This window comes from Drosophila grimshawi, unplaced genomic scaffold, assembly GCF_018153295.1.
Source record: "Drosophila grimshawi isolate 15287-2541.00 unplaced genomic scaffold, ASM1815329v1 contig_44, whole genome shotgun sequence".
NCBI classification, from domain to species: Eukaryota; Metazoa; Arthropoda; class Insecta; order Diptera; family Drosophilidae; genus Drosophila; species Drosophila grimshawi.
In genome coordinates, this window is record NW_025063240.1 from 44,111 (window position 1) to 96,257 (window position 52,147).

The window sequence follows — 52,147 nt, forward strand, 5'->3', positions numbered from 1 at the left end:
AACAGTAAATTAAATATATATTTTATTTAACATTCGGAATACTACAAATAAATTTTAATTATTTTCATATATGAAAGATTGAGCTGATAAAAAAAAAACAAGTTAATATATGTAGTTTAATGAAAACATACAAATTATTTATAAGTTCTTTTGATGAGTTTTACAAAACTAAAACATTTAGTTTGGAGAAATTATTAAAATATTGGGGTATATTTAAATTTTATAAAATAAATAAATGTTTATTGTATATTTTTTGAACTAATACATTTTTTTTTTTCTAATTAATTATAGTTGATAAATAAAAATGCATTGTACTTAATATTTTCAGCAATATTTTTAATATACAATTTTTAAATTAATGGAATGTTTCAATATTGTTATTGTTATGCATATCGATTCAATTGAAACCGTTGAACTTTATGCTACTTTTTGTAGCAGACGGCCTTCTATATTGAATCTCGTTGAAAAATGTATTTGCCATGAGAATTAGATTAAAATATAATCATAAAACTATCCTATAATTTCAGCTGGGTATTTCATAAGCTTTTCGAGATTGTTGCTATACACTTGTGGCGAGTATTGCAATTTTGTCGTAAAAATTGTTATGACCCGTATAGACTATATATATTGCTGATCAACACTATCTGAGTCTAAATAGCCACGTCTGTCTGTATGTGGGTTTCTTTACCAACTGGTCCCTCAATACTAAAGTTATCTTGATGAATCTTGGCATATATCTGTTTATTTCTGCAGGCTGTAGATCGGCCGGCCAGATCGGATGACTACATGAAGCAGCTGCCATAGAAACAATCAGTTCTTATGCACAAGAACTGTTTGATTGGCAAGTTAACCCAATCAAACTGACTAGTTATGTATGTGACTAGCATTTGGACAAAAAACACTCAACATCGGAAAACAAATTTATTGTTCGTAGGAAAAATTGGTCTAAGTTTATAGAGTAATTTAGATGTCGGCATTGTGAATCCAGTCTACAAGGGTATGTAATCTTTGGTGTGCCTTAGATAGCGGTTTGCACTTTTTTATCTTTAGCCCACCAGCAGTCGCGTAATCTCCCTCGTAAGATCAGCTGTATAATAGTCTTACTGTTGCTGAGAGAGAACACTGATAATGCTCAATTTTCCCTCTCATAATATATACATACATATACATAAGTATTTGACGTTTAATATGCGATAAGCAGTTTCTGCCTCGACTGCCTCTGCTGGGATTCTCAGTGGCTCAGTTGATAATTGAGCGGCACAGGGAGCACAACGGCAATCAGCGGACTTAAGTGGACAACAACAAGAAAAGTGAGTGGCTTCAATTTAAACTGCTGTGGATGCAGTGCTAATCGGCGAGTCATTCGCAGTCCCATTTCCAGTACACATCGGCGAGTCATTCGCAGTCCCATTTCCAGTACACATCTGACGCCCATAAACCAACAAGAATATAGCTCTTATCTGGCGATACGGCTGGCATATCAGGCGTATCAGTAATCTATAAATCTCATTGGTGTTTCATTTTTTTCATTGGGCACAGCATGATCGCACATTTGAGACATTTGACGAGGGGGCTGCCTGTGCAGCGTGGCCAGCTTAAGCAGTTGCAGCAGCTGCGCAGCGTTTCCTATTTGATTGACCAGCCCGAGTACAGTTTTCTCAAGGATCTCGGCCTGGAGCGCGATAATCCCGGCGTCTTTTCCGGCCATTGGCAGGGCCGCGGAAAAAGCATTACCAGCTACGATCCGGGCAGTGGTCAGGCTATCGCCACAGTGCGTCAGGGTAACGTCCAAGAGCTGCAGCAGTGCATCGGTCTGGGCGTGGAGGCCTACAAGCAGTGGCGCCAGGTGCCCGCTCCGGTGCGGGGAGAGATTGTGCGTCAAATTGGCGACGAGCTGCGCAAATACAAGGAGCCGCTGGGCAAGCTAGTCTCCCTTGAGGTGGGCAAGATCTACAGCGAAGGTCAGGGCGAGGTGCAGGAGTTCATTGATATCTGTGACTATGCGGTGGGTCTCTCACGCATCTATGCCGGACAGCTCATCAATTCGGAGCGTGCCGAGCACACAATCCTCGAGGCCTGGCGTCCCTTGGGCCTCGTGGGCGTCATCTCGGCCTACAATTTCCCGAACGCTGTATTCGGCTGGAATGCAGCGATTGCTCTGGCAACTGGAAACAGTGTGCTCTGGAAGGGTGCACCTAGCACACCGCTGGTCTCCGTTGCCACCACTCGCATTGTGGCCGAGGTGCTGCGCCGCAACAATCTGCCGGCGGTAGTCGGCCTCTGTCAGGGCGGCACCGATGTGGGTGCTACCCTCGTCGCCGACAAGCGCGTGAATCTCTTGAGTTTCACGGGCAGCTGCCAGACGGGCCGTGATGTGGGTGTGGAGGTGCAGCGTCGCTTCGGCAAGGTCATACTGGAGCTGGGCGGCAACAATGCGCTGATTGTCGACGCGTCGGCCAACATGAAAATGGCCTTGGATGCGGCGCTCTTTGGCTGCATCGGCACCACTGGCCAGCGCTGCACTACCACCAGGCGCATCATTGTGCACGAGCAACTGCACGATAGCTTCGTGGATGCTTTGACCAAGAAGTATGCACAGCTGTTGCCACGCATTGGCCATCAGTTGGAGGCGCAAACGCTGGTGGGACCCGTGCACACCCAGCAGAACGTGGACAACTACAAAGCGACCATAGAGGAGGCGAAACTTCTGGGCGGCACTGTAGCCTTTGGTGGAAGCGTGCTGTCGCGTCCTGGCTATTATGTGGAGCCGACCATCATCACCGGGCTGCCTCATGATGCGAGCGTTGTGCATCGCGAAACATTTGCGCCCATTGTATATGTGCTGAAGGCGCGCAATGTGGACGAGGCCATTGCCTGGAACAATGAGGTGGAGCAGGGTCTGTCCTCGGCCATCTTTACGGAGAACATCGGACAGGCGTTCAAATGGATTGGCGCCCAGGGCTCCGATTGTGGCATCGTTAACATAAACACCACCACAAACGGTGCCGAGATTGGCGGCGCCTTTGGCGGCGAGAAGGCAACTGGCGGTGGTCGCGAGTCCGGCTCAGATGCCTGGAAACAGTACTGCAAGCGGGCCACCATCACCGTGAATCATTCGGGCGAACTTGCCTGCGCCCAGGGCGTTGTCTTCAGCGTGGAGTAAACAAAGATGTTTCTATTGAATTTCAATGTGCTTTTGTTATTGTTACGGTTATCCATTGTTTTTATATATATTATTATTAAAGTGTCTAAATAGAAATGCATTCGGTTTATTATTTTAGGCTAGTCACAGGTCGCTGACATCAAAGCGCCAAAAGTCCACCTCAATATCCTTGGACTTCTGCTTGTGAAATTTGTAGCTGGCATCGATATTATAGCGCAGCTCGGCAACCACATTGCCCCGGGCACCCCACTCCTTGGACTTTTTCTGGATATATGTGCTGTAAAGGAGAGAACATAAAGGGTAAGTCTGCTATCAAATGTGGTAAAAAGTGGTCAACAAAACACGCTAACAGAACAATTAAATCTGTAATAAATTTAATATACTAATTCAACAATTACAAATGAATTTCTATAAATACATTTTTTGTTAAATTCCGTTTTTTATTCTTCTGCAGAGTCAGGTGATGCGGAACAAGAACATATATACTATTCTAATACCAACTGCAAAGGTATACAAATAAAAATTAAAATTACAAATCGTAAGGTTTACAAATTACAAAAAGCTATTTATAAATTATTTTTTACATTACGGATTAGTGACTTTGTAGATCGATAAGAAAAGTCTTAAAGCCGTTTAATATAATATAAAAAAATATATTTACCCACTTCAAATCAAAAAAAAAAACAAACAAAAGTAAGTTTATAAACTATACACACATTTTAAAAATTAATAATAAAAATATAACATTTAAATGTTTCTGGTACTTTTTAGCGAACTGCAATCGGTTTTAAGACCATTTAATATAAAAGATGTAATTTTGTTCAGTTGTAAATAATAATTAGGCATTTTGCAATATAAATAATTAAATATTTGCTGAGCATTTTGCAGCTGCCACCAACTCACCGCGTGGAGGTTTTGTGTAGGGAGTAGACAGCGCCTGTGGCCAGTCGCATGCCCACGTCGAGGAAGCGCATATCCATTCCGGCATTGTGCTTGGTACCGAAGGGGGGGTTCATGAGCACCGTGTCGAACACATTGTCCCACTTGCTGCCAGCCAAGTGCAGCACATTGACACGCACACCATCCACACCGGGCAGTTCCATGTCGATTACATTCTGGCGGTAAATGTTCAGAGCAGCGTCGTCCAACTCAAAGCCAACAGTCAGTTGCGCTCCAAGGAGAGCAGCACCAATGCTCAGCATGCCGCAACCGCAGCCCAGATCCGCGACAAACTTGCCATCGATGTCGTCGTGCTGTGCCTGCATGTGATGCGTCATGCAGGCAGCTATGTGCGGCGGGGTCGGATACTGCTCCAGCAGAATCTTTGGCTGCTCAAAGTGATCCACACATTGCAGATACTCCTCCAGCTTCTTCATCTTTAGGCGCGCCATTTTGTGAGGGACTAGTTGAATTGATTTTACTTGACGTTCGGTGCTGATGACGTCGGCACAGGCTCCAGGCGTGGCAGCACGGGTATAAAACTATTGCCGAAGTACGAGTCCTGCGGTATAAAGAAGCCTAGCGTTGTTGAGCTCGTCGGATTGAAGGCGGAGCGAGGAGCGGCGATGCCGCCTGCAGCATTCGGCGCAACGCTTACGCCTTGTGTAAATTCGGCTGTTACTGTCGGCTGGCCAAGCAGCTGAGGAGCGGGCATCTTCAAAGCAAAATAGCATTTAGCGGAAAGCAGTTAAAAAGAGAGAATTTTGTACCTGATTCGTTGTGCTGCCGAGTCCAATGAGCAGCTGCTTCTTCGTCTGAATTTCCTCGAGTATTTTGCGGTTGGTTTCGGCTTGCTGTGCACTCGATGTGGGAAAAGCCATCAAAATAAGGCAAATTTTTGTTTTAGTCAATAAACTGAAACCAAATCAAATCAAATAATGAAAACGATTTAACACGCGAAAAAAATAAACGTTCGGAATTAGTTCTATTGAACAGCGCATTGAATTGATCAAACGAACTATCTTCAGTTCGCTTAACTAGTTCCTTTTGAATATATTCAAACTAGTTTGCCTTAATTTAACTTAACTTTTTATGAAAGAAAAAATTTTCAACTATTTTCCATTTGTTAATTATTGCAAACAATATGGTAAATATTTTGAATATAAGTAACATTTCTATCATGATATTGCGCACTCCGTGTGTCAAAATCTGGTATTTTAATTAGAAGTTGTGGTTTTGGTATTTTTGGGCTTGTGGTTTGCTGTCACACTACACTAACCAAAACGTGCGTTGGCAAACAAAATAAATAAATAGTACGCAACCCGAGATAAATTATCAACAACAAAGTCAACAAAGTTCTAAAAATTAATTTGTATACATCTAAATTGCAAAGTGAACAAGAGCTGCAACATGAGTATGAGCGATGACGACAGAGATATCGATATCGAGAGTGACGTAAGCGAGTCCCCAAAACACAATTGATATAACAAACAATATAAAACTTATCAATTAATTATAATATATTAATTCCAGGACGATGTGGACTCGGATAACGGCCTCGGCTCCTCGCGCAACACAAGCACCGCTAATTTTACGCAGGTTGGCAAAAAAAAAAATGAAAACAATAACACCAGATTCGCACATTGTCTTTGTTTACAAACACACGCAAATTTCCTTAGTTCTTTTTGTTGCTGCAATACTGAAAATTTATTTACTTATTTATTTATATTGTTTGAAGGCCGAAAAGCGAGCGCATCACAACGCTTTGGAGCGACGCCGACGAGATCACATCAAGGAGAGCTTCACCAATCTGCGCGAAGCGGTGCCCACACTCAAGGGTGAAAAGGTCAACAAATCAAACTTAATAAAAATGTTGAAAAGTGTGCTAAAAACATAGGACTAAAAAGTGATAAAGGCAATATTTTTATTTTTATGGAACCTGGTGAAAACTGACAAATTATTTCTTGTAGAATCTGCAATCGCAACGTTTTAAAGATTCATCTGTAAAAAAAAAAGATTTTTAATATTATTATTTTTAACACATTTGTATAATATTAGTAAACTTTACGAAATCATTAATTATAATTTTTTTTTTAATGATTTCTATGCATAGTTTATGATAGAGACAAAGACTAAACTAAAGCAGAATTCGATAGAGAAACTAATCGGCAGAGTTTTAGCTAGATTTGAGACGTGCTTTGATTACATTTCTTATGACAATATTAATTAAATAATATATCTTCTATTAATTTACAGGCCAGTCGTGCTCAGATACTCAAAAAGACGACGGAGTGCATTCAAACATTGCGACGAAAAATAAGTGAAAACCAAAAGGATATCGAGGACATCAAGAAACAGAACAGCCGGCTAGACGAACAGAGTAAGACGACAATTCACTTATAAATATTTATGCGTACATAGAAAAATTCTTAATTTTAGTACGTCAACTGGAAGGTGGCAGCAGCAACACTTCAAACGGTGCCGATTTCCTCAGCGATGATGAACTGGGCAGCGATGCAGAGGATGCCTTGGAGCAATCCGACTTCAGCCGGCGCAGTAAAAAGCTGAAGACATTTCATGCATAGCCCAATTATGGACATAAATATATATATATATATGTATATATATATACATACATATACATATACCTGTACACTTATGTATGTATTTGTATGTGCTCTGTTTGCGACACAATCAAATCAAAGTTGTTAATGCAAAAGCATTATTTGAATCATTACAATTTAAGTCCAAATTACTTCCATTCTGTCTACCTTAATGTGTGTGTGTATTGCGTGTGTTGTTTTGTACTACCCTATGCGAATAAAAATTTGTATCTATTTTGTATATAAGCTAATAATAACACTTGTTTATCTAAGTAACTGAATATTTTCCACTCAAGCACACTTTCAATTTCCACCTGATATTTATACTAATCAATTTAATGCATTTACTGTCGTGTGGAACGTACAATTTTATTTTAATTTTATAATTGTATACTTTTTATTTTAAAATCACCCGTATTCAATTTTTGTATTGAAAAATGTTTCTCAGAAATTAGAGACGAATGAGTTTCCAAAACAGACGTGACTCAAACGCCGACCGATTAAACTAAAAACCCACCATTTTTGGTATCTAAAAATATGTTATATTTAAGATTAACAGATGCAACTATTTGAACTTAAGCGTCAGCCAGAGCAACACAAAGACAAAGAGGACAAAGAGGAACATGTAACACATCTGCTTGGAGCCGCCGCCTTGTTTAGCCAGTCGCACGACGCGTGTCATTGTGTTGCCCAGGAAGCCGCCGGTGCGATCCATGTCGTCATCGATGCCCCGCAGCAGCTTGTCCTGGTAGCGCACCTCGTTGCCAATGTCGATCGTCAGCGATTTGAGTGCGCCAATCTTCTGTTGCAACTCCTCCGCGGCGCGTTCATTTTCTGCCTCGAGTGCATCGGGTGCTGTTTGCCCACTGGGCGCTGCTGGATGCTGATTCAGTGGCTGGTAGGGATAGTTGTTGCGTCGCATGCTGCTGCCGCTGTGTGTGCTTTTGTGTGCCAGCTTTGCATCAATTCAACTCCAATTCCTAAGAGAAAGAAATCCAAAATTTAAAAGCTGTTTGACACGTAAACCAAACGGGAATTTCATACTCGATAGCAACAAAACAAGGTTCTGTTTTGTGCGTTGCGTTATTCGTGAGTTGTTCGCTTGGTGCGAATCGCTGGTCATTCGGTAGGAGCTTATCAACTGTCCTCAATTATAATTCAATTAATTAATAATATTTTATGTGCAATGGGAAATTTGTTGAATGTAATTTTTACTAGAGTGGAGCTGTTCCATTGTGAATCAGTTCGATAGCTGAACTATGCGGGCATGACACTTGTTTGAATATAAGAAACGCGAAATTATATTCTATTTCTAAATGTGAGCATTGCTGAACCAATTAAAGTAAATTACTAAAACGAGCTAAATAATCATTCCACATTTTTGCAATTGCAGCACTTATTAACACAAATATGCAATATAAGACTTATGTATAAGAGATAATAGAAGAACTGAACTAAATTATAAAATCGAACTAGTGCTATTACGAACAGCTGAGAGGGGCATAAGGTAACGGGAGCGTGTTTGCATCAGTTGATCCGTTTCACATAGCATCTCTTGATTTATATATATTTGAAATTATGTGAAGTGTTAAATTGCGGCTAAAGTTTAGTCATTCGATTGGTTGATGTTGCACAAAACTTGATGAGTTCTCGCCTGCCATTGCATAATTAATCTACACACTACTTAGGTAACAACAGCAACAAAAACAACAACAAAAAAGGATTAATCCATGCATATAAATTTGCGTTAATATCTAAAATATCTAAAATTGTGTGACCAACTCAATCGATACATATTAAATATTAAGCAACTCACACACACACACGCACATCAATCGTGTTTACCTAGTTAATATAGACAAGCACACATACACATACGCCTTTTAAGGTTAGCAGTAACGAATTTGAGTGTGACCCAGTGGGACTTTTGACCCTGAATCGCTCTTACGTCTCACTGCTAATTGCTGCTAAGACGTAATAATATTGATATAGAGCATAGAACAGCAAATTAGCTGCTTGTTTCACTCTTCTGCTTGAGTCTGATTAAGATAAGCGCGCGCGTCAAATCAGCGCACATTGATTCACAGCAAATAGCACATGTACTGATAACGCTTCCCTCCCCACCTCCCCCCGCAGAATATTTGCACGAAATTGAACATGGAACTGCCCCAGTTGCTGGCCACGAAGTTTGGCGTGTCCGTGGAGGCATTTCGCTTGCTGCTCACCCTGTTGGCCGGTAAGCGCATCATAATTGATATTGTTAGTATTATTATAAATAAACCAAATTCATTGTTCCACAGGATATCCGATAGCGGCGATTTATCACAGATTTGTTGCGGATTTGGTCGCTAAACCGTTGCATCACTTGTACTTTGCATTTTGTGGCATGAGCTTGTGCTACTTCAACTATGGCATGGACACATATCACTCACTCCTGGGCATTGGCGTCACCTATCTGCTTGTTCTTCTGCTGCGCGGAGCCCCTCTTCTCTTACTGATAGCCAATTTCATATTCAATATGGGCTACCTGTTGCTGGGCTACTATTTTACGGCAAGCAATGAATACGACATTTTGTGGACGATGCCGCATTGCATTCTGACACTGCGCATGATTGGCCTTGGCTTTGATGTGACTGATGGCCTGAAGCCGGAGGAGGCTCTCTCGAAGGATCAGAAGGAAACGGCGCTGCGGAAGTTACCCTCGTTCCTGGAGTTGTTGGCATTCGCCTACTTCCCGAGCAGCTTTTTGGTAGGACCTCAGTTTCCCTATCGTCGATATCAAAAGTTCACCAATGGCGAGTACCGCAAGCACGACGGATGCGTGAATGCGGGCCTGAAGCGCCTGGGCGCTGGTGTCCTCTACCTATGTGTCTGCCAAGTGGGTCTGTCCTATCTACCGGACAACTATTTCCTTTCAGAGGAGTTTGCTGCGCAGTCGTTCATCAAGCGCATCTACTTCCTGGGATTCTGGGCGAAGTTTTCACTGTACAAGTACATCTCGTGCTGGTTGTTCGCCGAGGGCGGTCTCATGTGCCTCGGCTTCACGTACAAGGGCAAAGACGAGTTCGGCAATCCGGACTGGTCGGGTTGCAGTAATGTCAAGCTGATGCTACTCGAGTCGGGACACACCATGCAGAGCTATGTACTCAGCTTCAATGTGAACACCAATCAGTGGGTTGCCCAATATATTTTCAAGCGCCTGAAGTTCCTCAACAATCGCAACATCAGCTATGGAGCTACCTTGACTTTTCTGGCCGTCTGGCATGGCTTTCACTGTGGCTACTACATGACATTCCTCATGGAATACATGATTGTCAGCACCGAGAAGCAGGTGAGTCCTTGTCATTCATTTAAATGCAAGCATTCATTATAATTAATGTATCGTTTATTGACAGATTGACAGCGTCTATACCAAATACGTGCTGCCCAAATACGGCGAGACGTTGAACAATTCAAAGATCTATGGAGTCATTTACTTCTTGTGCTTGAAATCGTATAACATCGTCTACATGGGCTGGTGCCTCACTGCCTTTGTTTTCCTTAAATACGAACGCTGGATTACGGTCTTTAGTGCCGTCAACTATTATGGATTCATTTACATGCTCATCTGGGCGATCTTCTATAGAGGCTTTCGTTACTATCGCAGCACACAGCCCAAGGACGCAGTAACTTCAAAAGAAGCCACAGATTAATTAACCAGCAAAAAAGAGTGAAGAACAAGTTTTAATTACAGCAAACATTTACCAAAATACATTCATATAGAATGTAAAAAGAAAACGTAAAACTAAATGTAACTCTAAATTGCGACGCGTTTTAATCAGAAAAAGCAATGCCTAGTCAATGCTCGTTGCTCATTGTAAACCAAATGGAGAACGGCCTCGAGACTTATCTAACTATAAAGACAATTTTATATCTTACATTAGGACATAATACATAATATATTTTGATATGCTCACGATATGATGTCTAACTACACATGAAAGTGCAAATTTAAATAAATCAAAAACAATTACATTGAATATGTAAATATTTTCAAAGTTCTTTAACCCCAATGATCACTGTAAAGATTCAGCAACAATTATAATCTCCACGAAAATAAAAACTAACAACTATTTATATCCACATGTGTATATAAAAGCTAGATCACAATGAGCGCCATGTTAATCCAATTTGCTTTAGTTATCTGTATAAATCGAATAACTCGCTTATGGATAAAAACAAGTAAGAAATGAATGATATTCTACTCCACATATATTATATTCTGCGCCCCTTTTCTTTCAATTTGAAAGGAAAAGTGCAAAAATAATTCGCATGCACATTTAATAAATGTTGCTATTATTTTTTCGATCATTTTGTTCCTTTTTCATGTAATTAATTTTTTAATTTCAATTGTAATCAAATTTAAATAAGTTGAAAACGATAAATAAAATTATGGTTTTTTTCTTTCTCACTTTTAGAAGACTCTTCTTTCACTTCTAAAGGTGTATTTATAAGTTCCTTTAAGAGAATTCTCCATAGAATTGCATGAAAATGTGTGCAATTCACGAGTTGAAAGTTGCCCAATCATTTCAAATATATGCTCTGTATAGGTACAATGCTTGCTGGAAATATATTTATTGGAGGAGCTCAGAAAATAATGGGGATGTTTGATCTACTACTAATGATCCATGGGCTGGGCATCGCCGTCGCCCGTCTCTACGCGACGCTTTGCGCCACAAGCGGCGGCAGCAGCAGTGCCATCCTCCTCGTTCTCAGTGATCTCGCTGAACATATAGTCATCTTGATACTCCTTCAGTATTTTACTCGAGCGATTCTCGTCCAGGAACAGAGAATACACCTTCTTAACATCCTCTGTATTCACTTCGGTTGCCTTGCGACGACGACAAACCAAATTGGCTGTAGTAATCAGCTGAATGGCATAGCGCAGACTGGTGTCTGTGGCGATGCGTGTGAGGATAGTCAAGGCATCGGGATGCATGATGCAGTCCTCCTCCTCGCAGCGTATCTTGAGTATCTCTTTGACCTCCTTCTCGGTATACGGTACAGTGCGTATGATGATCATGCGATCGAGCAGATCGATCGGAATGCCGTGTGGACTGCGATAGTTGGTGCCGCGGATGCGTGTGATGCCACGATTGGTGGCCATGACCACGACAGGTGCCATGTCGGATTCCAGGGCGCGATTCAGAAATGAGAAGCACTCAATGTCCAGCATGTGCACCTCATCAATGAAGAGGACGCCCGGATTGATCTCGGCCTTGCCCTCCTCGCGCCACTCCAGCACCTTATTATTGATCTGTTCGCGCACCTCCTGCTTGATCTCGCCGGTATCCCCGGAGAAGAGCGCCAGGAATCCGTGGGTGCGACTGTTGATCACATCGATCTCGTGCAGAGTGACGGTGTGCACCACTTCCTTGCGCTTCTGCAGCTCGCCTTCGGGGCACTGCACGAAACGAGTCTGTGCCCCAGTGGCATCATAGTCACGGGCCCGTGTGAAGCTGCGTCCCAACTTGTTCACCTTGCCGGAAGCCTTATCGATGGTGATGACATCGCCCGCTTGAATCTTCTCCTTCATAAAGCATTCGATGATCTTGTTGCCCAGATCATAATTCGTTTCCATTTCTGTGGTCTTCAGTGTGACTTTGCCCACCTTCTGTCCCGTGCCGGTGGCGGGACGTTCGATTTGAATTTCGACCACCTCACCCTCAATAATCTCAGTCTCCTCCTTGATGCGCACACCGATGCTCTTGCGCAGTGCCTGAGATAGCGCCTCCGTTTTGCTCATTTCCAGCGAGTAGATCTCCGAGCCGGACATGCTTGTAAATGGTGTCTCAGTGCCTAGGGCCTGGGCCATGCCCACAGCGATGGCCGTTTTGCCGGTGCTCGGTTCACCCGCCAGCAAAATGCAACGCCCAGCGATTTTGCCCTCGCGCACCATTTGCACGACAACGCCGGCGGCGCGCCGAGCATCCTTCTGCCCGACCATGCCCTGCGAGACAGCGCGCGCCTCCAGCACATCGTCCAGGCCGAGTCCGCGAATGTGCGAATGGGCGCCAATTCGTTCGATGCGCGTTATGTCGCGCACCTCGATTTTCTCGGTTTCGGCCATGATTTTCTGATATTCTGATTATCAAATTTCAAATGAGATTTTTTTGCCAATCCGTCTGACTGTTACTAGCAATTGTTTGGAATGATTCAATAAATAAATTTAATATCTGATATTTTGTTGCTTGGCAACATAAAACAAATAGCCGACTCGATTTGGCTTATTACATGTGTTTCAGCATCGATACTCTTGTTGATACCCAAGAGTTATCGATACTATCGGTTCGTGCGATTTTAATTCTGCGCATTTGAAATCGATGAGAAGTAGCGGAGAAACGACAAATTGAGGTTTAAATAATTATTTTCGGATATTTTATAATATATATAATATACTTATAACTTGAACATTGAATTACTAACGAGCAGCGAATTCAAGTGACCCAACAAAAGACAAATGACACAGCACTATAGTCTTAATAGAAGAGACAGAAGAACTACAACTTTTAAAGGGAAAACTTGTTAATTTGAGCATAAAATCCGATGTGGGTTATGAATAACATAGTTCGAACTACAAGTTTGACGAGAAAGAGACAGAAAATTCCTTGTATTTCTAATTGGAACTGTAAAATTAAGGCTGATTAACTCAGAAGAATCAATCTCACGATCCGAAAGAGAAGGAAGATTAATTAATAATAGTCTACTACGATAAGTAGGTTAGTTAATATTAGAATTCTAGTTATGACTATTCTATCTTATTCTGATGAATTTTGTAATTAGGCGGCCATATGCAAGATTCGTATATTAAAAATAGGACACACAAGTGAAATATAAAATGATATGCTTGCCAAACTTAAGCTAGCGGTCTGAAACAATATACAAATCATCAACATATTCAATGTGATTAATTGGTTTGCCATTATTAGAAAATGGCATTCGGATATAAAAAGACATTAATTTGCATTTATCATAATTAAGGCTTAATACATTTACTGGACAATTGGTTTGAAAACAGTCTAAGTCAGTTTATTGCCTTTGTCCAGAAAAGGTGCCAGTAGACGACTGTCAAAGTTGTACATCATCGGAATGCATCAGCATTCGAGAGTGAAATACGTACTACGTAAGGTCATTTGTCATCATATCAAGGTGACTTCCTGGTGGTACTCCGGAAGTAACTTGAACAGACATAGGTTGATAAACTTTCTGTATTTTAATATTTAAATATAGTTTGTGAATTAACAAGGAGTGATTTAACGATTCAAAAGTCTTACTGAAGTCAATGTAAATAACATTAGTCTGCATTTTGTTTCGAAAACCCTTAAAAACAAAAGAAGTGAATTATAACATGGGTGAAACCGGTGATCTACAAAAATATTGTAGTTGAAAAATTCGAATAGCATCATTTTATAATGTTTTGTAAGCCATCTGAATGTACATTGTAATAAAGTAGAGTGGATAAAACACCCGATGTGGTCTGTCTTCGTTTTTATTCGTTTTTTTATTTTTATTTTTATTTATTGTTTATTATTAAATATTAATTGCAATTTAAATTTGTGCACGAAGTGTGTGAAATGGCAGTGAATCGTAAAATGATTAGCAGAAACTTAAATGCTGCTTACAAATATGCGGCAAATACAAACAGGTTAAAGGTTAGCTACATTTATTTGATTACGATTTGATCCCCAGTTAATCGACTGACTTATTCGGCACTCTTAGCATTTGCCATTCGTCGGCGCCTTGGGGCGACATATTTTACTGCGTCCATTTGCGCCGTAGACAATGTTGCAGGAGAAGGTGAAATAGCCGCAAGTTGATGACTTTGTGTAGTATGTGGACTGGAAGTTTTTGTTCTCCTGGGGCGGATTTTTTGAGTTGTCCATGCTGCCCGTTACCGACTTGGTGACGGTCACATAACTGTCTGGGGCACGTTGCTTTAGAGCCACGCTCGATGGATTCACATCACCATCCTCCTCGGCACTGATACTCAACTTCTGCTTGTCCGAGTTGTGTAGCTCGAGTGCCTTTGTGTGGAACTTCTTCTCTACATTGACGGTGCCACGGAAACCGCTGGGCACAGACTCTGTGGTTGTGCGCACCGGATATGAATGGATGCGACCGTTCTGATTCTGCACCACTGAATACGGACCTGCTTTCGGATTAGCCACTACTGCCTGCTGCTTTTGAGTGGGCAACGATTGCGTATAGGTCAGCGCGGCAGGTGGTGGAGCTTGTGCTACACCGCTCATCGGGCTTTTGTGCTGGCTAGCACCGTCTTCAAGTTTGACGGGCTTCTCACTGTAGTAATCGTCATCATCATATTCATCATCTAGATCGTCCTCCTCCGGCTCGTCGTCTCCGGATATTGGGGGTGGTTGGGGTCCCAGCTTGGGACTATCGCTGTTGTCAATTTCTTCCTTGCTGCTCTTTGAGGACCTCAGTTGCAGTTCAGGTATTCTATCGGATGCAGATGTGATTCCCGGGCCGCTGTAGACCGCGTCAACTCGATCGGTGACTCTAAACAACAACAAAATACGCCACTTGTCAGCTTTGTAATATTCTCAATTACATTTTAAAATGGAATACTAACGCGTTGGGCGTGTTGCCAAACTGGCTGATTGTGTTAAAGAGTTCTCTGTTCTGTTCGCGATACGTCGCCACCTGTTCCTTGGTTCCTGATGCTGATTGCGCAGCGCCATGGTAGGATACGCCAAAGCTGAAAAGCGAATTATCTGGTTTATGTTTGGAAATGAGGTAAAATTAATTGAGCTGACCTGGATGTGCCGTGTATCTGAGACTGGCTTTGGCCGGAGTGGCTGCCCGATTGCGCTGAGGCTTGTCCGCCACCCGACGCAGTGGCCACATTATTATCCTGACCCGGACGGAAGCCGATTTGCGCCTGCGATGAAGTCTGACCGGGACCGCTGGACTGTGCATCAGCCAGTCCGCCCTTATCATTGGCCTGCACTTCGCTCTGGCTCTGATGTTGGATGCCCCCGCTCTGTGATGAAGCCGTCGTGCCGCCGTCCTTACCATTAAGTTGGACTTGCGCTTGGGACTGGGAGGGGCCGCCAGAGCCTTGAGACTGACTCATTGCGCCATCCTCATTACCGGTGACTTGTGCACTTGCTGCCCGATCTGCATCCGAGGTCATCGCGCTGGCACTGAAGGAACTGCCCTTGGTGTAGCTGCCAGATACCTGCGTCTTTGCAGTACCTCCATTTTTCTTGCCCTGAGCGCTGGCTGATGCTTGACCATCGCCAATAGCAGATTCTGCCTGCGAGAAGGCATCATCAACTCCGCCGACGCCAGCAGCTCCAGGCACTCCTGTAAAATGCAACACATAGAAAATTGTACAAACATACGTTATATATTACTTACCCCCAATAACGCCAGGAATAAGACCAGTTCCGGCATCTGTGTAACGACCAGCACCAGGTTGGCCACCAATACCTGGTTGTAATCCGGCTCCAGGCTGAATTCCGTATCCACCCATACCCGGCTGTCCTCCAACTCCTGTTTCAGATCCATAGCCAGGCTGACCACCGCCAATTCCAGGCTGAATTCCGTAGCCAGGTTGCATGCCGCCAATTCCAGCCTGTCCTCCACCGCTAGGCTGTGTTCCGTATCCAGGTTGCAAGCCACCAAGTCCTCCAGTTCCGGGCTGAGTTCCGTATCCAGGTAGAGCACCGCCAACTCCAGCCTGTCCTCCTCCTCCAGGCTGAGTTCCGTATCCAGGTTGACCGCCGCCAATTCCAGGCTGCCCTCCAACTCCAGGCTGAGTTCCGGCTCCAGGCTGTGCTCCATATCCAGGTTGACCGCCGCCAATTCCAGGCTGTCCTCCAATTCCAGGCTGTGCTCCGTATCCAGGCTGAGGTCCATAAGTGGTCTGCGAAACGCTCATTCCGGGCTGACTACCAGCTCCTGGTTGAGCACCAGCAAGTCCAGGCTGAGTTCCGGCTCCAGGCTGTGCTCCATATTCAGGTTGTCCTCCAACTCCAGGTTGTGTTCCGTATCCAGGCTGTGGTCCATAGGTGGTCTGCGAAACGCTCATTCCGGGCTGACTACCAGCTCCTGGTTGCGTTTGACTACTGCCAGTTCCAGGCTGCACTCCAACTCCAGGTTGGGTACCATATCCAGGTTGACCTCCACCAGCTACGGGCTGAGCTCCGTAACCAGGCTGAGCACCACCGATTCCTGGTTGCCCAACAACCCTTTGATGGGTTCCATAACCTCCGCCAGTCGCAGGCTGTACTTGGGAACCAGGCTGTATGCTGTATCCAGGCTGTGTTCCGTAGTCGGTCTGAGAACCGCCCGTTGCCGCGTGCCCACCAACTCCAGCTTGAGTAGCATAGCCTGGCTGACCACCTCCAACTCCCGGCTGTGTTCTATATGTAGGTTGACCAATTACAGACTGTCCTCCAGCTCCAGGCTGTGTTCCATATCCAGGTTGACCACCGCCAATTCCAGGCTGTGCTCCAACGCCATAGCCTGGCTGACTAACACTAGGCTGTGGACCAGTTTGTCCCGCAGGCAGAATTCCGTATCCAGGCTGAGCACCGCCAACTCCAGGGTGTGTTCCATATCCAGGTTGACCACCGCCAATTCCAGGCTGTCCTCCAACTCCAGGGTGTGTTCCATATCCAGGTTGACCACCGCCAATTCCAGGCTGTCCTCCAACTCCAGGGTGTGTTCCATATCCAGGTTGACCACCGCCAATTCCAGGCTGTCCTCCAACTCCAGGCTGTGTTCCATATCCAGGTTGGCCACCGCCAATTCCAGGCTGTCCTCCAACTCCAGGCTGTGTTCCATATCCGGGTTGACTACTGCCAATTCCAGGCTGTCCTCCAGCTCCAGGCTGTGTTAAGTATCCAGGCTGCCCTCCAACTCCAGGCTGAGTTCCGGCTCCAGGCTGTGCTCCATATCCAGGTTGACCACCGCCAATTCCAGGCTGTCCTCCAGCTCCAGGCTGTGTTAAGTATCCAGGTTGACCACCGCCAATTCCAGGCTGCCCTCCAACTCCAGGCTGTGTTCCATATCCAGGTTGGCCACCGCCAATTGCAGTCTGTCCTCCAACTCCAGGCTGTGTTAAGTATCCAGGCTGCCCTCCAACTCCAGGCTGAGTTCCGGCTCCAGGCTGTGCTCCATATCCAGGTTGACCACCGCCAATTCCAGGCTGTCCTCCAGCTCCAGGCTGTGTTAAGTATCCAGGTTGACCACCGCCAATTCCAGCCTGTCCTCCAACTCCAGGCTGTGTTAAGTATCCAGGTTGACCACCGCCAATTCCAGGCTGCCCTCCAACTCCAGGCTGTGTTCCATATCCAGGTTGGCTACCGCCAATTGGAGTCTGCCCTCCAACTCCAGGCTGTGTTAAGTATCCAGGTTGACCACCGCCAATTCCAGGGCTGTCCTCCAGCTCCAGGCTGTGTTAAGTATCCAGGTTGACCGCCTCCAACTCCAGGCTGTGTTCCATATCCAGGTTGGCCACCGCCAATTCCAGGTTGTCCTCCAACTCCAGGCTGTGTTCCATATCCAGGTTGACCTCCGCCAACCCCAGGCTGCCCTCCAACTCCAGGCTGAGTTCCGGTTCCAGGCTGTGCTCCATATCCAGGTTGACCACCACCAATTCCAGGCTGTCCTCCAGCTCCAGGCTGTGTTAAGTATCCAGGTTGACCACCGCCAATTCCAGCCTGTCCTCCAACTCCAGGCTGAGTTCCGGCACCCGGCTGTCCTCCCGGCAGGTATCCAGGTTGACCTGCTGCTCCTCCAACTCCAGGCTGTGTTAAGTATCCAGGTTGACCACCGCCAATTCCAGGGCTGTCCTCCAGCTCCAGGCTGTGTTAAGTATCCAGGTTGACCGCCTCCAACTCCAGGCTGTGTTCCATATCCAGGTTGGCCACCGCCAATTCCAGGTTGTCCTCCAACTCCAGGCTGTGTTCCATATCCAGGTTGGCCACCGCCAATTCCAGGCTGCCCTCCAACTCCAGGCTGTGTTCCATATCCAGGTTGACCTCCGCCAATACCCGGCTGCCCTCCAACTCCAGGCTGAGTTCCGGCTCCAGGCTGTCCTCCGTATCCAGGTTGGCCACCGCCAATTCCAGGCTGTCTTCCAACTCCAGGCTGTGTTCCATATCCAGGTTGGCCACCGCCAATTCCAGGCTGCCCTCCAACTCCAGGCTGTGTTCCATATCCAGGTTGACCTCCGCCAATACCCGGCTGCCTTCCAACTCCATGCTGAGTTCCGGCTCCAGGCTGTCCTCCGTATCCAGGTTGGCCACCGCCAATTCCAGGCTGTCCTCCAACTCCAGGCTGTGTTCCATATCCAGGTTGACCTCCGCCAATACCCGGCTGCCCTCCAACTCCAGGCTGAGTTCCGGCTCCAGGCTGTCCTCCGTATCCAGGTTGACCACCGCCAATTCCAGGCTGTCCGCTAGCTCCAGGCTGTGTTAAGTATCCAGGCTGCCCTCCAACTCCAGGCTGAGTTCCGGCTCCCGGCTGTGCTCCGTATCCTGGTTGACCACCGCCAATTCCAGGCTGTCCTCCAACTCCAGGTTGTGTTCCATCCAGGTTGACCACCGCCAATTCCAGGCCGACCTCCAACTCCAGGCCGTCCTCCAGGCTGTGTTGAATATCCTGGCTGAGCACCTCCAACTCCAGGCTGAGTTCCGGCTCCTGGCTGAGCTCCGTATCCAGGTTGACCACCGCCAATTCCAGGCTGTCCTCCAGCTGCAGGATGTCCTCCAGCTCCAGGTGTTAAGTATCCAGGTTGACCACCGCCAATTCCGGGTTGTGTTGCATGTCCAGGTCGACTACCGCCAATTCCAGGCTGTGTTCCGTATCCAGGCTGACCACCGCTTACTCCAGGCTGTCCTCCAACTCCAGGCTGCGTTCCGTATCCAGGTTGACCACCGCCTATTCCAGGCTGTCCACCTACTGCCGGCTGAGTTCCATATCCTGGAAGTCCTCCTGCGGTAGCTCCAGCTCCAGCTGATGATTATTAAATTAGCTTGGAATGTATTGTGCTGTAGCTTCCATTTGTAAATTGATTACTCACCTGGTAGACTAATTATGCGACCGGGTATAACAGAAGCACCACCATCTACGCTGGTACCACTTGGATATAGTGCAGAGCCCCCCATACCTCCAGCACCTGGGTATTCCGTTTGATATCCAGAACAGTCACCACAATCTCCTGCAGAGAATTGACTCTGCGCTTGTCCCATGCCATGAGTACCAGCTAAATAATGCATCAGGTTTCATAAGTTTGCCAATATAGTAATTGGGTTTCGGTAGACTTACAAACTGTTGCGCGCGAGCCACCTTCATTGGCCTCGGCCTCAGCTTTGCCATCCTCTTCTGGCTTGCCAAAGTTTAAGTATTGAGACTGTGTTTGTCCTCGGACACTGCAAGTGCATTATTAGATCGAAAGAGTTCAAGATCTGTATGGGTTCATGTGGTTACTTACTAGCCTCTGCCGCTTCTTTTAGTTCGCTCTAACTCAGTCAGGGGAGTCAGCTCCGCATCATCATCCACAGATGATTGATCCTGAAGTTGACACAAAATAATTATGTTCAATGGTAATGCCACTCTAATCTCAATACAATACAAAGAAAATCAAAAAAAAAAATATTTTAGTGAAAATCAAATCTTAGCTCGATTTGCTTCTAAAACTGACCTTGGTCACCAGTCTACCGATGATTGGGCCTTATCTCGATTTATTTGGGCCGAGTTCATGTGCATTGAACTACTCTACTTTCACGAATATGCTTTAAAATGTGTGTCTCTATTTGTGAGTATCTCTATCACACTCTTCCTCTCTCTCTCTCTCTCGCTCTCTATGTCTTAAACACTCTAAATTGTGGATATTTCATTAATGTATTTGATACTTACAATGGCCGCTCCATTTGTGTATGCTACAAGCAACACCACGCCAAGCAGCATGCCCCATCGCAAGGGCAACATTTTAATAAATCTAATTTGAATCCAATGGAAACGCGTGCTCTCGAGTAGGACACAACCAGCAAGCTGCAAAATTAAATGGAATCGTATTATCACCACAATTTTTCTTGATTATATTTTTATGTATTCTTCATGATTAGTTGTTGCTTATGGTCTAAGTGTGGATCGTTGCTCTCCTCAGTATCTGTCACAAGGGGTTATCACCAAAGACACTTTGCCAAATGCCAAAATTATATATATATATTTATAAAAAAAAATATATAAACTATGGATGATCATCGAACCAATTTAGATTTAAGATGACGCAACGATTTGTGCTGGCAAATTAAAAGTAAGCCATTAAAACAAATAAAATACCCTAATCGCAATTTTAGTTTACATTCTGTTCTGACACAATTTTCTACAAATAGGTCATCGTTTTTTTATTTTTTTAGAGGAGAATGCAAAATGATAAAATGTTTTTACATCAAATCCAATTCTATACACACGACCACTTTCGCAATTTGTACACAATTTCTGAGCCTTTATTATTTTTTTAAACACATCAATAATCCCAAATTATTGTTAAATAGGTGCATTGCTCCGAGATAAAAATGTTTGTAATCATCTCCAAAATTATTTTCATGTAATAATCACTTTTAATCAGCGCCTAAAGAATTGATTACTTGGACTTATCCTTGACACAGTTCACGCACAAATAATAATTTATAATTTCATTCACTTGTTTGATTCATTCATTTATGCGAAGATATCGGCTGGAGTATCACTTGTATTTCCATATCCTTGTTACACAAGTTATTCAAGCAATCGACACATTTGCACATACTTCTTCGCCTTGTGGTTAGGATCCAAATTAAAGTTCCGATCTGCAGCCGAATGCGACAACTGCTGGATTGCGAATAACGTAAAGTCGCCAGAGCATGGAAACGTTAAGTTCTCGAGCTGTAGTTCAATTCATTGAAAGCGGGCAATTTCAATACATTTGCATCTGGCAGCATGAATATTTATTGAGGATTCACACACACACAGAGGCATACAGAGCTCTGACTCTGCCTTATCGCACACACACACACACACACGTATTCATATATATGTATATATATATATATATATATATATATGTATATATATAATCTACATATACATAGATTGACACATCTACACAGAGCACAGAGACAAACCACTTAGCTCGTCGTGAGTGCGATTCATTTGGTGGATCTATCTATGTATTCCATTCCATTACACACATATCAACACTTTGATCGTGTCAATCGATCACTTTGGCTCTGGGGCGCCCCATTGAATGCGTCTCCGTCTGTGTTGCAACATCGTCGTCGCAGTTGGGGGAGACTTTTGACCCATTTTAGGGAAATGTGCTGCCATTTATTAGCATATAAAGATACTCAATTGTGTATACTACTATTCCTATTTCCCTTCCCCATTTTCCTTCCTCATCTGGCTCTTCCATTTTCAAGTGTATACCCGCAACCGGCTCATTAAATATGCATGTGGTTAATGTGCATGTGTTATGTGTGTGTGTGTGTGTGTTGTAATTGTTGTTATTAAGTATACAGTTCGTTAGATCCAGGGCTATGCTTTGTTTTGGGTTCCTTCAGCGGAAGCAATTTGCGCCTGATAACCCCTGAGCCTCCCTGATGGAAGCGTCATATCTATTAATAAAGCAAACTAGTCTCTATCTATCAATGACCAATGTTAAACTCGGAATATTGTCTTATCAGTCGCCAAAAACTGTTCAACATTTATTTATATTTAAATTGTTGATCTGAACAACACACTTACACACAATATGTTGTAAGCTACACCACACATATACATTTAATCGTTTGCTGAGCTTGTTTCAAGGGTAGACATCTTTTTAATTAAAACGTGCTCGGAGCGCAGCTCCAGCATAGTTTGATTAGATCAACAAGACATAAACTTTTCATTAATAACAAATTGCCTGTGCTTATTGAAATAAATTTGCATGCACAAAAAAAAAAGAAAATCTATTTAGAGCATCTGTGAATGAAAATTTAATATTTTTCAGTTTAGAATGTTAAAATTGACAGTAATAAAGTGTGAAAATGACCCTACGCCCATTTTTATTGAGTGCAAGCAATAACGACCAATATGAGCTATTTAATGGCCAAGCTTGATGATATAATATATATATATAAATATATATACATATGAATGATTTGAATAACAAGCTTAAACATTTTAGTGTAAGTTTAATTATTTTAAAATTGGCGCCTTCCTCGAATCACCCTGTGCGGTGCTCATTTAATACCAAACCAGTGACACGTCGAACACACTGCTTGTGAGTATTTAATTTCAGCCGATTACTTGGTCACACTTTCGAAAAGCTGGTCATTGTTTTGTTTACATATTTGAATAAAAGTTGATTTTAACTCGTAACATTTCGTTGTACAATCACAATGGCCAACAGCGACTGGATGCCATTGCTATTCTGTGGCCTCTCCATACCCATCTCACTGTTCATGTGGCTGGGCAACGTGGCATTCTCGAAGTTCTGGCGCTACGACTACGAAGGTTAACAGAGAGAGATTAATTTCACCGCAATTTCACTGATAATAATTTACTTTGAATTTACATTTTGATTGATCGGTTGGTAGAACCGTTGGTAATTCCACTCACTCGATGGTTGTTCTCCACGCTGGCGCCGTTGGCTCTGATGACGGTGGCACTGCGTCGCCACTCTGTGAGCAAATCTGGAGCGGCTCTTGGTGTGATTGTTGCCTTCACGCTCTCAATTGCGAGTCATCCGTTCTTCGGCAGTTTGGTCGTTTTCTTCTTCAGCTCATCGCGTGCGACCAAATTTCAGGCGCAATCGAAACGTAAATTCGAGTGCGATTTCAAGGAGGGCGAAGGCCAACGCAATTGGGTGCAGGTGCTCTGCAATGGCGGCATGGCCATGCAGCTGGCGTTGCTCTATCTTCTGGACTGTGGGAGTGGAGAGCGGGCCATTGATTTTGGCAAGGAGTATCGCTCCAGCTGGCTTGGCATTGCTGTGATGAGCTCGTTTGCCTGCTGCAACGGCGACACCTGGAGCAGTGAGCTGGGCAGTGTGCTCTCCACACGCGATCCCATCTCCATCATCAGTTGGCGCCGTGTGCCACGTGGCACAAATGGCGGCGTTTCGTTCATTGGCGTTGTGGTCAGCCTGCTGGGCGGCCTGCTCGTTGGCTTTGGCTATTTTGTGACCGTTCGCTATACGGTGGATGCCAAAATGATGCTTGTCAGTCCGCCTCAGTGGCCCATCATATTGTTTGGTGGCTTGTCGGGACTCTTTGGCTCGCTGTTGGACTCCGTACTGGGCGGCATGCTCCAGTTCTCCGGCATCAATGCGCAGGGCAAAATTGTGGATGCGCCCGGCAAAGGGGTTCGACATGTGAGCGGACTGCGCATTCTGGACAATCACAGCGTTAATCTCATTTCCAGCATTACCATCGGGGTGACAATGCCACTGCTGGCCCTCAAGTTTTGGCCAGGGCGCTAGCAGCGTCTCTGGCTGAGCGTGCGGCTTCCTTAACTCATTTCTATTATACATGAGAGCCACGACTATTTTTGTAATGCTTTCAAGCGCAAAGCGAACAAATTGACATTTATGTATGTAATGCAATCGATAGACTCGAACACAACGATTTGCCCAATAACACATTTCTACTAATAGCTTAAGTAATCTCGTTAAACAAATGTTTAACAAACGTGCTTTTTTAATGTTATGGCTAAGGCCAAGGGAACAAGTTAACATAATATTTGAGTCATTTATGTGTGTAAAGAATTTTTGTAAAGTGTGTTAATCGAAATCCTAGTTGCAAGATTACTCAGTTTAAGATTCATTCTTTATTATTATTATTTTCTTTATATTTGTTCCAGACTGCTAGCAAATAATACATATCAATTTCATATTTCATGGCCTACTTTAAGTACAGAAATGTGGAGAATCGAGATTCCTATATACTTAATTTGTCTGAAGTTGTCTGTTGCGAATGCTTTCTAATCCTTGGGTCCACTTATACACTTAGTTAATGTCATAAGCTGCGACAGAATTTTTATTATTGCTAAGAATTAAAAATGCACTTTTCAAAATAATGTTGTATGACTTTAGAAAATTGTATTAATCCCTTTGGACTTTATTAACTCGCTTAAACTTCTGCAATTCAATGTTACGCAGCCAGTTCTGGGAGAGGAGACGCAACGCCTCATTGGAGGGCATCGCTCCACTCGGCGCTGGCTTGGCAAAGCCGATGGAGAACTTGATCATCAGATCTCCGATGGGAGAGTTGACAAACTGCGAACCTGTCGAAATGGTCTTGAAAACAATGCGTCGCTTGTGCTGATAGATTTGCTGATCTGGTGGCAGGCTGTTGCTGGGAGCAGGACGTTTAGTATGATGCACTGGCTTGTGGCTCAGGTGGCTTGTGGGTGGTGCAATTGTGGTGCTTAATAAGTCAGTGTGGTTTGCAGCGGCTTGCGTTGGTTTTGAATGTGAGCCTATTTTGACTCGAGTGGTTCTTGGCAACGCAGTGGTGGTGCGTCTTCGTTGGGGACGATGGCGAACAGTGGTGCTGTGACTGCTTGGAGGCATTGTGCTGGTGCTGGGACTCAGCTGTGGCGGCGTCTGGTAGCCAGCATCGGGCAGTATCTCGCCAGCTGCTGCATCTGGTTTCTCCGCATCGACATAAGTCTGCCCCGCATCTGTCATAGTCTCATCCACATAGTCGTCATCCGCATCGGCTTCGTTGCTAATGGTAAAAAGCGGCTTTTTGGGTACCTGTTGAACGCGTTTCTGCTTGGTCTTGTCCTCCTCGTAGATGGGCACGTCCGATCCGGTACCTGCCAACACTTGCTCCATTTGCTTTTGCAGTATTTCGTAGAGCGGCGCACTCTGTTCATCATCCGTTAGATCGATGGGTTCGCTGGGCACAAACTGATTGTTGATATACGCACTGCGCGCATCCAAATCTTCATCGACATCCAAGACGTCCCCATCCTGATCCTGATCCTCTGTCTGAGCCCGTGTCTCAGCCAGTGGCAGCTCAGTTGTTGCATCTGTTGTCAAATCAGTGGGAGAAGCATCGATGTTGCTCAATGCTGCAAGAGACAAATCTTGAGTTATTGCTCCTTCTAGTCTAGTTTTTGAGTTTTACTCACCTCCCAGGAGCAGTAGTAGAAGCAACCTGGAGGACCAAGCTCCAGCTCCGCCAGTTCTGTCTCCCATTGCAGTCGTTTTGCTTCTGTATGCAGCGGGTGCATTTGTCGCATCTTTTATAGGTTGTTGCCAGAAAGACAACCTTCTGCATTGGCCCTCATCTCACACCTTTTTTGAAATGCTGATATATCTGTATCTGTTGCTGTCAATCAGCTCATATAATGAACGTAAATGTTCTTAAAAAAGGTAAGCCCAATGTATTTTGAGGTCTTTTATTGTCCGCAGCCCACATTTCATCATAAAAAAATAGATAAAAGTTTCTGGTAGTAAAGAAAAATCATTAAAGGAAGCTGTTTAGATCATTTTTATGGAAAAGAGAAAATTGTATTAAAAAATTATACAGTTATTTACAAAACCTTAGTTTAAATTTTAATCGTATGTCTTTTGTAAATAATACTAAATTGAAATGTATATCCGAATTTAAGTATACAAATTTACAAAAGCTTTTTTTATGAAACCACAATTTACATCGAATTTTGTAGCAGACATATAATTTCTTATATATTTTTCATTTTATTTACTTCTATCTTAAGCAATGTGATATAATTTTATTTTAAGATACGTCTCAAATCTCAAAGATCCCCAAATTCATCCCATTAAGATTTTGATTGAAAAAAAACGTTTGCTAAAAAAAATGTGAAATTTTCGAGATTACTTGTTAAAATTGCCTCCTGGAAAAATGTTGATTGGATTTGGGTGTTTCTGATCACCCTCTTTTAAATAATCAACGATTTGTACAAAATACTTTATGAGTTCCAAAAAGTTGTACGTTTCCCGAAAATATGAGAAATATAAACTTACGAAGAAGGTAAAATATCTTTAGAGCGAACTAATTAATCAATTAATGTGAATGTAATTATCGGAATCTACCCAACATATCTTCAGGGAAATACATAAGTGATAAAAATAGACAAACTAAATTAAATTAAATTAAACTAATTTAATACCAAATTTAACATTTATTGAAAGTAATTAAAAATGTAATCGTGACTAGTACTTTAAATAATAATCATAAGTTTGTAATAAATGGTAAATAATTGGGCTCATATATATTTTTTATTTTCATAAAACTAGAGCTTTATTCCTTGTAAAAGAGATATATGCATGAAAATCATTTTAATATAATTGCAAACAATTAATACTCCATTCAAATAATAGTCAGTCAGGACTTAAGCAAATATTTCCAATCGGGTGAAACTTTGGCTAAAAAAGACCTTTTCTTAAACTTGCTATCGACAGAACGAAGAGAAATCCTTAAAAACAGAATATGTGGAATTCTCTGGAAGTAGCAGAAGAAAAACGACCCTCATTCTAAATATAATTCTTGAACTCTTAAAGGAAGGTGGGCTAATGGCGAACTTTAGTATCGTTAGGTGATACAATAGATCTAAGTTTATCATTAGTAGGTTCATTATCCTTAATAATCATGAATAGCTGCCAACAGCAATTTTTGTTGTTTTCTTATTTATTTATTTTTTGTTTTTATTATTAATTGTTTAAATAAATTAATATAAACGTTAGGTACTGCCTGCTATTCAAGATACAACATACTTAAGTTTATCCTTATCAGAAATAGATTTGTCCTGCTCCTTGGGCGTTTCCAAGGACTCGGCAGTTTTCTCCGCCTTGACCAGAACAGATTGTGGCTCAGCTGGCTGGGAGTGAGGAGATTCAACTGTCTTTACTGGCAATGGGGGCACAGCAATGTTCTCGATGGGTACAGCCGCTGCCTGTGGCACTGGTACTGGTACTACAGTTTCCAAAGATTGTTCCTTAACGGGCAGCACAAGGGGCTCCACACGTGCTGTTTTGTTCTTTTTCTTGGACTTATCCTGATCCTTTTGCTCCTCGCTGCTCTCATTGCTGTTGCTGTCTGCCTTGTCGGACTTAACCGCATCAGCAGTTGTTGGCGTAGAATTATCGCGGAAGAAGGGCGACGACTTGAACTTCTTGTCGGTATAACAAGTTTCCTTGGGATAGGTTTGCTGGCACTGCTCATAGGGCAGATCTGTCCACAGGCCATGCGTGCGACACTTGGCCACATTCAGCTTGCATTTGTTGTAGAAGACAGCCACCTCGCTGGGTGTCTGGCCGCAGATGGGCTCATAGCCCTCCACACAATCGTCGTCGCATAGGTAGCCCTCGCTCAGTGCATGGGCAATGCTGTTGATGGCACCTGAATTGCTGACTTGTTGGCAGCCCCTTTGGCCTGGCTCACAGCCAAACCAGGCAATCGGTATGGCCAGAAAGGGAGGGCTCTGGCGTTTGCCATCGCTACCCGACAGTGGAGTATAGGTGCGTTTCACATAGTAACCATGCTCCTCGGTGGACACTTGACCGCTATTGCCGCCAAGTTCCGTTGAACTGGACCACTTTGTCTTGGTCTTGGCTCTATGTGAATCATCGCCTTTGTGCTTGCGTCGCTTCGCTTCAATGGTTGCAGGTGCGAAGAGCAGCAGAGTGGCGACTGCAATAGTTGAGAGAAGAGAGGCAACGGGTTGGAATTGGAGAGGCTTGCTTTTACCTGAGCTGTCAGTTGGCACAACTTACCTACGATGCAGGCAGCCTGGTATGGTCTCATCTTTATTTGTATATTCTGTGCTAACTCGATCTTAACAGCTGCTCACTTGGACTTGAACTGATCGCATCTTGTTGTCTGCAGCGTCTTAAGTATCTCATCTCTCAGCTGCGCTCAGCTGGGTTGGGTAGTTCTTTTTCTCCTTTACCGGTTTTCTTAGTAATCTTTAAAAGTTGTTTTCTGTTTCTGTTTGTTTGCAGCCAAAAGTACGCAAAGTTGGACTTTTTCTTATGTTTTGGTGAAATTTTTATGCAAACTCATGTGGTCTTCATTTATCAGCGATGTGCCCGTGTACCCTTTTAGCTGTTTATTGATAGTCATCTAGAATGTTGGTTTCCAACTGGTTGTCTGCTTAACACTTTAGCCACCTCTCCAGCTCGACTGCCCCTCCGCCCTCTCGTTCGCAGAGCACAGCTTGCGTCCAAAGCCGGTTCGAAATTGGGTCAATCTGAAAGGTTTACTGATCTCGTTTTATGGGCGCATACGATTCTACTTATGCGCCTTAGGAGATTGTCGTGGGCCACAAGTGTCTCGTCAGCAACTGTGCCTGCTTACTTCTAATTATCATCCAATCAAGCCGCTTGTTATCACCATCTAAAGGTGGTTCTCGATGTTGTTGTTGTTGTCGTTGTTCTGTTGCTGAGCTTCCAATTTGGGAGACTTGAAACTAGATGCTGGTCATGTGGGTAAACAGCGTAATCGATGGTATAATTACAGAACTTTGGTTTACATAGTAGTTGATCTAAATTCGGCAATTTGATTCTTTAATACCAGGATTTGCAGATCAAAAACATTTCTGCAGGTAACAAAAAACGAGACCCAGTTTAATGATTTATCTGAAATAAATTATATTTAGATTCTATCCTTCATTAAACATTTGTTTACTTGCTGAGCTTGCCTATAATAATATAATTATTTTTTCTGAGAGTATTCAAACAAAAGAATCGCGTAATATAATAATAAGCACAAAAAAACTATAACTTAAATAGGTATAAATAGGTAATATATTAATAACAATTATTTAAAGGTCTATTTGAACATATACTTTGTACAATTTAAAGTAAATGTAATTGTTTTTTGTTTGCTGCTTGCCATTTTTAACTTACGCAATTAATACAAATCAATACTTATTATACAAAAAGAGAATTAGAAAAATAAATATGTTTAATAATTATAAGTAAAACAATTAAAATATTTGTGGCCGTCGAGAATGGGTATCAAGCATTCAAATAATTTTTAAAATTTATTTATTTAATTAGACGGATTGCAATGATTGGGGTCACTTTTAATCTTCGAACGTAAAACCAAAAAAAAATAAAGATATAAATTCAAATGAGATCAAATGATCTCGGGCTTTCTCTCAACGACATCAATAGAATGAGTCAATTGACTCGTGATCACTTATTGCTTTCATTGCTATCAGATGCGTTTGATATTCGAATTAAGCATTATGGAAAAGTTTTCAAATTTTCAAAATGCATTAGAAAGTTCAGGGCTCTGACAAAGAGCCAAGAAAAACATAAAGGCAGCTAAATTCGATGGTGTGGGATCTAATCAACCAAAGGCCTCTAATTATTACATAATTATGTAGGCAGAGCAATGACTGATAGCCAAAACAAATTAAATCAGTCAATGTAGTATGTCATGCTGTCGTACAAGAAATCTCTTTTAAATTATAAGCCTGCTGGAACTCGGTCATATATTTGCATATGACCAAAGCAACAAACGAGAAGAGTTTGTCTCGCAACGCCCGCAACTGAAATTTGGCTGTTAATGCTTAAGCCAAACAGGCGAGAGGTTTGAGCGTAAATAAACAAATTTATGAAAGAAGTGACCAGAAACCGAATATTGAATAAATGATTTCGGTTTCTTTTGTTGTGTAGAAATAAACAAAGTAAACAAAAAACCAAAAACCGAAAATACAAAAAAAAAAAACAACACAAAACAACAAAAAAGTAAAAAGAAATAGCGTTGAGAGCTCGTCGCAGTAAAAGCGGCTATTTGGACGATATGATGGTCTGCCTCAGAGACCAGAGACCAGAGACCAGACCCCCAGTACTAAAAGAGTGCCTGCTTGCCTGCCTGACCGGGCCTCATTTATACTTTCATTTTAGAAAACAACAACAAGAGATAAAACCACAGCCGTCGCATGGCTATAAAAAGCGAAAGCAAAACGCTGGATTCGCTCATAAAGACCGCAAAACTGCAAAAGTCAGCTGTGCCCCGTTCCCGTTCCCGTAACCGTAACCGTAACAAGGATTAGCCCCATAATAAGCAGCAAACATGGTTAAGCACATTTATATGACAATGGGTAAATTTCAGGTACCAGAAAACTCGACCTTAAAGTAATTCTCACTTATAATCCACACAGCGGCCTTGCTCATCTTGGCCATTGCTGTGAGCGCTGCGCCAGCCAAAATGGATCAACAACCAGTTAAGGACACTGATGTCCAAGCCTCGAGCAAAGTCGAAGAGGTGCCGAACACTAGCGCAAATAGCGACGAAGATGATGAGGACGACGATGGTGGCGAAGTTGGACAGAATCAGAAGCATGATAAAAAACAGGAAACCACCGAGGACGTGAATAGCGATAAGGATGATGATGATGATGACGACGACGACGATGATTCGCTTATCCGAAGACGCCGCGACGCTGTTGAAGAATCAGCCAAGGAACCAGCTAAAGCTGAAGCTGCTCCAGCTGAAGTCGTAGCAGTTCCAGCTGAAGTCGTAGCAGCACCAGCTGAAGTCGTAGCAGCACCAGCTGAGGCCGAAGCTGCACCAGCTGCAGTTGAGCAGAGTGTTGAGAGCTCGACTACGATTCCCACCGCCGCATCAGTGACAACGACCCGTAAACCAGTGCTCGTCCTTATACGCGATGCACTTAAGAAGGTCACAGCTGGACTACCCACGGAGCAGGTGGCCAACAATGCGTTGCAGTATTTCCAGCTATTCGAGCACTTTATACAGCAGACCATCGAGCAGGTTATTGATGCCGCCGATGACGAGGAGGAGGACACGCCGGCAGCAGTCCCCGCTGCATCCGTGGTCACCGAAGATGATAAGAAACCAGAGACGGCTGAGAAACTACCGGAGGAGAATTCAGGCTCAGTTTCAGCTCCAGTACCAATTCCAATTTCAATGGAGAATATTTTCAAGCCGGCGGAAGCAGCTGTAGCCAGCAATGTAGTTTAGAAATGCCCATCGACTACCTCAACTATTTATTGTCACTATTTATTGTTAGCTCTAAAATTTGAAAATACATGGAATTTGCTAGACAAATTGGTAGCTTTTTGTTTTACTATTTTGCCGTATCCAAAGATAACGCCTATTCATTGAGCTGGGCATTATTGTAATCCCGAAGCAATTGGATCTTGCTGCGGCTCTGGCTGCGGCCCTGGCTGCGATGACGATTCGTAATGCGCCTCCTGGGTGGATCGATCTGCGCCAGCAAGCGATTAAAGTACGTGTTGAGCGGCTCGGTGGATTGCTGGTTCTTTTGGGTTGAACTGTTCTTCACCTGTTGCAGCTGCAAATCCTGTTCACCAATAGTCAAACTGAGCGGCAATGTCCCAGATGTATTGATGTAGATGGGTATGGTGATATAAATAGGTGCGCCAGCAACGGATTCAGAATTATTTTCCTTAATATAGGAAATGAATTCAATGAAAGACAGATGGAAAATATTAATATAAATAATTTGCTTATAAATTAATTAGAAAAAATAAACATTGTGCATTTATGAAAGAGAGATTATTATCTTTTTTAATTTTGATTAATTTACTAATATTTTGATCTAGACGTAAACACAAAAAACCTGATTTATTGTTAAAGTTTGTATTTTCAAAATGGTTCAGAGAAAGTAAAAGATAAACGAAACATTTGAATATCAAATGAATTGAATACTAATTTGGAAAATGAAATTTAAATCAATTCAAAGTTCAACGCTCACGGCTGATAAGAGATATTTACTTGATTTGTACATATATAATAATATGGATAAAGAAAGTACAAAATTTATGACGTTGGCCAAAATCAATTAGCAAATTGAAGATAGCAATTACATGTATTCAGATGTCATAGTTTTAAATTTAAATCGACTATAGTAATTCTATCGATTTTCAGTTTTAGCTACCTGCGCCTGGGTTGATTCTGGTTCTGTCAGAGTTTTGTCCGGGTCAGCATTGGCTTTATTTTCATCTGCCAGCTGCTTGAGAAAGTGCAACGGATTGGCATCGTGACTCAAACTGTTGAATTCATCGTCCGTCAGGTGGGGCAGTCGATCAGTTAGGAAATTATAGTCTTGATCCTCCAAAGGATCGTCGTTGGCCAAGCCGGTCTTGGACGTCGCTGTGGATGTGCTATCGGGCTTCTGAGTTGTGATTTTCCGTGAGTATTTCAGCAAGGCCTCCAACCTAAGTGCCTCCTCACCGTCATTGGGTTTGGGCTGGTTCTGGTTTTGGGCAAGCTGTTGGCTTGTACAGAGTGGGCTGCAGAGTAGGACAGCTAAAAAATGGTTCATACGCAATTCAAATCAATGCTAATGTTATATTTTATTTTATAAAATATTACACTTAAATCGATAAAAGTAAACTTAAGTTAATGCATAGCCCTAGCCTAAAAATCAAGCGAAAAAAAATCATAACGCTCTACAGCGTCATCTTCTTGCCATTTAGCACCACATCGGTGAGGCCGAGCTCCTGGAACTGTTCCAGGCGCTCCACCTGAGTGCACAGCCGCTTTTTGAACTGCACCTCGCGGCTGAGCATCTTGAGATCATCCACGGTACACAGATCACTCCATCTGCCCATATTCTTATCTATTAGCTCAGCCGTCAACATGATCTTGGCCCGGGACAAACGCAGATAGGAGAAGTCCGTGTTGGCCCGTCGCATCTCCTGGCGGTATAAAAATAGCTGATAGTGAATGCTAATGTTGCCCGTTGACTTCTTTATTCGCTTCTTTGGATGCTTCTTGATTTTATCCTGTTGCTGTTTCTTTGCCTTGAATTGTTTCTTGAGCTGTTTCTGTTGCTTCCTTTCCGCTTTGATGCTCAGATTCTGTCTGCTCATTTTGATTCACGCTTGTTCACGTTTCAGCGTTCCATTTGCGTTTAATGCCAGGACCAGTACAGACCATCCTTATATAGCTAGCAGGCAGCCTCCCATCGAAGTTTCTGGTCCCGACCAGGTAGATTATCTCATTAGCGCGTGTTACCAGGCGCGTGTGGGTCATAAAAATCGTTTTTAGAATTTCAGATTTTTCATTTGGTTTTTACTTTCTTCCTTAGCGTCTGACTGGGTATTTCCACTGTATTTTTATGGTTTTATGACCGGGATATTGGGTACCGTAACCGTACCCAAACTAGTATACCCAAAAGCACCGCCGGCTGTGTCCAGTCTTAAGCCTCAATTAAGGTTTCCAACTTAGCGCCGATCCTTTGAAAACGGCTCAAATTTTCTGCTGCTCGTCGCGACGATGGGTTTTGTGGCGTTTGTTGGTTTTGGGATTTCGCGAAAACACCCTAGGATACACTTCGTGGAATTATGCGGATAGTTCTGGCAAACACATTCATGCATAACTCGCGGCAAGAATTAACTAATATTGGTATTGCCCCCCATATTTCACATATTTTTCAGAATGTCGAATACCTTCTTAGTATTTTGATTGATTTTGATTTTCCCTATTGCATTTTATAAAATGATCTACCTTAGTTTTAAAAAGCATAGTATGCGGATTTAATTTATATAAATGTTAATTAAATAAGTTCAGATATTCTCAATAACTTTCTAAGATTTAATAGAAATTTCGTTACATGATTTGAATGTGTTCCTAAGCTGTATTCTAAAGACAATAATTAAAAGTATAATAGATTAAGTTCAAGCTTATGACTTAGATCCTAAACTAATTAAAGTATTCGTAAAACAGATCACAAGCGTAAATGCTTCGAACTATTTTAATTATTCTTGGTAAAGATCCTTCGTCGAAATTTTTAGTCTGATAGTCTTATGAGTTGTTTAACTACTTTGATTAAAAACTTTTCCTACTCACTATCCTATTTGAGTATTTGTTTTATGGTTTTCACAAAATATGCGCTTTTCTACAAATTCCTAACTTGAAGTGGCTCTCAAATAATATAAAAAACTTTGTTAAACGCACCTCCACACAGAAGACTGAAAGACCGCTTCATGTTCGTTTAAAAAATAATACTAAAACTGCTTCTGGTCAGACATTTCCATTTTATAGCAAAAAATAGTTTGGAAATCAAGAAATTTCACTGGATGTGGGAATCCAGCTGAAATTCTCTTTTTGGCAGCACTTTTGCATATTAATTTATGAATAGTAAGACTCGCTAAGAGTCGCTTATCTGCTATGTAAATTTTTGCTGTAAAAGTTAAGCATCAGCGTCATTGATTTTGTTTTATTGTTGAGGTCTGAGAACAGTCCGCATAACTAATGATGATGCGCCAATTCTTTTTTGCTCATTTCAAGCATTTCATTATTTCATTTTGCATGCATTTTATGAATTCGGAATCATCTCTCGATGTTGGCCATTCAATGGAAAATTTGCGCAGCTGGAAAATTTCCCCAATGCTTTAGTCAATAGGAATTAGCCCAAGCAGAATCCACAGTTTTCGATGAGTTTTATTTAAAGTTGAGTGTATTTATTTTGCATTGGCTGACAACCCAGCCGCACAGAGGCCAAGTCAGAGGCCATGACAAGACAGGATAGGACAGGACTCGACTCGATTCGAGTCAGAAGGACATTTCCATTTGACTTGTCGCTGACTGACTTGCATAACATTTCCAGACGTCGTCTTTTGTGGTTTGCGTTTGTCATTAAACAGCGTCTAGACCAAATTTTGGAAGTCAGCCACAGTCACTGATAGCTATGGCAGACGCATGCTCTGAGCATATTCGCACAAGTAGTTGGCTACACAATTTAGCCTTAGGGAAATACATATTGAAATTGGCAACGTTTGTGAATGCGACTGACTGAATACCAAAAGCGTTATTTGTCCATCCTCCTCCTATGCCGGTTGTTGACTTACTTTTATGTTAAGCTGGACGAATATTTTGTCAGCGTATTTATATGAACGCTTCCTTGACATTCTGCACATTTACTTTTCCAACTGATTCAATTTAAATAGTGTTCAATCAGCTCTCGATAAACTAATGTTTTTTAATAAACCTATCCGTAAATTGTTGCAATCTCTTTTCCATTATCTGTACCATTAGTTTGTTTCCCCTGATTCCCATTTGCCCCTTAGCATCGCATTTAACTTTTGCTCTCATTTGACCAAGCTCTTTACTGCCAAGCTTCCTGTTCCTGTATATCCTGTATCAAATTATAAATTCACTCAATTTACACTTGTGGATTTTTCTTACAAAATGTGTTGCAACTATTTTATTTAACTATCGATATGGAAATCCAAGTTATTATGCTAAGAATACAGCTTCAAGGTTTAAGCTTGGTGGAAAGCGTGTTCCTGTTTGTGAGAGTGAGTGTGTGTTACAAGATATGATTTAGTCGGGCACTCTCGACTAGTATACGCTTTCTCTCTATTGTAGAGAGTACTATAATAATGTCATAAAATGTGCAACGAATTGAAGGAGAACCGAATCGATATAGCCTTGTCCGTACTTATTACTTCGAAAAAAAAATAGCCTTACATTTAGTAACCATGGAATAATCGATAGTAAGATAAGTTTTAATATGTGGGTTTGATATGGGCGTATAAATACATCTCACCTTTTGTGATACAATATTCTACAGAAATGTGGATTATTCAGTTCATAGCCAGTTGGTAAATATCTTTAAGAGCAGTAGTGAGCAAACTTGGAAGGTAGAATACTAAGATCGCCCTCAATATTTTTTTTTCAATTACGCCCAGTACCGCCCCAAAATTCCCAAAGCTTATAACTGCTGCAATTTTAAAGGCAAACTTAGACTGTAGATTACTAAAAATCTCCTTCAAAGATCGGTGTATCTTGGTTGCAGCCACCCGGTTCCTTGCTACCTGTTATCAGCTCGTATAACTTATGGTATCAAACTATTTCGCAGTCGGTTACACCCGACTGCAACGTTCTCTCTTCTTTTTTATTTGAATTTTTTTTACTGCATTCATGATGACGTTGACGACGACGTCGAGGCTATAATTTTTCGACATTGTGTTCGCAATTTGTTGGCCATGAGGCCAATAAATTTTGCCAAATATGCGCCATAAAAAAAGGGAAAGATAGAGAAAAAGCAGAGAGCAAAGGGAGGGATGTGATCCAAAAACCTATGCACTTTATAATGAAATAAATTGACTTTCATGAAGGCGGCATCGATATGGAAGCAAAAGCAAATAAATCGCAACTTTGAATTAAAATGGTTTGGAGCGGTTCGGGGGGGCTTATTGATGGGACTCAGAGCGAGTGGGATAAAAGGGCAAACGCTATGGTTCGCCGCTCAATTTGCAATAATGCCACACAGCCAGTTTCATTTCAATTGCAACAATTTCGGACAACGACAACAAAAAAAAGAAGGAAAAAAACGTATAAAATAAATAGGAGTCTGTATATTTATGTATGCGCATTTGGGGCTACTCGTGGTATACTCGTGGCTGAACTCAAGTTTCGGTCGGTGGCGCGCAATATTTGTGTATGTTTTTGTTGTCTGTTTTTGAGCTGTAAAATGCATTTCACATTTTATTGCGCACTCAATCAAAAATCCATTTCCGTTTGCCGTTTGTGCGGACTCCCGTATCCCAAATCCCGACTCCAACCCGTGGAGTCCAGACTACCGATTCCGAGCACCGATACGGTTTACTTTTATGCCAAAAATATGCCAGCACGTGTGAGTGACCGGGGGCTGGATGAGTGAACGGTCAGCTGAACTGATGAACGGTGGAGCTGAACGGGAATTTGAGTCCAAAGTTTGATAATTGAGTTGGACTTGCTCGCACGTTGAAGTCGTGTCATCATCGACGGCTTTTACCAATATTGCAATAACAGAGCACTACCTCCATATTATTCTCGCATATACGAATATATGCAATTGCACCGACGACCCTTCCTTCCTACTATTCCCACTCCCTTTCCCACTCCGGTTCCCATTCGCGCTGCGCGTGCCAAAGCCATCCAAGCCAGGCCAAACGGCGATTGTCAGACATTTTTGAGTTTGATGAAACACGGCCCCTGGGCCCATTCCGGATTATGGGAGTCAAAGTGGATACTAAAAGCGTTGGCCAGACAGGTACTGGGACTGGGACGGGGACTGGGAGACTACCAGACTGCCTCGCAGCGCAAGCCAGTTATGAATTTCAATGAATGTGCCACGTTTTGTAGTCAGCGATAACCCGGCAAAATACCTGAATTTGTCGATTAGTTTATTGCGAGAAGCGAGAAAAAGACCTCTGCAGTTCATTGGCTAGAAATCCCTGTGTTTGCCGAATATGTACAAATTTATGTTTGACATTCCATGTCAACGTTAGTAAATGTGCACTTGCTGTGTATAGTGAATCGGTCAGAGCGTTAAACCAAAACGCCGTTAGGCTTCGATTCGGAAAAGTATAATAATTTCGATAAGGATTCCGAAATTTGTTCAAATTTTTTTTATAGTATTTGGTTACGTATTGATACCTTGATTCTTATGGTAAATAAAAAAGTTTAAAAAAATAAGCGAGAACGTTCCAGTGACCGCGGAATTGTATGATGTAAGTGAACCAGCTAATTACATGTGTCAAGGATGCGGCAAAGAGCAAACAAATTGTCAACATCTGAAAAATATACCATAAGGATCTGTCGATTTTTGAATTTATAATAATAACGTTGTGTTAGCAGGTGGACTGAGGTCAGCAAGGATACGTTATCTGCGGCATGCCTAAAATATCCTTCTGTATAAACAAAAGGATCAGAGACTATAAGCGAGACTATATAGCGTTCAGAAGGACGTCTGTGTGTCTCACATGTTATCGCATGTAGTCAAATTTAGCTCCGATAAACAGAGACCACAACATACAATGTGAAAACATGTGAAATTAGGTGGTAAACGGATTGCTCGCTCAGAAAAGAAATACCACGAATTGCTGTGCACATTTATCAGTATCTTTCAGGCACAAATATACGCCTTAAAGAGGTGCACTTTCTTCAATCTTGAAAGAGGGTAAGCTCATGAAGACATTTTTCAGACAGCCAAGCAGCTATCAAGGTTGTCTCAAGGATGGTATGTGTGTCGAGTTCCCTAATAACAATCTACTGGGGTTCTGAACCATTTTGTGGACTAGGACCGAGCCTTGTCCACCATAGCATACAAGAGAGATTGAGAAGTATTGAAGAAGTATATTATTCTCATGGAGCCAACAATAGTAAAGGTTTACTAGGCAGATGTGAGATGCAACGAACAATTGAAAGTTCGTTGAGGGTAATTCAAGGTTGACGCGATATTGCAGGATGCACCAGCACCTATACAAATTAAAAATTTTTGAGGATGATAAGTGCAGACTCTGAAGACGAGTCCCCAGAACACATTCTGGAAGATTGCCTGGCAATAAGGCGACTCTCTCTGTTCGGGGCTTGCCTCTTAAGTAAAAGTGAAATGAAGGCTCTAAGATCAAGTGAGTTAATCATTGCATTTCTGCAAATGATTGGGCTTGTTAACGAACTTTAATTCCTTTTCACAATAGACCCTCATGGGATCGCAACAATAATAATAATACGAGATAAGGACATCAAATTTAAATATAAATTTTTGGCGTAACAGCCTGAAGACATACATATATACATATGTATATATATACACCTAAGTAACGGGATCGACCATTGCGTTGCGATATTTTAAATAAATATCATTTCCGCTACACAAAAATGTAGAATTTCGGTTCCGATTCAGATTCTGAACTTTAATCGTCTCCGATTCCAATTCCGATACCGGTCTGACATCATAAAGCGGACACACAAAAATTAGAAGACCACTTCAAAGTTTATAAGTGTTTTAAGAATTACAATTTTGCTCGACCTAAAAAGTTGATAGATATAAATTTTGTGGATTACTTTTGATACAACATAATGCTGTATAATATAATTGAATCCAACACAATCCAACAACTTATCTAATAAAACTAAGTAGACAATATATTATTGTATGCTTAACTTTATACACCAGGTATTTACAGAAATGATGCAAGTCACTGAATCAGTCGGCAATTCAAAGCAGACATTCAAATTATTCGGTTGCTTGGTGCTTAAATGTGAGAATTATAGTATATTTCAATTTCTGTCAGTCTGTACAAATTAGCTGGCTTAAAGAACTCATTTACTTAACTACCCACATCTGTGGAACTCGACGTAGTTTCACTAGCTCTTTATTTTTGTTTTGTTTTCTTTACTTGTCTTTTCTTTTCTTTTCTTTTCTTTTCATTTCGTGTCGTTTATTTTCTCTTGTTTGGTCTGCCCTCTGCCCAATTTCATTTTTGGCAGTTTGCTGGTTGCTCCTCTTGTTGCTGACATGACATGAACTGTAGTTTATTTATTATTTGCTCTGATGTTGTTTCTTTTCTATCTTTATTTCTGTTTTTTTTTTTTGCTGCTTGCCTCTCTTAATTTTATTTATTTCACCAGCACATGCAAACAACACTGCTCTGTTTGTGTCTGTATATATATATGTTTATGTATGTGTATATATATGGATGTACATATGTTATATATGCCTATAGAAGTATGTATGTCAGCATGCTTATACACATGTCGTGTAGTTTATTGTCAATTGTTTGTGGCATTTATTTCGCAATTGCTATTCATTTCTCTCACTGTAGACTTTTTGTGTTCCTTTGTTTATTTGATTAGTTTTTGTTGCATGACAAATTTTACGCATATAATACGAGTTCAGAAGAACTTTTCATCTCGAACCGACTGCATTGCAGTTGAATTTTATAGTATAGTGACAATAAAAACAATAAAAACAAAATTCTGAATAAAGCTTTCATTCGAATTTATTATGATGCACACGAATACGAAAGTTTCAAAGAAAATAATTAATATCGTTACATATGCATGTGTATATGTGCAATGTCCATTTATGTTTCATTCTCAAATTATATTACGCTTAAGCTACTCCATTGTGTTTTAAATTTCGCTTAGGGCGACAATTTTAAAATGCAATTCGTACATATTTAGATACATAACTCAAATTAGATTTGCTTACCGTCAATAAGAAAGAAGCAGTAGCAATTTAAGTCATTTGCTTTATATACCCAAGACGCATTCCATCAGTCGTAAGCGGCAAAAAGGAGTTCGTCCCTTTTGTTTTATGTTTATGTTTATGCTTATGAATGCATTTGTGTCAAGTTCTTGATTTTTGAAGTTCGTGCAATCTATATTTTAGTCCAAATTATTAATTGGACTGAACGAAATGCTTTTCAATTAAATGTATCAACTTGAAAATCTATCATATTATACAAAAGTGACTCTGACACTCCGATGAAATTGTTAATTCGTGTATTAAGCACGTATTATATATATTATATATTGTAAATCTGGGAATCTGGGTATCTAAATCTGGGTATCATTAAACAAATAAAAATTAATAAAACTTCTGGCAGTGCAGGTTGTTCTTGACCAAACAGATCTTAGGCTATTATCTGGGGCTTTATAATGGCCAATAAAATCAATAAACGCATTTATTTGACACACTCTATTTTTCAATCTCAGCTTTAGTCTTCTGAAAAACATTTTATTCCTAGGCTGGGCACTTAGGGAAAAATCAGGAAGTATAATTGTAAATTGACCGTGCGACTGAACATTATGAAAGACATTTTTTGAATATTATTAAATATTTCGAGATGATTGTGAAACAAATTATTAACAACCTTTTTTATTTGAAAGCTTATGATTCATCTTAAAATGCTAAAGTAAGAAAAAGTATAAAATATATAAATAAATACTCTTTTAAATATTGTAAAATTGTGACGAATTTTGAAGTGCAATAAATAAATTGTTTCGTTTAATTCTCACTAACCATTTGCAAATCAATTTTATTACTGGCTCTAAAGTTTATTCCCCTTTAAGCTTATTGTTTTTTTTTTTTTTTAATTTTCAATGAATATAATGTTCTCGTTTCTAGGAAACCAGCCAAACAACCCCTTTTTGTATTTACATGCTTGTTTTGTCACACAATTCACGCACAGCTTCTCCGGCGACAAGAGCTTGCTAAAGACTGCGTTTATTTGGCCATAAATTTAACGTAGTACAGTGAATTAACTGTACAGTGAACACCCCACCCCCTTGCATGCATGAGTCATGCTCATGGGGTGCTTCTCCCTCTTCCTGCCCTCCCCTCTCTCCCTCTCTCTCACTCCCTCTCACTCTTTGTCTGTTTTAATTTCTGTTACGTTTATCTGTGAATCTGATGGCGCACAAATCAAAATACTCGTTTATATCCTACGAGTATACGGGAGCAGTAGAAGCTGCAGATGGAGTTGGAGGCGGAGATGGGGATGGAGATGGAGCTGGAACTCGTGCTTCCGCCAGCGAGTAGCTAGCTTCATTTGGCCGCTTATCTATGTATGTGATGGGGAAATTGAATTTGGCCACAGCGCGAGGCACACACATGGGCGAATTGGCGTAGAGACGAGTCTATAGATAATTGCATGATAACAGGCTAATTTTCAATTAGCGCCATTTTGATAAGCGCACATAAATTAGGCATTCTTTTCGCATGCCCTCGCCAACAAGTTGCGAATGAGCTTTGTTTGTAGCGAGACCGGAGCGCTTCCGGTTTTAGCATTGTTTCCGGCTTGATGCTCAAACGTGACTAGTTTATTGATTTGATCGAACTACGCCATACATAAATTAATAATAATACGAGCATTGACCAAGTAACAATTTGCTATACTCTGCAAAATGCTTTTAAGCAGCCCCCGAAAAACGCAAACCCAACCAACTAAAAGTCAAACACTTGAACCGACTCAACTCAACTCGACTCCTGCCTGCCTGCGACGTGTTGGCCATTTTGACGTCGTCGTCCTCATCATCGTCGAAGTCCTTCGAACCTGCGCTATATAAAATTCCAATCATACTTGACCAAAAGCAAAATACTGGAGAATTCCATATGCCTGCCCCCCTCAAAGCAGAAAAAAAGAAGAAAAAGTTAAGTGAAGTGGGGCGCTTAGGCCAAAGGCATTGAACGCTAGATGCTCACTTTTGGGGCGAGATTGGGGCTCGCAGTCAGCAAAATGTGTGCTACACTTTTGCCAATAAGTTTGCCGTTGCTCAACGTTACAACGTTTCTTGATACACTAGCCAAAAAGAGTTGTGAAAGCGGCTAAACCAATGTGATACAGTTAATATTTCTTCCCATTGTCTGAGAAGAGAAAAATAAACGAATGCAAAGCATAAATTAGTTAAAAGGCTTAGGTTGGTTTAGCAAGCTGCTAAATTCGAGGGATGCATAATATGTTTCTTTAAATGTTTGTTACAAACTGTGAACTTAATGCAATCTAAAGTTTTGTCCTTTTTATATGTGGGCTGGGTCTAATCGGTATGGCTCCCACTTGTATTATTAGTTGTAATATTATTTGTGAATAAATATATTATATTTCATTTAATCTAGCTTTGCAAAATCATATTACGCGTATTCCTAATCGTTATTACAAAAACCCTCTTCATTTCGAATAGAGTATCTAAGCAGCAACATGTTTCTGCTCTCATTTTTCCGGTCAGATTTTGGAAGCTTAAACCAAACACTTCACTGCCAAATTGGCCTGGACCGCATCGGTGCATTTATTTGTGTACTGGGGCTTATTTCCAGTGCACAATTTTCGACAGATTTCAAAATAGTTTCCGCTGCATAGGTAAAATGCAGCTCAGGGCCTTGACTATCAAGTCTGCGTCTCCGCAATATTTGTGGTTGGCCTTTGGGGAGGGGATGAGTTTGGAGCTAAATTCTTTTCACTTTTCAAACGTTAACCTTAAACACTTTGCGAAGGGCGCTGCGTCGTGCAGGTTGTCACAGCTTAATCGATTTGGAAAAAGTTTCATGTCGTTTTCTCTGCCGCCTCTGCCGCCTCTGCTTGCTACTTTATTTTTACGCCCCATTTGCTTGGAAGCGCTTTCGGAAAATTGCAAGGGAAAATCCGCTGTCGTTGTCGTTGTTGCCGTAGCTATTGCTGTCGCTGCGTGTTGTTAGTGTTATTGGGTGCTTCGGCAGCAATGATAAACTTTCGACACATTTTTCATTTATTTTCAACACCTTTGATTGATATATTGAACACTTGGCGCACAACTTAAGCAACAGTCTTTGGTTCTCTAGTGGCTCCTTTGCTCCTTGCTCGTAGCAAGCTGCTCTAGCAAGCTGTTTATTCGACGGAAACCCGTCCCAGCTGGCAGGCATTGTGCGAGCATTTCCGCCGGATCCCAGCCATGAGCCATGAGCATAAGGCGGGCCCAAGCGAGGCGTGGCAAGAAACACTCGCACAGCTGAGAAGGTGCCATGTCAAATGCTGTGACAATGGTGATGGCTCTGCCGAGAAATGCTACTTCGCTTTCTATGAGCTCAAGTGCCCCATAGTTTCAATTGGAGTCTGCCCTTTTTCTTTTTTCCTTTTCGGGAGCAGCCGTCATCTTGAAAATAGATAACTGATAGCTGATGGCAATATAACAGTTTAAATGGGGGTTAATTCAAAAGTCGGCAAGCGTATATTAGAATAAATACCGATAAATTATTAATTATTATAATTGCTATTATTACAATTATTATTATTATCTAAAATTCAGATTTCAGATTCATTTTGCAGGCATTTATGGCATCTTAACAAACTCATATTAACTATTTTTATTTCTTATCTCTTAGTTATCTCCAACCCATGTATCCATTCAACATATGTTTGACCAATTTGCTTAGAAATCTTAAATATTTTTCTTATTTTATAATATAAATATTAATATTTACTGTTAGTTTAATTTTAATATATTGTTTGCTTCTTGTATTTTCTGTATCTACTGAACTTAGTCGTAAAAAAATTAAATAAATACTTAATCAAAATTTAACAACTAATTTAAGAAATTGATATACTATTCTGAGGAGTGAACAAACCAATTTTAAATAACAAGAAATCGATTTTCACATGACAGTCCAGTGATATTTCGAATCATTCATATTCCAGCGAAAGCATAATAATTCGTATATGCGAAATTAAAGAGAAGTAAATTATTTTTCCAAAAATACTTGTAAGTGTAGTCAGCCCATAGACTTAAATAAAAGCTTCAGAAAAATCTTTGATCTATTATAGACTGCCTGCTGCAAAAAATACAGACATACCCATCCAAATTGTATAGACACTTAGCGTAGGGACAGACAGACAGTTTTCTGGACTCTGATATATAATTTGCTTCCACTTGTCAAAGTTAATTCTTGGAACTCAAACTTTTCTTTACATAATTAATTCAAGCCAAAAGAGAGATCTTCTAATAAGTCAGACCACATAACATAATACAATCTTGACAAAAACTTGCACCTTCTTACATAGGGAGTCAGGAATAAACAAACACCATTAAACTTAAGCGAATGTCTTGCGTTGTTCATGACTCATGTAGACCTGCATCTGGTCCCAGTTCCGATGCCGAGACAAATATAAAATGCTTGCCATTCAAGGCAATTGCCCAACTAGCAACAAAGAAAACAACAACAGCAATTGCTACCGGTAACAGGCCAAAAAGGAAATAAGACAGTCAACTAAACAAAACGAAAAGATGTGGCAAGCCATAGCAAAAGTTGCAGCAGAGGAGGGTGCGGGTGCGGGTGCGAAGGGGCGAAGGGGCAACTTTTCATAAACATTATTAACAATTATTGTTGTTAGCTGAAGTTGCCTGAATGTCTGGCTGGTGTTGCTTGTCGCGTGCAGCCAAAGAAGTACTTTAGGGCTCACACATACACAAACACACACACACACATATACATATATACCCGCACAGAGGACTGGAGCTGGCCAAGTTATAAGCACGGCAAAAGTTGATAAGAATGAGCCATAGACGTTGTAAGGCAGCCACTCTTAGCAGCCAGAGAGTTCTTAACACGGCAGCTTTCTGCATTTTTAATAAACTAACGCGACGAAGACGATGACGATGAATCCAGAATTTGCTGCAACTTTCTTCTTCTATCAAATATGCTCACTCGACATGTACAAGAGCCATATTAGCTGCAGGGTACACATCGCAGATATATACGATTTCCTAATATATATAAGCAATCGAGTATTAATATGACCGATTATCGGAATTGTGCAAGACCCAATATAAATATGATGATTAATTTAAAGGTCAACCGATTCAACTTCTATGCTAAGATTTATATGTTCAGTAATGTTCACTAATTAGTAAATTAGTGCAGGGATAATTCAGTCAATTGTTTCAATTGATATTCACAAATTTAAATTTAAAAATGTAAAATGCACAAAGCCGATGACGTATCGACATAACTATGTCTGTCAACCTGCCATTTATAATTTATTTGTTTATTTAATGTCGACTTATATCACATACGAAATACGGCAATAACTGTGAAACGATGATTGGAGATGTCAATAATGGAACTGGGCAGAGGCACTAAGTCTAAGACAAGTCAAATGTATTTAAGGTAGTTATAATCAGAATCTATTTAACATGTAAAAGATCAGACTAAGAAGTCTCACGAACTCTTAAGAGGACATCAACTGAGGAGCATATCAGCTCGACAAAAAATCTTGGATCCATGCAAGAATTAGGGTTAATGCATCAGCTCAGAAGGAGCTCAATAGGTTGAACTAGGTTGGTAGGTTGGTGAGTAAATTTTAATACTTTTTCTTATTAATATAAATTTACAATAATAAACAACATCACGTTTCGTGTTAAATATCTACGTTTACAAGTTCTGGTGGAAAATGACTTGGCTACTGGGTAACTTCTAGTCGAGCCGGCTCGACTGTGGCACTCTTGCTGTGGGAAAACGGCGGCTACAGATTGTTGTTGTTATTGTTCTTATTTTTGTTTGCTGGTATTCGCTGGCTGCAAATGCTTGAAGGAGACTTAAAGAAACTGGCGCCGTTGTTAAGTTCATAAACTTGCAACAAAAAACGCACACAGGTTGGCCACGTTCAGCGATGGTTTTTGTAGCCATTGCTCAAACACCACGTTGGACGTTCAGAATGAGACTGAGATAGAAATATATGGGGTAGATACATAGATATAGATTGAGCAAAACTTGGTGAGTGTGTTTTTCCTTTTTTGATTTTTTTTTATTTGCCCCAGCTGCGACTGGCGACTGGCGACTGCGAGGCCAAGTTGAAAGCATTACAGGAAAGTTTAATTGAGAAAGTTAAGGAATTTCAATTAACTGAGGATATTTGTTATTTTTATTTCGGCATAGCCAGTGACGTCGTCCTTGCCTCGGCTTGGTCTGGCCGGAGCTCCTCAGCCCAGCCTTATCGCTATACCCAAGTATTTCGTGTGTTGAGTCATGTGTGCTATTGGCTGGCAAGTTTTTGCTTCCCGGCAGTCCCGGCTTAATATCCCATTAGACAGCAGCACCAGCAGACGCAGTATATTAGCTGAAAGCGCTTAACTCATTTAACACAAAATTGTGGCTATAAAAAAAGAGCACCTAACTAAATTTGGAGCATTGTGCTCTTCGTATACTCTATATTCAGTCTGGGGCAGGTGCTATCGTCTCACCGAATGAAGTGCAAAATGTGAATAATCCACAAGATATAATTGTTTTCCCAATTCCCACTAATATTAATAATTTGACATGATTTATTTTATTCATTTAATGTCGCCTTATATCAGTCAACACAGAAAAATAATTATTTTAAAAATAAAATTGAATAGTAAAATTAAATTAAAAATGTAAGAAATTTTTGAACGAATTTTCGGTACATTTTTATTTAATTATATTTATAGTATATCAATTATATTATTAATATATTCAACTTCTACATTGCTTTCACATTTTTGTTTTATATTTGAATATACTCCAGTTTAAATTGCCAAACATTAAGAAACTGTGCCTAAAGTTTCTATTACAATTTAGTCTTTGCTTTGGCTGTAATTTTTTTGGCCGTTAATCAAACGCCTGCAGACAATGGGCTAAATTTGTAATTAGTCGGCGCTTTAGTTAATCGCATTAATTTCGCTTAATTGAAACTACGAGTTGGCAGAATCTTAACAAATGGCTGGGCAATCTGTGCTCACGGGGAATGGCCAAGATTTGTGGCAGCCACCATTTAATCATCATTCAATCAATCTCTTGCAAATATGTGGCAAGAGCACCTGAGTCGCTTGCCCATTTGTGTATGTGTGTGTGTGTGTGTGTGTGTGTGTGTTGTTGACAAGTCATGTAAGTCGTGTGTTGTTTAATTATTGTACGCAGCGTGTCTGTTGGCTTACCAATATAGCGTTAACCGCTAACGAGTTAAGTGCTTTTGAATGCCCGCTAAGCCACGACCACAGCCATGAGTCAGAGGGAGAGAGGAGTACAGTGAGCATACGACCAATGAACCAGTGCACATCCGAACAAACGTATCCTTGATGAATTGTTGACCGTAGTCATTAAATGAATGGCTGAGATTGTGGCCATGGCGAATGCATCGCTTGACCTGAATCAAAATTGAGTGCTCTTTAAGTTGTCATATATAAATGCATGGGTGTGGGTGAGCGTGTGTGTGTGTGTGTGTGTGTGTGTGTGCGGTTTGTTGTGGCGTTGTAAAGTGATCGGTGATGGGAATCAACTCAATTGAGTCGTTAAGCGCTTAAAATGCAAATGCATTTGCTTAACTGGCAACAAGCCGTGTGCTTAAATCCGCGATATTTTTCATGAAATGAAATGAAATGAAATGAAATGCTTAAATAATTGACACTATTAGCTTAAATTGATTGACCAACACACAGCTCATTAAAATTAAACGATGATTTGATTGAAATGCCACAAAATGACGCAAATAAATCCATTAATATTCTCCGAAAAATAACTGTGCGTTGTGCTTAAAAACTATTTTGTGTCATTTGGAATTAGTTACAGCCATGCACAACAATGAAAGGCGCCATCATTTCAAATGGAATATTTCAATTCATTAGCTAATATAATTAGTGATGCACACTAGTCTCACACATACACTCATAATTAGATTAACTTGGGCCATGGTATACGTGTGGCATTATTTGATGAAAATAAACAAAGTCCTTTCGCAATACAAATAATACAAATTCATTTGAGTCCAACAAAGGAGCAATGGAAACAACTGGGAACATTGCAATCGGGCGTAACTGACTACGAAATACTCTGTCACCAATGTTATATCAACTTATCAAGCTTTACAATTGACAATTTTAGCTTTAGCTTTACCTTTTGATATTGAAATTGATCCGATCATTTTTTTCCGTTTTTGAAATTTTTACTGTCAATATCATTATCAGATTTAGTGATTCTAGATTTCTAATTGCGTGAAATATATTAGTTATTTATCGATACCTAAATAAGCTTGCCGAAATAAGTATGGAGGATATATAATCATATCTGTTTCTTAGGAGACGTGGGACTGGCCTATCCGATCTTTAAAGGTCATTGTCAACAATCCAGCACCTAAATTTGGTGACTGTAGTTTAACAACTGACAGAGATATGTGATTTTAGCGATTAGAAACTATCGACAGTCGACGCAGCACTTCAATTGGAACTTCAATATACTCTTGTACCTTCGGTATCAGAGTATAAGAGTGTAGGAAAAGCGTCGACAAACCGCGAGCTTAATTAAATTTAAAATGCTGATGCATTACAAGAGGCGTATACTTGATAAACCTGGGAGAAGAGACCGAGGCAGAGACAACGCTTGTTTGTGCATGTGTAATTCAATAAACGGCATAAAGTGTGACGTGCCACAGTACAAATGACGTTAAAATCGCACAGCCCATGGCTCTGGGATAAGGAAGGCGATTGTCTAATTGGGTGGCTGCTATGTCGCTTGTCACGTTTGTTTGCCTTTGTTTGGTTTTGATTTGTTTGCCTGGCATTGCATTTAACATAGTTTGCATAATTGCATAATAAAGGCAAGCGATATGGACGAGTGGAGATTGAATTGAGACTCGAATTTTGTGAGGTGCATGAGAAAAACCTTATTAAGATATACACCTACATTTTATATCATTGTGTAAATGTATTTTAATTCAACAAAGTGTAAATATTTTGAATTTATTTCTTTGGCACTAGCGTTCCTCCAGCAGATAAGTCAGAATATTCAACAAAAATCTATACATTAAGGTAATGACGACTGCCTCTGTGTTCCTCAGTTGTTTCGAGCGGACTCATTGCTATATTAGAAACCGATTGCTTAGATTCCCTTTCTGTAAGTCATAATAGTCATTCATACTAACAAGATACCTCATTACTAAGTGTTACCCAAAAATATAGTTACTTTGGATACCAAGCCACATGGTTATCTAAATATAATCCATAAATAAAATTTACAAATATATATAAGACAACAAATAATTAAAAGCAGAACCCGTTTGGTAGATTAATTTAGCAAAGTTAACTTTTAACATATTATAAAATTCTTTCCAATACTCTAAAATCACTGATCCGCCTCCTTCCCAACAAGAACCCAATGCTCATTTCAGACCCCACAGCCACAACCTTAACCTTATCACAGACTTGTTGATTGAAATATTTAAATTGGCAAAATAATCTATTACTATTACTAACTACAACAAATCTTGAATCAATTGTGCATTTAAATAACCCTAGAAATTTTGAAAACGTTTCTAATTTTTAAAATTTGATTTCAAGTATTAAGTTTTGTCCTTAATTTAATTTATTTTGTACTTCTCTGTGATAATGTATATTAGTCGATTTGATTTGCCTCTTGTTGGACTTTCGCCTTTGTTTGTTTGTTGGTTTTTTTTTATAAAAAAACATACAAACTTTTTGAACTATTTTGGGATAACTAATCCAAATAGTTTAAGGATAATAAATATAAATACAAAAGGATAGTACTCACAAGAATTGAAAAAAAATATTTAAAATTGTTAGTAATCATAATAATATAATAGTGAATAAAGGGAGAAAATTGCAAAGATTTAAAAAAATAGCTCTAAACGCAACTTATGTTACGATATTATACCATTCCATATAAATGTGTGTATTATATTAGTACTTTGTTGATGCCCTTTTTGAAAGTTGAAAACAAAATCTTTGGATGAGCTATTGACTATTATTATTGTTTTCATTCTTATTATCATTATTATTACTTAATGAAAGATCTCTAAAGATTTTAAAGAATTCCAAAATCTCGGTCGAGATGAATGCTTTTTAGTTTAATATGGAGGACTGTCTTGAGGACTTTCATCATTGTGGCAAAATCGGCAGAGTCGGTTGCCAAGTTCAGCTAAGTGTTTTCTTATTCTACAATGTTCTGTCAAGAGAACGGTAAGTCTATTCTTCCCCATGGATATTTCTTGCTAACTATTGTTTTTTAAATGCTTTTCAATAGTATTATAATATTTTATAAGAATAGTTGAAGGAACGTTTTTCCCTTTTCGAGTTTGTAGAAGCCTACATTTTGATTTGAACAATTTAACACAAGTCCCTCTCTATTTTAATTTTATTATTGTATGCTAATGTTAAGCTTATGTTAATTACAGTAATCAGTTGTTATCGATATCTAGTGTCATTGAGTGCGATTACAAGAAGTGCATGTTATATTGCATTGTGTTATTTGCTAAATGCTATGAATGCTTTGCCTATTACAAAAGCAACATTTTTTCTTATCCTTGCCAGAAAAAGGGCGAATTTATTCAAAGTTTCAAAGTTAAGGAACTAATTAGCAGAGAACAGACAGATATCGACTAAGCTTGGTGTTATATACATACATATATAATATATGTATATATATATATATATATATATATATATATGTGTGTGTGTGTGGCTTTAAATGGCAAGTTGTACGTTTTATCCCGTAATACGAAAAACAGTTGCTTACTGTCAACTTGACTGCATGCTGCCGCAAATCCGAAATGTGGGAGAGCGAGATAAAGACATAGAGACAGATAGGTAGATAGTGCTGACATGCAATCACGTTGACAGACTCTGTTAAGTAGAAAATGTGCAGCTAAAGAAGAGAAAATAATCCCAGCAGAGTCAGTGCAAGTTTTAAGTAGAACACGCACACACACATGCATGCACACACCTGATAACGAGACACACACATTCACATACATACATTCATACATATTACTTGATCCGTGCTACTTAAGAAAAACTAAGTGAAGCACATAAGTAGCAACTAATTTTCAAGCTGATGAAACAGCAGCGACGACGAAGACGCTGCCAACGGCACGAAAGAGATGATAGGAGAGAGGGGCGGGCGCAGAGAGTGTTGACTGCAGCAACCATCAACAGCTGTCTCTTTTTGTCTCTCGCTCTGTCCGTCTGTCTGTGTGCATTTGTCTATCCCCTTTGTAGTTCTGTTTCTGCTTCAATCGCTGCTCTTTGTAGGTGAGTGCGTCTGTGCTCGTGTGTGCTGCCAGCTGCGCTTAATTTGAGCGAAGTAGATAGATATATACACAGATATATATACATACATACATACATATAAATGATATAGAAGGAAAGAAACGAAG

The 52,147-nt window shown here is 40.9% G+C and overlaps 14 protein-coding genes across 15 annotated transcripts; 5 read left to right on the plus strand and 9 right to left on the minus strand.

Moving 5' to 3' along the window:
- Positions 1–1,233: 1,233 nt before the first annotated feature.
- LOC6558232 (putative aldehyde dehydrogenase family 7 member A1 homolog) lies at positions 1,234–3,166 on the plus strand. Of its 2 annotated transcripts, none has more exons than XM_001985571.3 (2): positions 1,234–1,310; positions 1,540–3,166. In XM_001985571.3, the coding sequence occupies exon 2, from the start codon at positions 1,541–1,543 to the stop codon at positions 3,161–3,163; it is 1,623 nt and encodes a 540-aa protein (XP_001985607.1). In that variant the 5' UTR covers positions 1,234–1,310; position 1,540; the 3' UTR covers positions 3,164–3,166. The 2 variants fall into 2 exon arrangements, with proteins under 2 accessions (XP_001985607.1, XP_032593461.1); XM_032737570.2 differs by having other exon boundaries at positions 1,247–1,310; positions 1,406–3,166.
- Positions 3,167–3,286: 120 nt separating this feature from the next.
- Positions 3,287–4,554, minus strand: LOC6557641 (rRNA N6-adenosine-methyltransferase METTL5). Its single transcript, XM_001985570.3, has 2 exons — positions 4,067–4,554; positions 3,287–3,440 (listed from the first exon to the last, which is right to left on the minus strand). Exons 1-2 carry the CDS (start codon positions 4,552–4,554, stop codon positions 3,287–3,289), a joined length of 642 nt encoding a protein of 213 aa, XP_001985606.1.
- Positions 4,555–4,580: 26 nt separating this feature from the next.
- On the minus strand, positions 4,581–5,035 carry LOC6558103 (SOSS complex subunit C homolog). The gene is made up of 2 exons (XM_001985569.3): positions 4,873–5,035; positions 4,581–4,817 (listed from the first exon to the last, which is right to left on the minus strand). The coding sequence occupies exons 1-2, from the start codon at positions 4,981–4,983 to the stop codon at positions 4,581–4,583; spliced, it is 348 nt and encodes a 115-aa protein (XP_001985605.1). The 5' UTR covers positions 4,984–5,035.
- Positions 5,036–5,370: 335 nt separating this feature from the next.
- Positions 5,371–6,951, plus strand: LOC6557887 (protein max). Its single transcript, XM_001985568.2, has 5 exons — positions 5,371–5,557; positions 5,636–5,701; positions 5,841–5,948; positions 6,359–6,482; positions 6,542–6,951. Exons 1-5 carry the CDS (start codon positions 5,513–5,515, stop codon positions 6,685–6,687), a joined length of 489 nt encoding a protein of 162 aa, XP_001985604.1. The 5' UTR covers positions 5,371–5,512; the 3' UTR covers positions 6,688–6,951.
- A 273-nt stretch (positions 6,952–7,224) lies between these two features.
- On the minus strand, positions 7,225–7,954 carry LOC6558184 (BET1 homolog). The gene is made up of 2 exons (XM_001985567.2): positions 7,750–7,954; positions 7,225–7,685 (listed from the first exon to the last, which is right to left on the minus strand). Exon 2 carries the CDS (start codon positions 7,625–7,627, stop codon positions 7,271–7,273), a length of 357 nt encoding a protein of 118 aa, XP_001985603.1. The 5' UTR covers positions 7,628–7,685; positions 7,750–7,954; the 3' UTR covers positions 7,225–7,270.
- A 253-nt stretch (positions 7,955–8,207) lies between these two features.
- LOC6557712 (lysophospholipid acyltransferase 5) lies at positions 8,208–10,724 on the plus strand. Its single transcript, XM_001985566.2, has 4 exons — positions 8,208–8,393; positions 8,842–8,941; positions 9,006–10,036; positions 10,101–10,724. Exons 2-4 carry the CDS (start codon positions 8,863–8,865, stop codon positions 10,395–10,397), a joined length of 1,407 nt encoding a protein of 468 aa, XP_001985602.1. The 5' UTR covers positions 8,208–8,393; positions 8,842–8,862; the 3' UTR covers positions 10,398–10,724.
- Positions 10,725–11,295: 571 nt separating this feature from the next.
- Positions 11,296–12,980, minus strand: LOC6558384 (ruvB-like helicase 2). Its single transcript, XM_001985565.3, has one exon. It carries the CDS (start codon positions 12,812–12,814, stop codon positions 11,363–11,365), a length of 1,452 nt encoding a protein of 483 aa, XP_001985601.1. The 5' UTR covers positions 12,815–12,980; the 3' UTR covers positions 11,296–11,362.
- A 1,292-nt stretch (positions 12,981–14,272) lies between these two features.
- Positions 14,273–21,516, minus strand: LOC6558409 (collagen alpha-2(IV) chain). Its single transcript, XM_043215461.1, is given in 12 exon segments — positions 14,273–15,261; positions 15,335–15,460; positions 15,519–16,071; positions 16,126–18,148; positions 18,150–18,554; positions 18,556–19,283; positions 19,339–19,731; positions 19,799–19,981; positions 20,044–20,147; positions 20,210–20,289; positions 20,635–20,769; positions 21,471–21,516. Coding segments are annotated over 12 exon segments (5,544 nt in total). The 5' UTR covers positions 21,483–21,516; the 3' UTR covers positions 14,273–14,459.
- A 1,581-nt stretch (positions 21,517–23,097) lies between these two features.
- LOC6558195 (transmembrane protein 19) lies at positions 23,098–24,805 on the plus strand. The gene is made up of 2 exons (XM_001985562.2): positions 23,098–23,256; positions 23,340–24,805. The coding sequence occupies exons 1-2, from the start codon at positions 23,142–23,144 to the stop codon at positions 24,221–24,223; spliced, it is 999 nt and encodes a 332-aa protein (XP_001985598.1). The 5' UTR covers positions 23,098–23,141; the 3' UTR covers positions 24,224–24,805.
- Positions 24,806–24,844: 39 nt separating this feature from the next.
- On the minus strand, positions 24,845–25,948 carry LOC6558108. The gene is made up of 2 exons (XM_001985561.1): positions 25,882–25,948; positions 24,845–25,821 (listed from the first exon to the last, which is right to left on the minus strand). Exons 1-2 carry the CDS (start codon positions 25,946–25,948, stop codon positions 24,845–24,847), a joined length of 1,044 nt encoding a protein of 347 aa, XP_001985597.1.
- Positions 25,949–27,474: 1,526 nt separating this feature from the next.
- Positions 27,475–28,520, minus strand: LOC6558585. The gene is made up of 2 exons (XM_001985560.1): positions 28,490–28,520; positions 27,475–28,406 (listed from the first exon to the last, which is right to left on the minus strand). Exons 1-2 carry the CDS (start codon positions 28,518–28,520, stop codon positions 27,475–27,477), a joined length of 963 nt encoding a protein of 320 aa, XP_001985596.1.
- Positions 28,521–30,646: 2,126 nt separating this feature from the next.
- On the plus strand, positions 30,647–31,786 carry LOC6558365 (translation initiation factor IF-2). The gene is made up of 2 exons (XM_032742893.2): positions 30,647–30,828; positions 30,889–31,786. Exons 1-2 carry the CDS (start codon positions 30,801–30,803, stop codon positions 31,710–31,712), a joined length of 852 nt encoding a protein of 283 aa, XP_032598784.2. The 5' UTR covers positions 30,647–30,800; the 3' UTR covers positions 31,713–31,786.
- Positions 31,787–31,845: 59 nt separating this feature from the next.
- On the minus strand, positions 31,846–33,039 carry LOC6558775. Its single transcript, XM_001985558.1, has 2 exons — positions 32,653–33,039; positions 31,846–32,160 (listed from the first exon to the last, which is right to left on the minus strand). The coding sequence occupies exons 1-2, from the start codon at positions 33,037–33,039 to the stop codon at positions 31,846–31,848; spliced, it is 702 nt and encodes a 233-aa protein (XP_001985594.1).
- Positions 33,040–33,166: 127 nt separating this feature from the next.
- On the minus strand, positions 33,167–33,589 carry LOC6558938. The gene has a single exon (XM_001985557.3). The coding sequence runs from the start codon at positions 33,587–33,589 to the stop codon at positions 33,167–33,169; it is 423 nt and encodes a 140-aa protein (XP_001985593.3).
- Between the last annotated feature and the right edge of the window lie 18,558 nt (positions 33,590–52,147).

What these genes read in the sequence shown, in the direction of transcription:
- LOC6558232 (XM_001985571.3), top strand. Translation starts at nt 1,541, where the DNA reads ATGATCGCACATTTGAGACATTTGACGAGGGGGCTGCCTGTGCAGCGT.
- LOC6557712 (XM_001985566.2), top strand. Translation starts at nt 8,863, where the DNA reads ATGGAACTGCCCCAGTTGCTGGCCACGAAGTTTGGCGTGTCCGTGGAG. An exon ending in GCTGCTCACCCTGTTGGCCG is followed by an intron (nt 8,942 to 9,005) that starts GTAAGCGCATCA and finishes ATTGTTCCACAG; the next exon opens with GATATCCGATAGCGGCGATT. An exon ending in TTGTCAGCACCGAGAAGCAG is followed by an intron (nt 10,037 to 10,100) that starts GTGAGTCCTTGT and finishes GTTTATTGACAG; the next exon opens with ATTGACAGCGTCTATACCAA.
- LOC6558585 (XM_001985560.1), bottom strand. Translation starts at nt 28,520, where the DNA reads ATGAGACCATACCAGGCTGCCTGCATCGTAG. An exon ending in CCAGGCTGCCTGCATCGTAG is followed by an intron (nt 28,407 to 28,489) that starts GTAAGTTGTGCC and finishes CAACTATTGCAG; the next exon opens with TCGCCACTCTGCTGCTCTTC.
- LOC6558775 (XM_001985558.1), bottom strand. Translation starts at nt 33,039, where the DNA reads ATGAACCATTTTTTAGCTGTCCTACTCTGCAGCCCACTCTGTACAAGC. An exon ending in CAGAATCAACCCAGGCGCAG is followed by an intron (nt 32,161 to 32,652) that starts GTAGCTAAAACT and finishes TCCTATATTAAG; the next exon opens with GAAAATAATTCTGAATCCGT.
- LOC6558365 (XM_032742893.2), top strand. Translation starts at nt 30,801, where the DNA reads ATGGTTAAGCACATTTATATGACAATGG. An exon ending in GCACATTTATATGACAATGG is followed by an intron (nt 30,829 to 30,888) that starts GTAAATTTCAGG and finishes TAATCCACACAG; the next exon opens with CGGCCTTGCTCATCTTGGCC.
- LOC6558384 (XM_001985565.3), bottom strand. Translation starts at nt 12,814, where the DNA reads ATGGCCGAAACCGAGAAAATCGAGGTGCGCGACATAACGCGCATCGAA.
- LOC6558103 (XM_001985569.3), bottom strand. Translation starts at nt 4,983, where the DNA reads ATGGCTTTTCCCACATCGAGTGCACAGCAAGCCGAAACCAACCGCAAA. An exon ending in TCGGCAGCACAACGAATCAG is followed by an intron (nt 4,818 to 4,872) that starts GTACAAAATTCT and finishes TTTGCTTTGAAG; the next exon opens with ATGCCCGCTCCTCAGCTGCT.
- LOC6557641 (XM_001985570.3), bottom strand. Translation starts at nt 4,554, where the DNA reads ATGGCGCGCCTAAAGATGAAGAAGCTGGAGGAGTATCTGCAATGTGTG. An exon ending in CTACACAAAACCTCCACGCG is followed by an intron (nt 3,441 to 4,066) that starts GTGAGTTGGTGG and finishes TCTCCTTTACAG; the next exon opens with CACATATATCCAGAAAAAGT.
- LOC6558195 (XM_001985562.2), top strand. Translation starts at nt 23,142, where the DNA reads ATGGCCAACAGCGACTGGATGCCATTGCTATTCTGTGGCCTCTCCATA. An exon ending in CTGGCGCTACGACTACGAAG is followed by an intron (nt 23,257 to 23,339) that starts GTTAACAGAGAG and finishes ATCGGTTGGTAG; the next exon opens with AACCGTTGGTAATTCCACTC.
- LOC6557887 (XM_001985568.2), top strand. Translation starts at nt 5,513, where the DNA reads ATGAGTATGAGCGATGACGACAGAGATATCGATATCGAGAGTGAC. An exon ending in GCACCGCTAATTTTACGCAG is followed by an intron (nt 5,702 to 5,840) that starts GTTGGCAAAAAA and finishes TATTGTTTGAAG; the next exon opens with GCCGAAAAGCGAGCGCATCA. An exon ending in CAGCCGGCTAGACGAACAGA is followed by an intron (nt 6,483 to 6,541) that starts GTAAGACGACAA and finishes TCTTAATTTTAG; the next exon opens with TACGTCAACTGGAAGGTGGC.
- LOC6558938 (XM_001985557.3), bottom strand. Translation starts at nt 33,589, where the DNA reads ATGAGCAGACAGAATCTGAGCATCAAAGCGGAAAGGAAGCAACAGAAA.
- LOC6558108 (XM_001985561.1), bottom strand. Translation starts at nt 25,948, where the DNA reads ATGGGAGACAGAACTGGCGGAGCTGGAGCTTGGTCCTCCAGGTTGCTT. An exon ending in TCTACTACTGCTCCTGGGAG is followed by an intron (nt 25,822 to 25,881) that starts GTGAGTAAAACT and finishes TGTCTCTTGCAG; the next exon opens with CATTGAGCAACATCGATGCT.
- LOC6558184 (XM_001985567.2), bottom strand. Translation starts at nt 7,627, where the DNA reads ATGCGACGCAACAACTATCCCTACCAGCCACTGAATCAGCATCCAGCA.